At 45.8% G+C, this 67,623-nt stretch overlaps 1 protein-coding gene, 1 long non-coding RNA gene and 1 pseudogene across 2 annotated transcripts; 1 reads left to right on the top strand and 2 right to left on the bottom strand.

The window, feature by feature from the left end:
• Positions 1–36,492: 36,492 nt before the first annotated feature.
• Positions 36,493–40,154, bottom strand: LOC122693452. Its single transcript, XR_006340903.1, has 2 exons — positions 40,071–40,154; positions 36,493–37,577 (listed from the first exon to the last, which is right to left on the bottom strand). It is a non-coding gene; the product is annotated as an uncharacterized LOC122693452 (long non-coding RNA).
• A 4,330-nt stretch (positions 40,155–44,484) lies between these two features.
• On the bottom strand, positions 44,485–46,768 carry HOXB13 (homeobox B13). Its single transcript, XM_043900947.1, has 2 exons — positions 46,040–46,768; positions 44,485–45,147 (listed from the first exon to the last, which is right to left on the bottom strand). Exons 1-2 carry the CDS (start codon positions 46,641–46,643, stop codon positions 44,894–44,896), a joined length of 858 nt encoding a protein of 285 aa, XP_043756882.1. The 5' UTR covers positions 46,644–46,768; the 3' UTR covers positions 44,485–44,893.
• Positions 46,769–63,720: 16,952 nt separating this feature from the next.
• LOC122693231 lies at positions 63,721–65,421 on the top strand (annotated as a pseudogene).
• Positions 65,422–67,623: the final 2,202 nt, after the last annotated feature.

Below are 67,623 nucleotides of genomic sequence, written 5' to 3'. Positions count from 1 at the left end.
TACCACAACATCTAAATGTTATTTTTCTTTATTTTTAAAATATACCTGAGATACATTTGTACATATGGTGTGAGAGTACAAGCTTGTTAATAGGTTTGATCATCTTTTCATGTGATCATTAGCTCATCTGTAAATTGCCTGTTTAAAACCTAAGCTCATCTTAAGTGTTAACCTGATGTCATTTCACTGTCATTTAGTGAGAGCTCTTCCTTTCAGGTAAATATTAATCTTCAGCCTTTTATCTGTCTATCATAATAAAAATAGCCTTTTGTGAACAAAAATAGGCACAATTTCTAACCTCATGAAATTTACATTCGGGGGAACATAGATGTTAAATTTAGAAGTGAACATTTAATAGCAAAGTCACATAAAGTGCTTGAAAAAAAGAACAAGCCAGGCTCTATGATAGAGAATTTGGAAGAAATTCATGGAAGTTGTCTGTAAGGTTCACAGAAGTTGTCTTATAAAGACACGATATTGCAGCTAAGACCTGAAAGACAGGTAAAGAGTTTATCTAGTAGAAGCATAGAACACAAGAGTGTTCCTGGCAACTCTCTTCTCGTCGCCACCATCCCGTGTGTGGTTAGATTTGCTCCTCGTCATGCCTTTTCACAAGACTTTCAGGATCAAGTGATTCCTGGTCATGAAACAAAAGAATCATCCCATTCTTCAGTGGATTCGAATGAAAAGGGTAATAAAATCAGGTACAACTCCAAGAGAAGACATAGTAGAAGAACAAGGCTGGATCTGTAAGGAACCTCGCCTATAAAGTGGCACACGGTGTCAAGGTTAGTTACCTTTTACCATATCACTGAGAACATCACTACTGTCTGAACAGTTGGATGTGTTTCCCTGGAAGATGATTTTTCTCTTTCTGTTGGTGTTTCTTCTTCATTAGTGTGTTGGTTTAGTAATAAATCCAAGGATTGATAGGGAAAAAAAGTGTTCCTAGCAGAGACGGTAGTGCAGACATCCTGAGATAGTGTATAGGGCTAATTAAAGACTAATTTTCTAGAAATCTGAAGCTATTTGTATAGATTAAAGAGACTCACATTCATAGAAAGTGGGACTTTTTTCCTTCAGTATTTTTTGTCAGCTTTATGGAAGTATATATATAATAAAATTTATCATTTTAGAGTTTATAATCCAATGATTTTTAATAAATGTTTATAGTCCTGTAACTATGTCTATCCCCACAAAAATTTCCTGATGCCCTTTTGTAGTCAGTCTGCTTCCAGCCCATCCCCAAGCAACAGTTGAACTATAATCTTGTCACCATTAACTTGATTTTTGTAGACTTTCATCTAAGTGTAATTATTCAGCAAGTAGTATTTTTGTCCAGCTTCTGTTATTTAGCTTGCTAACTTTGAGATTTTTTTTCATATTCTATGTTTCAGTAATTGGTTTCCTTTTATCACTGAGTGTATTTATTCCTTTTTATAGGCATACACCATTTATTTATCAGTTTACTAAATGTTGGACATTGGGTTTGTTTCCAATTGTTTGTTTGGCACTGTTATAAATAAAGTTGCCATAAACATTAACTACAAATCTTCATGTGGATAGATGTCTTCATTCCTCTTAGTAAAATCCCTAGGAGTGGGATTGCTGGATTATATAGTTGGTATATATCTCACTTGTATTCTGTGGCCTTATTAATATCTCTTATTTGCTATAGTGGGAGTCTTTAAAGTAGACTTCTTAGGATTTTCCAAATAGATGATCTGTGAATAAAGACAGTTTTATTTGTTTCCAATCTATATGCTTCTTATTTCTCTTGCCTATTTCACTGCATAGGACCAACAATTCAGTGTTAGCAGTGAGAGCAGATAACCTTGTCTTGCCCTGATCTCATGGAGAAGCATTCATACTTTCAGTATTAGGTACACTGACAGGTATAAGTTTTATTAGTTGCTCCCTATCAAATTGAGGAATTTCCCTTCTGTTCCTAGCTTGCTGAGAGTTTTTTGTCATGAATGGATGGTAAATTTCATCAAGTAGTTTTTATGTCTCTATCTTTTTTAGTTTTTTGATATAGTGAATTGAATTACATTGGTTGTGTGTGTGTGTATGTATGTGTGCACGCACTGCACTGTGCGGCTTGTGGAGCTTAAGTTCCCAGACCAGGGATTGAACCTGGGCCCTCAGCAGTGACAGTTTGGAGTCCTAACTACTGGGCCACCAAGGAATTCCCTACATTTATTTTTCAAATGTTAAACTAACTGCATTCTCAGGATGAACCCCACTTGATCTTGGTATATCAGCCTTTTTATTTACTATTGCATTCAATTTGCTTAAATGTTAAGCCTTTTTATATCTAAGTTCATGAAGATTGTTGATTTGTAGTTTTTTTTTGTTTGATTTGGTTTTTAATTTTTTTTTTCTCATTTGGGTATCAGGGTAATGCTGGCCTCATAAAATAAGTTGGAAGAATTGCCTCCTCTTGTATTTTCTAGAAAAGTTTGTGTAGAATTGTGTAGATACTCTTTCCAAAATGTTTGGTAGAATTCACCACCGAGGCCATCTAGACCTGTGGTTTTCTTTGTGGGATTTTTTTTTTTTAAGCACAAGTTCCATTTCTTTATGAACATAAGACTATTCAGGTTATATATTCCTTCTTAAGCAAGCTTTGAAAGTTTGTGTCTTTTAGGGAATTTTAAAGGAATTCTATGTTGTTGAATGTACTGGCATAAAGTTGGTCCTAATATTCCCAGAGGGTGAAATGGTTGGATGGCATCACTCAATGGACATGAGTTTGAGCAAACTCCAGGAGACAGTGAAGAACAGGGAAGCCTGGTGTGCTGCAGTTCATGGGGTTGCAAAGAGTCAGACACAACTTAGCAACTGAACAACAATATTCCCTAATGTTCTTTGAATGTCTATAGGATCTGTAGATGTTTCCTCATTCATTTCCAATCATGGTAATTTATGTCATCTCAGGTTTTTTTTTTTTTTTTCTCTTTTCCTAACCAGTCTCCCTACTGCCTAGAGGTTGATCAGTTACATTAATCTTTTAAAAAAGTGCTTGATTTCATTGATTTTTGCTCTATTGTTTATGTGTGTGTGTGTGTTTGCTCAGTCGTGTCTGACTGCAACCCCACAGACTGTAGCCTGCCAGGCTCCTCTATCCATGGAATTTTTCAGGCAAGAATACTGGAGCAGGTTGCCATTTCCTACTCCAGGGAATCTTCCCAACCCAGGGATGAAATCAGAATCTCTTGCATCTCCTGCACCAAGTGAATTCTTTACCATTAACAACACCTGGGAAGCCGTTCTATAGTTTATACATTTTCTTTCGTTGATTTCCACTCTTTATTATTTCCCTCTGCTTACTACAGGTTTAATTTGTTCTATTTTTTTCTAATTTCTAAGGTACAAGTTTAGAGTATTGCTGTTAGACCTTTCTTCTTCCTTTTAAAAAAATAATAGATAACTTGTTTATATTTATTTTAATTTATTTATATTTATTTTTGGCTGTGCTGGGTCTTCGCTACTGCGTGTGGGCTTTTCTCCAGTTGCAGCGAGCAGGAGTTACTCTGTCTTGCGGTGTGCAGGCTTTTCATTGTGATGGTTTCTCTTGTTGTGGAGCATAGACTCAAGGCTCCTGAGCTTCAGTAATTGCAGCATATGGGCTCAGTAGTTGTGGCGCACAGGCTGAGTTACTCTCCAGCTTGTAGGATCTTCCCAGACCAGGGATTGAACCTGTGTCCCCTGCCTTGGCATGCAGATGCTTAACCACAGGACCACCAGGGAAGTCCAGGCCCTTTCTTCTTTTCTAAGGTAAGAATTTAATGCTATTATTTTCCTTTAAGCACTGCTTTAGCTGCATCTACTGCATTGTGATAAATTGTACTATTAAATTTCATTCAGATCAAGATATTTTTGAATTTCTTTTGTGATTTCTCATAAGATCTGTGAGTTATGCTTAATTTCCAGAAATTTTGATGATTTATCATCTCTATTGTTGCTGATTTTTGGTTTAATTCTGTTTTGGTCAGAGGATATACTTTGGAAATTTGAATCCTTTTACAAATATTAAGAATTACTTTAAAAAAAAAAAAAAAGAATTACTTTTTTGGTCAGATTATGAACCAATAATCATATGAAAAGATGATCAAGCCATTATCATACCTGGACCCTATTAAAATTCACCCCCAATGTTTGACTCATAACTAAAATGTGTCATTTCATTTAATTAAATTTGAACTTGTTTAAGTCAGTCATTATGGTACTCTATGAGGCCTACAATCAGAAGCCAGTAATGGAGGTGAAAGTTCTATTGAACGCCTTGTCCAAGAGTTCAGTACTGTGTGTTTTTAGAAGTGAAATGAATGTCTTGGTCATTCTGTCAGGAACTCTGAAGAGGATAAAGAGTATCTTGGTGAGGCCTTGTATTGCAGCTCTAGTATGTACAGTGACATGTCTGACTTTGATTTGTTTTGAGGCATCTGTGAAGCCAGAACATTCCCAGAGTTCTTTATCCCAAAAGAGGTGACCTTGAATAAAGAGTTGTTGTTGCTGCCATTGGTTGGACCAAATGGCTAGACCACTGACTATGGCCTAAATGTCTGAAAAAAATGTGCAGAAGGGACCAATTGGTGGCTGAGACATCCTTTATTGCTAAGACAACTGTCAACATTTGGCAAATTGTGTGGACCCTCAGGTCCTATCCTTTATCAGAGATGTCTGGTAAGGAATGGAGGCAAAGAGAGAAAGCAGACTTCATCAGGGGTGATGGTGGCACTGGCATCTTTCAAGCATATGAACTGTTCACTCAAATGATCCTCAGGAGCTGCCCAAGTGACCAAGGGATGTGAGGGAGGGATGACCTCCTCCAACACTGTGGTGGCCACCCTCCCTCAGGAGGAATGCTGCAGGACCAGGTTTGGCTGTGTCCTCTAGATACCATTTTCATTCTATCTAGGAGACATCAACAACCATGCCAAGTTTGTGGGTGATTTATTATGTACCAATAGATAGCTAGAAGAAATAAGGGCCAATGTTTATTGAGTACTAACCACTACACCATTCTGACTCTTTTATGGCTGTGATTTTTTTTTTTCTATTTTTAAATTCACTTTGCTTCTGTGATCCAGGAAAAGGTCGGGCATTCTCTGCTTAGAGTGGTGAAGGGCAAGGTCTTTGTAGACAGACAGACAGACCAAAGCTTGACTCTTGGCTCTGCCTACACTCACTGTCTTAACTTAGGCACCTTAACCTTTCCTTAACTTGGAAACTCAGCTGATAAGTCTTTGAGACAAGTACATGAAATAACATATGGAAGTAGTTTAACATAGTGGCTGTCATGTAGTGAGACTTCAGTAAGTGTTAATGATAATTTTACTACCCAATTTGCATCCCAGCTGTTCACTCTCTGTGGACCAACGTGAACCTCAGTTTCTTCCTCTGCTATGTGAGGATAATAATAAACATTTCAGAGTTGTTTTGAGACCTAATCCAGTGTCTCACACTACAACACATTTACCCTCAGTGTAACAGAGCAGTACAAACACCGAAGACCCACCTCCAAACGCATTGTCATGGGACCGCCAACACTCTGGAACTCAAACATTTCTGTAATGTAGCAGCTCCAACAATACAGCTCAACACACATTCTTGTCTCTGCAGTTTATCTGCATCCCAGACATCATGTTTGTGTTCTCAGCCCTGCATGCTGGGTCGGGGGTGGTATTTCTTTTGCGTTAACATAGTGGTTGAAAGCTTGCTGTTCTGAAGTCAAATCCTAGGCCTTCCTCTTATTAGCTGTGTGAACTGAGATAAGTTATTTAACTTCTCCAAAAGTCAAATACAAATTAAGGCTAGTTAATGTCTAACATTTCTCAATGTAACTCCAACCTCTGAGGTTTAGAGGAAAAAACAATATGGTATAAGCAAATTAGATTTTTTAAATAAACTCACTGTTGTAATCACAGGTTCTGTCACAAAAAGAAGAAATCTCAATTCTTGGCTCCAAAAAAGAGAGAAGGATGGGTATAGCATGAAGAATTTAATTTAGACCTGAGATGACATTCTCGGCAGCATGGGTCACTCAAAGGAAAGTAATGACTAAGAGGAGGGAAAAGAGGCGGAAGCCACATTAGTAGGATCTCAAAACAAAAGGCAACTTCACCTAGATGAAATGATTTGAATATAGTCTTGGGCAGGCAGAAAAGATAGCTAGATCAGTGGTTTCCAAATGTTTCTGATCAGTCCTGTAGGTATATATAGTGTACATAAAGTACAGTTGTACATAAAGTACAATTCTCTCAAGTAAACAGGAGAAATTTGACTAGAATTATCTTTGGATTGCCTGGAGTTATTGCTTCTCTTTGACAGTAAACCAAAAAATGAAGTATGGTTATGAAGTATATATATAGTGTGTGTGTGTTGATACATATTATGTGTGCAATACGGAGAGAGAGAAAGAGAGAATATATACTGGGTCTTTGTGTAATCTAATGTTTAACTGATCTATTGTATTTCAGTTTTTAAAGTGCTGGTCACAATCCACTAAACTTTTTACACCACTCATCCATGAGCCGTGACTCACAATTTGAAAACCCTAGACTAGATGATTTCTTTCTATCCATTTTAATATGAGCCCGAGAGACTTATTCTCACTCCATACTTGATGTTTCAACAGAAATCTTATGGATTTACATAAAGTGCAATTCTCTAAAGTAAACAGGAGAAATTTTAGTAGAATTATCTTCAGATTGCCTGGGGTTATCGCTTCTCTTTGACAGTAAACCAAAAAAATGAAGCATGGTCATGGAGTCTGACGGCTTGGGTTGAATTCTGGCTCTGCCTCTAGCTGGCTGCCTCAGTTTCTTCATCTGTATAGCAGACATAATAATAATAAATAATAGTAAAAGTAGTAGAAACAGCAGCGTCTGCCTCCTGAGTAACCAGGTAAGACAACACAGGCTTGGGACATAGTAAGTGCCCCCAAATACTGGCAACCGTATTATTTATTATTTTTGAATTTTCAGTGGTGTTGTCTTGCAGCGGAGACCTGAAGACAGCTTAGCCATAAGTAGCGCTAAACTAAGGAAAGAAACTGCAGGCAGTAAATTGGCATCTTTGCAAAGTTTCCCATTGGACCTGCCTTACCCTAGACAGACACTAGAGGGTGCTCCACGCTCAGAAAGCCACATATTTCCAGGCCCAGAGACCTCTGCCAGTGATGGCTTGCGGCGAAGTTAACGTTCCCTTTGAGTCTGGTAATTAACGGTGAAGGAGCTGCTACCTTGGCTCTAAAACAAAGAACTTTGGAGGAATTAGGAGGCGCAGCAGTCGGTTGTATCAGGCAGAAATTTAGCTCCCTCAAAATTTCACCACTTGGCTTTTAGCTAGGCTGTGACTTTCTGGAAGACGGGGCAGCATCTTACTCAAGGACAAGCCCCAGGGTCTAACACACTTAGCGTCTGAAATATTGTGATCACTTTGTAAATATCAGGGCTTCTCTCGTGGTTCAGATGGTGGAGAATCCACCTGCAAAGCAGGAGCCCTGAGTTTGATCCCTGGGTCAGGAAGATCCCCTGGAGAAGGAAATGGCTACCCACTCCAGTATTCCTGCCTGGAGAACTCCTTGGACAGAGGAGGGGTGGGCTACAGTACAGGCGTTGCAAAGAGTCATACACGACTGACTGACTAACACTTTCACACTTTGTAAATATCTGTGAAAAGGAACCATCCGAGACCTAAATAATTATAATTACAAATTGGCAAGTGCTGGTATGTATGACCACTGAGCATTATGAAAGCCCCCCCCCCCCAAAAAAAAAGGAAAAAAAAAAAAAGAGAGCCCCCAGAAGGCTGTGATTGGGGCAGGTTAGCTGGAATACCTTCCTTAAATTCAGGAGTCCTGGTCCTCTCTAGAGTACAAAGAAATTTTCTTCCACATTTAGCTTTTGATATTCAAAAACAGCTTTGTGCTCCATTTCCTTCACGTCTTTCATGTGTAGTGATTTCCAGGTTTCTTACCAAGTTGATCACTCCCTTCTGAATTGTAGGAAGCAAATAATAGTCTAGGGTCTACTGGGTTCAATAACCTCCTGCTATTCCATACATCATTTAATTATATCTGTATCTCATTTAATTTTCACAACAATCCTATAAGACTAAGGTTATTATCCACACTCTACAGATTAGGATATGGCAGGATTTCATAACTAGCCCAGGTTCACATTATTAGGGAGTTGCAGGGCCACTGTTTGAACCCTGATAATCTAGCTTCAAAAGATGCTTCCTCAGGGAATTCCCTGGTGGTCCGCTGGTTAAGACTTGGCACTTTCACTGCTGTGGGCCTGGCTTTGATCCCTGGTCAAGGAACTAAGATCCCACAAGCAGCATGGTGTGGTCCAAAAAAAAAAAAAAATGTTCTTTACACTGCGAATCAACTATATTACAACTAAAATATTTTAAAGATGCTTGTTTAAAATTTCACATAAAAGAATAACAACAATAACTAACAGTATGGAGGGTGCCAAGTACTCTTCCAAGTGGTTTACATTCATCAACTCATTTAAGTAATTTCTTCATCACATATATTCAGCTGTCACCTGTTTTATTAGCACAAAAATCTTAATACAGAAAAGTAAAGAGAATAATATGATAAACAGCATGCACTTACCACCTGGAATAAACAAAAAGTTAATGCTAATATTGTCTAGCCAAAGCAATTTTGAAAAAAACGAAGTTGGAGGGCTTACACTTCCCAATTTCAAAAGCTACAGTAATCAAGGCAATGTGGGCCTGGCAAAAGGATAGATGTATAGATCAATGGACTAGAATTGAGAGTCCAGAAATAAACCCATATACCTATGGTCAAAGTGTCCAGACCATTCAATGAAGAAAGATCCTTTTTTTCAACAATGGTGCTGGAACAAGTGGCTATCCACTTGTTCAAAGTGCAAAGGAATGAATTTGGATCCCTAAATTCTCCATTCATTCTATAGAAATTAGCTCAAGATGGGTCCAAAACCTAAACATAAGAGCTGAAGTATAAAATGCTTAGGAGACACGGGTGTAAATCTTTTTGATTAGGCAGTGGTTTCTAGATATTACACCAAAAGCACAAGAAGAAAAAAAATAAACTGGGCTTAATCAAAATTTAAAACTTGTGTGGATTGAGGCACTATCAAGAAAGTTAAAAGACAAGCCACAGCATGGAAAAAAATATTTGCTAATCATAGCTCTGATAAGGGTCTTGTATCCAGAATATATGAAGAGCTCTTACAATTTAACAATGAAAAGACAACCCAATTTAAGATTGGGCAAATGATTAGAATAGACATTTCTCCATAGAAGATATACAAATGGCCAATCAGCATATGAAAAGACAATATCATTAGTCATCAGGGAAAGGCAAATCACAACAACAGTGAGATACTACTTTAAACCCAGAATCATGGCTCTAATCAAAAAGACAATAAACGGTTAGCAAGGATGCAGGGAAATTGAAACCCTCATATACTGCTAGTGGGAACACAGAATGGTAGAACTACTGTGGAAAACAGTTTAACATGTTCTCAAATGGGTGCTATAAGACCCAGGAATTCCATTCCTAGGTATATGCCTCAGAGATTGAAAACATAAGATTTATATAAAAATTTGTAAATGAATGTTCATGGCAGCATGATTCATAATAGCCAGAAAATGGGAACAACTCACATGTCTATCAATTGATGACTAGATAAACACAATATGGAATATCATGTGAAGGGATATATAATTCTACCATGAAAAGGAATAAAGTGCAAATACATACTACCACATGGATGAACCTTGAAAGAAGTAAAAGAATGCTGTCTCAGAAGCCAGATGCCATGTATTGTGTGATTTTGTTATATTAAATGACCAGATAGGCAAATCCATTGAGATTTGTGGTTTCCAGGGGCGAAAGAGAGGCAGCACTGAGGAGTGACTGCTAATGCGCACAGGATTTCTTTAGGTGGGGGTGATGAAAATGTTTGTAAATTAGATAGTGGTGATGGTTGAACAACGTTGTGAATATACTGAAACTCACTGAATTTTACACTTTAAAAGTGGTGAATTTTATGGTATGTAAATTATATCTGAATATGAAAAAAACAGAAAAGTGTATATTCTCATCTCTAGCTCAGTTATACTCAAACATTCTGGTCACAACACCCCTCTCTATTCTTAACAACTATTTCGGGCCCCCAAGAGCTTTTGTTTATGGGTTTTGTTTTCAGTTTTGTTTATGTGTTTATGTTAAATACCCATTGACATTCACCATTAAAACTGAGAAATTTTTAAATATTTGTGAATTCATCTAAAGTAGCATTAATAAACCGTATACATGTTACCATGAGTAATTGTTTTCAAAAAATATATTTTCTGAACCAAAAAAATTAGCAAGAAGAGTGGCATTGTTTTTGCATTTTGGCAAATCTCTTTAATATCTAGCTTAATATAAACCAGGCAGATTCTCATATCTGATTCTGCATTCAATCTGTTTTGATATGTTGTTTGGGTTGAAATACATGGGAAAAAAAAAACCCTCCAATTTCACAGATATGTAGTTAGGGGGAGGAGTATTTTATAGCCTTTTAAATAATTGTAGCTATTTTTCTTAGATATCATACCCAAACTGGTCAAGCAGTAGTTTCTTGGAGGGTTAGGGTTAGGGCAATGTGGAATCTGAAATCATATCAACAAACTTTTCATTCTGTTACTTAAAATGCTGACACATTTCATGATTCAATACCAAAATTTCACATTCATTGATATCAACACCAAGCTCATGAGAAAAGTCTAGGTTTGAGGAAGCTATAAGCTCTGGGTGGTAGATCTAAGTTTTCCAAAATATCAATATTTGTTTTAAAACTTGAATCTCATAATTAGCAATGAAACCTGCCAGTTGTTTTCCTTAAAAGAGAAAGCTCACTGTCTTGAAAAAAAAAAAAAAACCAAGGCTTTCCTGGTGGCTCAGTGGTAAAGAAAGAATCTGCCTGCCAATGCTGGAGACACAGGTTTGATCCCTGATCTGGGAATATCCCACATGCCGAACCTAAGCCTGTGCATCACAACTATTGATCCGGTGCTCTAGAGCCGAGGAGCCACGACTACTGAGGCCCACGTGCCCGAGAGCCCATGCTCTGCAACAAGAGAAGCCACTGCAAAGAGAGACCCACTCACTGAAACTAGAGTGTAGCCCCCACTTCCCACAACTAGAGAAAAGTCCGTGCAACAATGAAGACCCAGCACAGCCAAAAATAAAATACAGGTAAATAAAATGATTTTTAAATATCTGTCAATACCCGGGTCTGAATTAGCATAGATTTCTTTTTCAGTTAGTCACTCTTTCAAGGAAAAATGGTGTTCCTTTTTTTAAAAGCAGCTAGGTTAGCTCACAAACTGAAACAAGTGCTTTTCCTCAAGACAACCACTGACCTTCTATGTGCAGAAGTACAACTACTTATTTCGTGTACTCAGGGGATTGAGTTTTAATAAACCCAATCATTTTCATTGCTTCATCAAGCACATCCTTAAATGAAACTGGCTTTCGTTTGGTCTTGTTCTCGCTGTCAGTTTGTGGTGGTGAAGAACGCATGACGTCCGGTATAATTCGGTGCCATGGCAGCTTTACTCTCATTGTCAGTGACGTCGAATCAGTGTGGGGAGAAGACAAATTAGGACTCACTATTTGACTTCGTGAGCCCCCTGGAAGTGTCTAGAGTCCCCCAGGAGTCTGCGGGCTAGACTTTGAGAACCACTGCTCCTGTTCATTCTTTCATTCAAACATTTTAATGGAACACTTGGTGTGTGCTAGGCCCTAGGGCTACAGAGGGACACAAGCTAAGGCCTTGCATTCTCATGGGGAGACCCACAAATAAACAGGAAATTTTCAGGTGATGGTAACACAAACATGAAAGAGTATCATTGAGGAAGGGGAGATACTAGACAAATGAAGGAAGACCTCTCTGGGGTGACATCTGAGTGGTGACCTAATTGGTTACGAGCGTCTGGGTGTCCTTGTCAGAATGCAGTGCTCAAGGGGCAGAAGATGTGGCGCCTGCATTGCTCTAATCCTATAGAGCAAAGCCATCGCCCCTCTGCGTCCACACATCACACTTTACTAAGAAAGCATCCCATCCAGGACACTGGGTTGGAAAGGATCAAAAACCTGTGTTCTGATCCCATCTTTTTCTTTTGTCAGGGATCAAACCCATCCTTCTGCAGTGGAAGCTGGAAGCATGGAGTCAACCCCTGGACCACCAGGGAAGTCTGCTGTTCCCATCTTCATCAAGCTCTTCTCTTCACCTCTTTGAGCTTAAAATTCCAAGTCCTTACTTGAAAATAGCATGGTAGTAACTCCCCAGCCCACCTTGTTACTATACGGGGATAGTAGTTGTTTAGTTGCTAAATTGTGTCCACCTCTTTGTGATCCCATAGACTGTAGCCTGCCAGGCTCCTCTGTCCATGGAATCTCCCAGGAAAGAATACTGGAGTGGGTTGCCATTTCCTCTCCAGGGGATCTTCCCAACATAGGGATCAAACCCAAGTCTCTTGGATTTCCTGCTTGGCAGGCAGATTCTTTACCACTGAGTCACCTGGGAAGCCACACCTTATAGTAAGAGTGGAATTCAAATGACCTAAGAATGTACTGGACAGTTCTTTATCCAGTGTATTGAATGTGTTACCTACTCAGTCAGACTCAGTTACCTTCACCTGCAGGGAGTGGGGCTGCAGGTCAGCTCAGTCAGCTCCTCCCCCAGTGGCCTCTCCTTTTTCACGGGAATCTTAGTTGAGTCACATCTCTTCTATTCCAAATGGGAATTCTTTTTTTAATATTTACTTTTATTTATTTATCTGTTTGGCTGCACTGGGTCTTAGTTGTGGCATGAGAACTCATAGTTGTGGCATATGGAATCTAGTTCCCTGACCAGGGATTGAACCGGAGCACCCTGCATTGGGAGCAAGGAGTCTTAACCACTGGACCACCAGGGAAGTCCCCAGATGGGGATTCTTTCTTTGGAGAGAATCCGATAAAAGGCCTGACATCAATCCTAATTTTTTAAAACATCTCATTCCTTTCTACAGGTAATCCTAGCTTGTTGAAATATTATAAAATTTTGCCTCCTAAGTCAGTAGATTTGTATTGCTAACAAGCCTGTCTTCGTTTTCATTCAAGTCATGGAATAAAATGCCAAGCCTTGCATAGGACACTGAAGATCCTCCCCAGCAACACATGTGCACACACACACACACACACCCCTCGCCCTCCAGATTGCTACTGAGCTGGTGTTTTGTTGTTTTACCAACTTCACATTATTATATGGCCATAGGTCATATCTCTGGGCTTCCCCAGTGGCACAGTGGTAAAGAGCTCCTGCAGAAGCCGCAGGAGATGTGAGTTCGATCCCTGTATCAGGAAGATCCCCTGGAGGAGGGCATGGAAACCCACTCCAGTATTCTTGTCTGGAGAATCCCATGGACAGAGAACCCTGGTGGGCTACAGTCCACAGGATCACAAAGAGTTGGAAGCGACTGAAGTGACCTAGCACGCATGCACATGTCTTATCTCCAGCTGGTTCCCTGGCTGTGTATGATATTTGGCTGCCTTGCAAACAAGGTCTCCTGCAGATTGCTCTCCCAAGAGCTTCTCTTAGATTAAGAAATGCATGTGACTCTATTAAGACACGCTGTTTACCTGGGTTCTTAGAGTGTTTAACTCACTTCATTTTGCACAGAGCGAATGGAGGTGCGGAGCCACATAGGCACTAAAAGCTGAGAATACTAAAATTTTTTACTCATTATGTAGCGGTTCGGGCCAAGGAAAGCCGAGAGCCGGGAGGCAGAGGGTGGGAGGAAGTGGGGAGGAGCCGGAACCCCCACCTGGGGACCTGCAGGCCTGAAGAGCGGTGAGTACTCGCTCCGCAGGATTAACCTCTTCTGGCCCCGCACCGGGGGGCGCGAGGGTGATGCCTGGAGGCGGACAAGAAGCGCCTGCCACCACAGTGTCCCTCAGACCAAGAGCAAGTAGGGTTTGGCCCAGAGGCTTGGGTTCATCCCTAGGGGCGTCCTAGGCCCAGACGCCCGGCGTCTTAAGCCGGGCGCGGCGGGCTACTCCAAGCCCCCAAAACGAATGGGGAGCTACTGAGCAAAGTGAAGCTCCGGGGAGGCCCGCGGTGGCGGTTCTTTCCCAAGGCAGGGAAAATCCTTAGCTCTGACCCCTTTTGGTCAAAAGCTGAGTGAGCGAGGGGGGCGATGCCTCGCTACCTAGGGGACCCAGGCCGGCACAGAGGTCCCGCTTCTTCAGCCTGCTGGGTTGTTCCGAGAAAGGCGGCGTGGTCCCCGGGGCTTCTGCCTGTGCAGTGAGCGCTCTTCAGTTCAGGTCAGTTCAGTCGCTCAGTCGTGTCCGACTCTTTGCGACGCCAAGCATCCCTGTCCAGCGCCCTTCGGGTGGTTCCAACCCCAGGCTCCGGGAGCTGAGCCGCCGGCCTCCGTTCCTCGGGCAGCCGGCAGGGGGCGGTGTTTGGCCGTAGGTAAGCAGACCCAGCCGGACGTGGAATGTGGTTCCTCTGGTTGGGTCTTACTGCTACTGGTCTGTCTGGATTTGTTCACCGACCATTATCTGGGTTCTTTCCTGCTCAGACCCCACATCTCTCCTGGTTCTCCCAGGCTGCCCCCCCAAGAAATGATGCCTGCACCCCTCCAGAAATGTATTGATACAGCACTTGCTCCATGGATAATTCTTGGTCTCATGTCAGACAGTGGTCTAAATTAGAAAGAGGAGGTGGCCTGGTTCGAGTTCCTGATCTGCCAATTTTCAGCTGTGTGACCTTGGACAAATTACTTTACCTCTCTGGGTCAAGTTTCTCATCTTCAAAAACAGATTAATAACAATAGTAACATCTGTTCTGCAATCTGCCAATGACTTACATGCCACGTTGTTGTTGTCCAGTCACTAAGTTGTGTCCGACTCTTTGTGACCCCATGGACTGCAGCATACCAGGCTTCCCTACCCTTCACCATCTCCCAGAGCTTGCTCAGACTCATGTTTATTGAGTTGGTGATGCCATCCAACCATCTTATCCTTTGTCGTCCTCTTCTCTAGCTTTCAGTCTTTTCCAGCATCAGGGTCTTTTCTAAGGAGTCGGCTCTTTGCACCAGGTGGCCAAAGTATTGGAGCTTCTGCTTCAGCATCAGTCTTTCCAACAAATTCTAACCATTGATTTCCTTTAGGATTGACTAGTTTGATCTTGCAGGCCAAGGGACTCTCAAGAGTCTTCTCCAGCATCACAATTCAAAAGCATCAATTCTTCATCGTTCAGCCTTCTTTATGATCCACTTCTCACATCCATACATGACTACTGGAAAAACCATAGCTTGGACTGTACAGACTTTTGTTGACAAAGGAATGTCTCTGCTTTTTAATGTTCTGTCTAGGACTTCCCTGGTGGCTCAGACGGTAAAGCGTCTGCCTACAATGTGGGAGACCCACGTTCGATCCCTGGGTTTGGAAGATCCTCTGGAGAAGGAAATGGCAACCCACTCCAGTACTCTTGCCTGGAAAATCCCATGGACAGAGGAGGCTGGTAAGCTACAGTCCATGGGGTCGCAAAGAGTCAGACACGACTGAGTGACTAAATTTTCTTTCTATCTTCCAAGGAGCAAACATCTTTAAATTTCATGGCCGCAGTCACCATCTGCAGTGATTTTGGAGCCCAGGAAAATATAAAGTCTGTCACTGCTTGCTGGGGTCCAGCCTCGGCAGGATCCAGGGGGTACCCTCAGGATGAACGGCGTCAGCGAGAGAAGACACGTGAGACCAGCCTTGATGGGGCCAAGTCTGTGTTTTACTTTTTGACAACAGTTTTTATACCCTCACTCAGAACGTTTCCAAGGTACAAGATGCTTACTCATGCTTACACAGGATTAGTATTACATCATTTTGTTTTTTAGGAAAAGCAGGATGTTTTCTGCTTTCTAATTCTATAGTAAATCTTAGCACATTATCTTCTGGCCTGGGGGCTTATTAACATTTTATGCAGGTCAGGTGAATGTAAACCTATTTTCCGTTTCTATGGTGACCTTAACTGAAAGGTAGCAGTCTCATAGGGTGGAAGTATAACCTTGTTAACACAAAAATTAATTCTTCTGCAGAAGTTGTCAGTTGCGTTTATCTAAGAAGCTTACCCTACACTGACTCTGCGACTTTGGTGAGGCAGCCCCTGCCTAGCACTCTTGACTAATAATTAACAACCGTTTCATTGTTACCACACTAGGGCTAAGCTCTTATTTTTCTAGATCTATAACTATATTAACAATGGTTTCTATAACACAACCTTAGCACATTAAGAGCAAAAACACAGCAAGCAAACATCAACCCAATAACCACCTTTAGAATAATTTTTCTTATGTTTTCTAATAGGACTCCTTCACCCCTCAAAAAGGCTCTATGTCTATTAGGGCTTTTATATAATCAGGTTCTTTATGCTATTTTATGATTAGGGTATTATAAGCAATCATGCCTATTAGTACCAAGGGCATAAACGCATTTGCTAAACAAACTAAAATACCAGCAATGGAATTTAAATTAAAACACTCCTTTCACCCTGGATAATCTCATGAAATACCACCACCGGGAAACTTATTGATTAAAGTTCTAAATTGATTCTTATTTGGGAAGAGATCGGGGAATGGCTTCTGCCTGTGTCACAGAAATTAGGGAGTAGTCTATTGAAGCAAGCATCAGAAAGACAGATATCATCTTTAAGGTGAGCGCCAGGGGCAGCTTTTCGGAATCCCTGAAAACCTGATCTGCCTTGCCTGTCAGGTTTTCTCCCTCATGACCTTGTCATGGGTAGGGTCTCGTGTGTTGGCTCCAGCAACTGCTTTCATTGTTTCCCCATCTATTTGCCATGAAGTGGTGGGATCAGATGCTATGATCTTAGTTTTTTGAATGTTGAGTTTTAATCCAGCTTTTTCACTCTCCTCTTTCACTTTCATCAGGAGGCTCTAGTTCCTCTTCGCTCTCTGCCATAAGGGTGGTGACATCTGCATATATGAGGTTAGTGATATTTCTCCCAGCAATCTTGATTCCAGCTTGTGCTTCATCCAGCCTGGCATTTCGCATGATGTACTCTGCATATAAGTTAAATAAGCAGGGTGACAGTATACAGCTTTGATGTACTCCTTTTCCAATTTGGAACCAGTCCATTGTTTCATGTCTGGTTCTAACTGCTGCTTCTTGACCTGCATACAGGTTTCTCAGGAGACAAGTAAGGTGGTCTGGTATTCCCATCTCTCTACACAAGGCTTTGGCGTAGTCAATAAAGCAGAAGTAGATGTTTTTCTAGAACTCTCTTGCGTTTGCTATGATCCAGTGGATGTTGGCAATTTGATCTCTGGTTCCTCTGCCTTTTCTAAAACCAGCTTGAACATCTGGAAGTTCACGGTTCACGTGCTGTTGAAGCCTCACTTGGAGAATTTTGAGCATTACTTTGCTAGTGTGTGAAATGAGTGCAATCATGCAGTAATTTGAACATTCTTTGGCATTTCCTTTCTTTGGGATTAGAATGAAAACTGATCTTTTCCAGTCCTGTGGCCACTGCTGAGTTTTCCAAATTTGCTGACATATCGAGTGCAGCACTTTCACAGCATCATCTTTTAGGATTTGAAATAGCTCAGCTGGAATCCCATCACCTCCACTAGCTTTGTTCATAGTGATGCTTCCTAAGGCCCACTTGACTTCACACTCCAGAATGTCTGGCTCTAGGTGAGTGATCACATCACTGTGGTTATCTGGGTCCTTAAGATCTTTTTTGTATAGTTCTGTGTATTCTTGCTACCTCTTCTTAATATCTTCTGCTTCTGTCCTTTATTGTGCCCATCTTTGCATGAAATGTTTCCTTGGCAGCTCTAATTTTCTTGAAGAGATCTCTAGTCTTTCCCATTCTATTGTTTTCCTCTATTGATTTGCATTGTTCACTGAGGAAGGCTTTCTTATCTCTCCTTGCTATTCTTTGGAACTCTGAATTCAGATGGGTAATATCTTTCCTTTTCTCCTTTGCCTTTTGCCTCTCTTCTTTTCTCAGCTATTTGTAAAGCCCCCTCAGACAACTATTTTGCCTTTTTGCATTTCTTTTTCTTGCCATATGCTATGTATATTATGAGCTCGGGGATTAAGATGAGAAACTGTGATTCTGCGAGGAAGCTACAGAAGTAGCAGAGCCGACATTTGAACCCAAATCTGGCCCTTTCTACCATGTTACCCTGCCTTGCAGGGCTGCAATGAGAATTCAAATGTGAAAATGTTATTATTATTTTCAAATAATTCAGTAAATAATTCAATAAATCCAATGTGAAAATGTTATTATTTTCTTCTGACAGTTTGGCCTGGATCCTGGTGGGTTTTCTCTCTTACTAAGAAGGGAAGAAGGGAAAGGCACTTTTCAAGTGTTAGACATGTCCCAGTAGAATACGAGTTCCAGAAGGCTAGGGCCCTCCCTCATCTGTCTTGTTCACTGCTCTGAGTCTGTTCTCAACGTACTTCCTGATGCATAGTAATTGCACAATAAATGTGAAGGAATATAAAAAGTTGTATACTTCCCACATTCATTCCAAGACAGATCCTGACATGGAGCCATTTTTCACACCAACCATTCAATTACCAGGTAAGTGACACTAATTACTAGCTCTAATGGCCACTGTCTAATTTAATTAAAGAGGATTATTGGATCTCCTGAAACTCCTGTCATCCTCCCATTATTGAAGTCATGGGGATTCAATAAGTCTTCTTATTAGTGTGTTCACAAGAGAAATTAAGTGAATCAGCTTAATGATTCACCTTAGTGACTTACGACACTGAGAACAGGTATGGGGAAATGACATGTGATAAACTGAAATCTCTGAGAAAATGTGGTGGGCTTGTGGCTCCCAGTGTCCCAGGAATACTCTTCCAAGTGGCTCCAGGCCTTCAGCCACCCTCCACCTTCAGCCTGGTCTCCATCTCTGCTTCAACAGTCTACTCGCCTGGCCCAAAGCATTTTTGAGGAACTTCATGCTCTTGGTACTGATCAGGCCCTTAGGCCTCAAGTACCAAATCCTAGGACAGATCTGTTAATACAAGATGGCAACAGCAAGTGGGGACAGCAGAGGTAGACTTCATTCCAAACTCAGGCACAGGGGGACTTCACTGATCTTAGTCCAGTGGTTACAAATCTGCCTTCCAATGTAAGGGATGCAGGTTCAATTCCTGGTTGGGGAACTAAGATCCCACATGCCACAGGGCAACTGAGTCCGTGTGCTGCAACTAATGAGCCCAGGCACCTCAAGTAGAGAGCCCATGTGCCAATCCTGCCTGCTGTAACCAAGAACCCCTCTCATGAGGCAGCCAAAAATACATAAATAAATATTTTTTAAAATATAAACAAATAGTCACAGGCTCTGAGAAGGAAATTGGAAAGTAAAACAAGTTGTCTGCACTGACTCTGTTAAATTTCATTAAAAAAAAAAAAAAGAAAAACAGGGACTTCCCTGGTGGTCCAGTGGTTAGGAATCAGCCTTCCAATATGGGGGACACAAGTTCAATCCCTGGTCAGGGAACTAAGATCCCACATGCTGCGAGGCAAATTAAGCCCATGCATGCCAGCAACTAAGACCTGATGCAGCCAAAAATTAATACAAAGAAATAAATTTTAAACAACAGAGAATAATCAAAATCCATAGGACTTTCTGGCAGTGATATAGTAGAAAGAACAAAGACCTGGATTTGAGTCATGAATCAAATAGCCTCTCACCTCCAGTTATCTCAGCTTTAAATGTGGGCATGTGATACATAATCAAAAACATATATTTGGTCTTCTGACACAAAGCTCCTAAAGCCTTTGGAATTTCCTGTAATGAGAGCAAGAAAGAGGCTATTTGTTATGCTAATGAGGTGACTTTTGGCCCTCACTCTAGGATGGGGCAGATTGCCAACAGAGCCAACCATTGGATTAGAGGTTTGGACTTTTCAGTCCCATCCCCCGACCTCCAGGAAGGGAAGAGGGGTTTGAGATTGAGTTCAATCAGCAGTACTGAGTCAATCTTGCCTATGTAATGAAGGCCTCCATAAAAACCCCAAAAAGACTGGGTTCAGAGAGCTTCCAGGTTGGTGACCATGTGGAGATGTGAGGAGAATGGCATGCTCAGAGTGCTGTGCCCTTTCCCATGCCATCCTCTGGCTGTTCCGGAGTTATATCCTTTTGTAATAAACCTGTGATCTAGTAGGTAAAGTGCTTCTTTGAGTTTTGTGAGCCACTCTCAAAAGTTAATCAAACACAAAGAGAGGGTCATGTAAACCACTGATTAATAAACTGTGGGTCAGAGACACAGGTGACAACCTGGGTTTTCAACTCTTGTCTGAGCTGTGGGGGATCCCTAACTGTGGAATCTCTTGCTGTCTCTAAGTTCAGTTCAGTTCAGTCAGTCAGTTGTGTCCGACTCTTTGCAACCTCATGGACTGCAACGCACCGGGCTTTGCTGTCCATCACTGACTCTCAGAGCTTGCTCAAACTCGTGTCCATTGAGTCAGTAATGCCATCCAACCATCTCATCCTCTGTCATTCCCTTCTCCTCCTGCCCCTCAATCTTTTCCAGCATCGGGGTCTTTTCCAATGAGTCAGTTCTTCGCATCAGGTGGCCAAAGAATTGGAGTTTCAGCTTCAGCATCAGTCCTTCCAATGAATATTCAGGACTGATTTCCTTTAGGATGGACTGGTTGGATCTCCTTGCAGTCCAAGGGACTCCAAGTACAGAGTGTCAGAATTCAGTTGAATGCTAGGTCACCCAGCTGGTATCCTGAGAATTGCTTGGTTGTGTGGGGGAAATTCCACAGACACAATTGGAATTGGGTTCAGAATTCAAAATAGGGCAGTATTTTCTCCTTATTTTCTTCCTACTTCTCTTAACTTCCTTTTACTTCAGTCGTTAAGTCTTCTTCTATTGCTCCCTCCTTAACCTTTGGTAGATTCCATCCCCAGCCTTCTTTCTTCCCCTACACCCTCTCATTGCAAAGTATTGTTGTTGTTCAGTCTCTAAGTCACGCCTGACTTTTTGTGACCTTATGGACTTCAGTGAGACAGGCTTCCCTGTCCATCACTATCTCCCGGAGTTTGCCCAGACTCATGTCCATTGAGTTGGTGTGCAACCATGTCACCCCCTGTCACTCCCTTCTCCTCCTGCCCTCAATCTTTCCCAGCTCAGAGTCTTTTCCAATGAATTGGCTCCTCACATCAGGGGGCCAAAGTACTGGAGCTTCAGCTTCAGCACCAATTTTTCTAATGAATATTCAGAGTTCATTTCCTTTAGAATTGACTGGTTCGATCTCCTTGCAATCCAAGGGACTCTCAAGAATCCTCTCCAGCCCCACGGTTAGAAAGCGCTAATTCTTTGGCGCTCAGCTTTCTTTATGGTTCAACTCTCACATCTGTACATGGCTACTGGAAAAACCATGTGTGTGCTAGTTACTCAGTTGTGTCTGACTCTTTGAGACCCCATGGACTGTAGTCAGCCATGGGATCTCCCAGGCAAGAATACTGGAGTGGGTTGCCATTTCCTTCTCCAGGGGATCTTCTCCACCCAGGGATCGAACCTGGGTCTTCTACATTGTAGACAGATTCTTTACCATCTGAGCCAACAGGAAAAAGCCCAGATAAACCACAGCTTTGACTATACAGACCTTTGAAGGCAAAGTGATGTCTCTACTTTTTAATATGCTGTCTAGGTTTGTCACAGCTTTCCTTCCAAAAAGTGAGCATCTTTTAACTTCTTGGCTGCAGTCATTGTCCGCAGTCATTTTGGAACCCAAGAAAATAAAATCTGTCACTGTTTCCACTTTTCCCCTTTCTGTTTGCCATGAAGTGATGGGGCTGAAGCCATGATCTGTTTTTTGAATGTTGAGTTTTAACCCACCTTTTTCACTCTCCTCTTTCACCCTCCTCAAGAGGCTCTTTAGTTCCTCTTCATTTTCTGTCATTAGAGTGGTATCATCTACATATCTGAAGTTGTTGATTGTTCTCCCAGCAATCTTGATTCCAGCTTGTGCTTCATCCAGCCTGGGATTTCACATGATGTACTCTGCATGTAAGTTAAATAAGCAAGGTGACAATATACAGCCTTGATGGGAACTCTTTTCCCAACTTGGGACCAGTCCATTATTCCATGTCCAGTTCTAACTGTTGCTTCTTGACTTGCATACAGGTTTCTTAGGAGGAAGTCTCATTCATTCTTGGATCTAACTGCTACCTATATGGGGTGATTCCAAAAAAAAAAAAAAAAAACTTAAAAAAGAACTTTGGGCCATGCCTCCATCTTTGACCAATCAATTGTACTTGTCTGGTGGTGTCTATAAACAGAACAACTATTAGCATCACAGAGGTGGAGTAGGCAAAGGAGGCTTTTACCGGGTTAAGTCTAGAGTGGAGTGCTGGACAGACAACACTTACAGCTACCAGTTGAGGACCTTCTAATTCGAATACTCCTATTGCTATTTCCTCATCTTCCCCTAGAAACCTGAATATCCTCCTGTTCTTCTAACCTCAGTGAATGGAGCCACCATTCACCAAGTCACCCCAGATATAGCTCTGAGCGTCATTCTGGAATCCTCCCTCTCTATCACCAACCCCAATACATCTAATCACTCACCAAGTCTGATTCTACCTTCTGAATATTTCACTTCTCCATCCTACTACCACTTTCTGAGCTCAGGCCCTCCTCCTGCATCTGACCTATTGCAATAATTTCTTAGTTGATCTCTGCTCCTAGTCTTGCCCCCTACTCATTCAACTCTCCTTATTGATAGCCTTTGTTTTCCTAAATGAAATAGATTATTTTCTGATTATATTAAAAGTGTATGGCGACTTACCTGGTGGTTACTTACTTACTCCAGTGGTTAAGACTTTGCCTTCCAGTATAAGAGTTACCAGTTCGATTCCTGATTGGGGAGTTAAAATCTCACATGCCTCTCAGCCAAAAAAACAAAACATAAAAAAAGGGCAATATTGTAACAAATTTAATAAAAACTTTAGAAAAGGTCCACATTAAAAAAAAAACTTAAAAAAATTTTTTAAAGTATCATCATTTAAAGTACCAATCAATACAGAATAATGTAAACATTGCTTGAAATTTGACAGCCTTAAGATAACTATGCTGTTATGTTGGTAATCATTATTTTTTGCATTTCTTTATTCATTTAAATATATATTCAATACTTTTGATCTATGAGATATATATGTATATCATTTGTGAGATATATATGTCACAGGCCACATCCTGCCTTGAACACTATGCTTTATAAATAGGGAATTATTTACAGTTTCCTTGCACATACCATGCTGTTCCAGCTCTCTGCCTTTGTGCCCTAAACCCTAAACCCTGTGCTAGTTTCCTAGGGCTAAAGTAACAAAGCACCACAAACTGGGTGGCTTGAAAGAATAGAAATGTATTCTCTTACAGTCCTGAAAGCTGGAAGTCTTCAATCAAGGTGTTGGTGGGGCCATCATTCTTCCAAAACGTCTAGGAGAGAATCTTTCCTTGCCTCTTTCAGCTTCTGGGTGGCCCCAGGCTTTCCTTGGCTTGTACAGCATAATCCAGTCATTGTCTTTGCCTTCATACGGCTGTCTGCCCCTGTGTCTGTGTGTCCATGTGCTCACATGGTGTTCACCCTGAGTGTCTCGTCAATGGTCCAAATTTCCCTCCTTTCAAGAGGCTCCCTTACTCTAGCCTGACCTCATCTTAACTAAGTACAGCTACAATGACTGTTTCCAAATAAGGTCATATTCTGAAGCACTGGGGGTTAGGACTTTAATATTTCTCTTAGGATGACACAGTTCAGCCCATAACATACCTTTTCCCATTTTTTACCTGAACGACTTCTCTCCAACCTTCGTACTTCAGCCGAGGCATTATTTTTCTGAAAAAGTTTTCCCCAAGGCCCCTAGGTGAGCCTGTGTGTTTCCACAGTGGCTTTATCAGCATGGCACAGTTTATGGGAATTATCTGTAAATGAATGATTTTCCTTACTTAAACTAGAGCCCCCTTGAGAGTAGGGACTATAGCGTCCATCTTTACTTTATATGCCCAACATTTGTCTCTCACATTAATTAGTTCAAGACTAAGTGGGCTGGAGGCTCAAAAATCAGTTATTTAAAGGAGAATATAAGTTTATTCCTCTGTTCACCAACTGAGAATGTTTTTCTCATTTTGATGGCTCATCTGCATTCCAGCTTGCAGGAGAGGAGGAAAGGAACTATGGAAAAGCACAAGCCCAGAGTCTTAAAGTTCAGACCCCAAGTGGCTCACCTCACTTTTACTCACATTCTGTTAGAACACATGGCCACACTTACTTAAAAAGGGGTCTGGAAATATGTCTTCAGTGGAGCAGCGATGAATTACTTTTCAACTCTGTAATAGTTCCACGACCCCTTATCTGCAAGTTCTGGAATCTCAGCAAGTTCTGAAAAATCAAAAGCTTTTACTGAAGTTTCATGCAAACTCATTTGGTGGTAGAATCTGACTTGAAATGACATGAGGCATCTATAGAGACAAGTTATAGGCTTTATTTAACTCATCTAGAATGAATATTAATGGGTTTTGTTGCAGAAGTGTCGATATATTTGATTAAGTTCTGTTTCCCCAAACCCCAAATGAATTGGCCACAGGTATACATGTGTCCCCCCTATCCTGAATACCCCTCCCATCTCCCTCTCCACCCTATCTCTCTGAGTTGTCCCAGAGCACCGGCTTTACGTGCCCTGCTTCATGCATTGAATAGATGGCCATGCAGGATCTTTAGTTGCGACACTTGGAGTCTAGTTCCCTGACCAGGGACCAAACCTAGGCTCCCTGTATCCGGAGCTCCAAGTCCTAGCTATTGGACCACCAGGGAAATCCCTGTTAGTTGGATTTTATAGGTGTTCATTATCAAGTTGAGAATATTCCCTTCTACTCCTATTTTTTATGAGAAGTTTTTGCTTAATTATAAAATTGATGTTGAATTTTGTCAAATGTTTTTTTGGCATCAATCGATAATATCATGTGGTTTTTATTCTTTATACTGTTAAGATGGTGCATTACATTGTTTGATTTTTGAATATTGAATCAGCCTCCCATCCCTGAAATAAACTTCTCATGTTTGGGACTTCCCTGGTGGTCTAGTGGTTAAGAGTCTGCCTTCCAATGCGGAAGATGAGGGGTTCAATCCCTGGTCAGGAAACTAAGATCCCACATACCTCCAGGGATCTATCCTAGCACCCCAACTCCTGAGCCAGGAGATCTTGCTTGCACAACAAAGACCTGAGGCAGCCAAAAATAAATAAATACTTTAAAAAAAAAAAACTTCTCATGTTCATGTTGTATATTTCTCTTTATATTTTACTGAATACTATTTGCTAATATTTTGTTAAAAATTTATGCATTTATATTCATTAGGGACTTTGATCCATAGCTCTGTGTTTGTGTTTGGGTACTGTCTTTATCTTAGTATTAGGGTAATATTAACTTCATAAAATGAATTGGTAAGTAGTCTTCCTCTTCTGTTTTCTGGAAGAGACTATGTAGAATATAATTCTTCTTTAAATGTTTGGTGGAATTCTCCAGCAAAACTATCTAGGCTTGGAAATGGAGGAAGTAGGGGGTTTTGATTATAAATTCAGTTTTCTTAATAGTTATAGAATTATTAAAACAAACACCCTCTTTCATACCAGATGAGTTGCAGTAGTTAGCGTTTTTTGAGGAATTGGTCCATTTCATTTAAACTGTCAAATTTATGTGTGTAGAGTTGTTCATACTGTATTTGTTTCCTATGACTGCTGTAACAAATTAATATAACATAATGGCTTAAAACAATATAAATTTATTATCTCACATTTTTGAAGTCCAGAAATTCAAAACAGTATTAATGAAGCGAAATCAAGGTATCGGAAAGACTATGCTTCCTCCAGGGAAGCATCCATTCCTTGCCTTTTCCATCTTCCAGTGGCAGCCAGTATTCCTTGTTTGTGGTCACATTGCTTCAACTTCTCCTTCCAGTGTCACATTACCTTCTTCTCTTCATTATATGTCAAATGTCCCTCTGTCTCTCTCTTATAAGGACACTTGTGATTGCAGTTAGGGCCTACCATGGTAGTCCCCCTCACCTCAAAATCCTTACTTAATCATACTCACATATTTTCTAAATGAGGTAATATTTTCGGTTCCTAATATCTTCATAGGTAATTATTCGGCCTACTACATACTATCCCTTGATTATTCTTTTCAGGTCTACCAGGGTTTGGGAGTGATATCTCCTGTTTCATTCTTACTGCCTTCTTTTTTGCTTTCAATTTTATGAATTTATGCTCTTTATTATTTCCACTTGCTTTGGATTAGTTTTACTCTTCCTTTTTTCCCTAGGTTCTTGAGTCGAGAGCTTTGATTATTGATTTGAGACTTTCCCTCTAATTTTACTCTAAAAAAATATATTCATTTAGTGTTATAAACTTCTTTCTCTGTGGTGTTTAGCCACAAATTTTGAAACTGTATTTTCATTTTCACTCAGTTCATTATACTTTCAAGTTTCATTTGAGAATTCCCTCTTTGACTCATATATTATTTAGAAGTATGAAAAAAAAAAAAAGAAGTATGTTGTTCAGTTTCCAAGTATTTGGAGATTTTGCTGTTACCTTTTTGTTATTGATTTCTATTTTGGTTCCATTATGGTCAGAGAACACATTCAGTATGATTTCAATTGTTTTAAATTTATTGAAATTTGTTTTATGGCCAATAGTGTGATTTATCTTGGTGTATATTCTATGGACACTAAAAAACAATGAGGATCTGCTGTTATTGCATGGAAGTTTCTGTTAATAGGGCTTCCCAAGTGGCGCCAGCAGTAAAGAAACTGCCTGCCAATGCAGGAGACCTAAGAGGTGTGGGTTTGATCCCTGAGTTGGGATGATCCCCTGAAGAAGGGCATGGCAACCCACTCCAGTATTCCAGTATTCTTGCCTTGCCTGGCGGGCTACAGTCCTTTGGGTTGCAAAGAGTCAGACACGACTTAAGCGACTTAGCACACTCTGTCGATATCTATTAGGTCCTACTGCTTGATGGTGGTATTGAATTCTTCCATACTTTTGTTGATTTTCTGTCTAGTTGAAGCCTGTGGATAGGACTTTAAATGAGAGAAATAGGTAAAATAGGGGGATAGAAATCAGGCACAGGAAAAGGAAGTGACTCACCCAGGTAGTGGGCCACGGAATAGAACATCCTCACCCAACTGTTTTTAATTAGGAAAGATACCCTGGAAAAAAAGAATGCAGTTTTTCTCCTCCTTTTACAAGATGCTATTGAATTCCTTTCTTTTGTAGATGTCCTGCCAGTGGCGTGGAAGCAGTTCAGAGCGGGGGAGAGAGCATCATCGTGTTGGAATTGGACATCTATACTCTCATCTCTGGCTGCATTTGTGGGTTCACAGCTAAACTCAAGGTCAGAGTTCCTCCACCACTAGCTTTAACTCCTGCTCTAACCTCCTCCATCCCTTTCCAGAACCCTCCTCACTTAGGGAGGGGGAATCTGAATCAAGGCTGCACTGGCCACTCCTCCCCAAGTTGTTAAGGAGGGAGTTGAAGCTGGACGCTGGACTGTCTCACAACTGCAACCAAGAGCAGGACGGACGGGTTCCCCTCAGACTACATTATCCCCAGAGGCTGCACAATTCAGGCTGTCGGGGGTACCCACCCTTGGGAATTCAGCTCCTGGAAGTAAATGAGTATTTGCCCTGGAAAGATCCAAGGAAGCCTGGAAAACCACTTCCTTCCATCGCTTCATGCTGTGGAGGTGGTGTACACACTTAGAGGGGAGCCCAGGACCAAACCTCTGATGAAATTCTCTGCTCCAGGAACATGGAGCCTCCTGATCTCAGACCGCAGCGGGCCCTGACGGCATGGCTTGGTCTCACCTGGTGCACAATTCCTTTGCTGGCCTGGTTTGGAAGTTCCCCTCCAAGCCTCTCCCAGGCACATACCCTCTCTGCCTCTCTCTGTCTCTCTTTCTCTTTCTGGCTTTCACTCTGTCTCCTTTTTTCTATCTTTTAAAATCTGCTTTCTTTCTCCTTTCTGGTATCCTCCATCCTTTTCCTGTCTCTTCTCTTTCTTTAGCTCTCTCCCATCCTTTGCTCTGTCCTCTCTCTCTATTCCCTCATTTTCCTGTGATCTCCAAAACACATAGTTTCTTCTCAGAGCTGATTCTCTTTGACAAATGAGGCATTGGTCCAGTGGAGTAATTGTTCGGGTGACCTTAAATTTGCATTGCTAGTGGTCAGTTAAATTCTTCCTGCAAAAGACTTCTATATATTCCTTCTAGATTTTCATTTAAAATTTTTGTACATAATGCAAACATGCCTTAAGTAAAACAGAGTTGCCATTTGCTGGTTGAAAAGAAAATCCCTTTTTTTAATCCCTTTTTTTCTTCTTCCTACCCTCCCACCCCTGGCCTTCCATATATCAAGTGGAGTTTTATAACCTTCTGCAGGGCAGCCCTGCCACTGGCCCTAGAGGTGATGGGCTGATGACAGCTTGTGGATGTTGCCACCTCATCAATGCAGGGACCGAATCAGGAATAGTCCCCAGTGGCTAAATCACTTCAGCAACCTTTCTGATTTTTTAAGAGAAATACATTCACATAGGTTTTAAAAAAACTATAAAAATGGATAAAGTGAAAAATCTCCCTTCCACAGTGTCTCCATCTCCCCATTCTCACCGTAGCCCTGTCCCCTTAGAGGAAACCGCTGTGATTATCTCTTACCCGTCCTTCCAGATTGTGTTTATGCAAATGAAAATTACCATGGTAATATAGTCTTATTTACCCCCTTTTTGACAATAATATAAAAATCATGATTTTACTAATAAGTGTTTATTGAGTAATTATCAGGTGCCAGACAACCTGCTGGGCTCTTGGGGGACATAAAACAGGTGAGTAAGACCCACCCCTATATTCAAGGATCTTGCCACTTTAGTGATGCAGCCTGGCAGACTCATCCACAAATAACCACACTGTGCTTAAGATTAGGTTGCTGAAGTGTATTTTAAACAGCCATACTGTATCTTAAAGCTGAGTGTTTAAAATCAGCAAAGTCAGGGGCAATGAGAGCACAAAGGAGTGAGGACCACTCAGGTGAGAGGGAGAATCTGAGCTGACCTTTGAAAAGTGGACAGTGTTGAGGGTGGGGTTCCATGCGGTCAAAGATCAGACACCGAAAAGGAAGTAAAAAGTAGCAGCTTAGGGGGCTGGGAGAAGTAGTGTATTCATGGGAAGCATAGAGAATGTGGGCTTACAACTTGGGGTCAAGTCCTGACTCTGCCACTGTGAGCTAATAGGTTCTTCATCTGTAAAGTGGGAACAAAAAGTATTATCTCCCAGCAAAATTAGAAGGATTAAATGAGGCAATATCAATGAGAATGCTGTAAAAAATTAAGGACTATACAGTGTGAATTGTTATGGCTGCAAAGGTAAACAGGAATTTGATCTTAAATGGGCTGGGGAGAAGACAGGGCATAAGGCAGAATTTGGCTTTATTCCAAAGACCTTAAAAAAGGGAACACTGAAGAGTTTGGGATGAAGAAGAGACTTCCAGGAGTGAGGAGAAAAAGAGCAACAGTGGCAGGACAGGCGTTCCATTAAGTGCTGCAAGGTGGGGTCAAAATCTTCTGTTACCAATGAAAGGCAACCACATATCAAATGAAGTTTTACTTAATTATAAAGATAGTTTGAGCAAACTCTGGGAGATGATGAAGGACAGGGAAGCCTGGCATGCTGCAGTCCATGGAGTCTCAAAGGATTGGACACAACTGAGCGACTGAACAATGGTTTACTTTTGAATGCCGAGTCCATTGTATTATGTGTAACTGTGATAGTGTCCTTGAATATATTGATTTATTCATCCCTTCTGTATTTATCCATTCAACCAACATTTATCCAGCACCTACCAAGAATTGGGACTTGTGACCCTGAAGTCAAGTTATCAAGCTATGCTGTGAGAAGTGAGTGAAGAGGGTCTGAGTTCCACAACCTTTTAGTTCTGTCCCACTGTCTCTCTGGAACATCGTGGAAGGGAAGGCAAACCCAAAACCGGAAAGAAGCCATCCTCTTCCTTGAATCTCAAGGTCAACAGTGCTCACATCTTTCTTGAATTTCTAGCTTCCTGCAGCCAGAAAGGATCAGCCAAAGCAGGACTGAGGACTGCAGAAGTGTCAGGTTAAGAGGTGCAGTGATGGCGCCAACAGCATCAGTTCAGTTGCTCAGTCATATCCAACTCCTTTCGACCCCACGGACCGCAGCACGCCAGGCTTCCCTGTCCATCACCAACTCCTGGGGTTTGCTCAAACTCATGTCCATCGAGTCGGTGATGCCATCCAACCATCTCATCCTCTGTCATCCCCTTCTCCTCCTGCCTTCAATCTTTATAAGCATCAGGGTCTTTTCCAATGAGTCAGTTCTTTGCATCAGGTGGTCAAAGTATTATAGTTTCAGCTTCAGCATCAGTCCTTCCAATGAATATTCAGGACTGATTTTAGATCGTAAGATTAGCCAAGAGAAGCCCAGGACAGAGAATTCTTTTCCAGGTAACTGGGATTTGGTGATGTATCAATACCTGGTTCTCCTTTTGAAGATTCAAGACTAGGGGAGAATGCCTCATTCCCACTTCCTTTCTCCCCAGATGTTCCAGCAGCTTTGCAGTTTTCTGCTTTTACAGATCAGAGGATATGGATTGAGGTGTGGTATAAAACCCAGGGCAAAAAAAAAAAAAAAAACCCAGGGCAAACCTCATCAGCCTCTTTAATGAGTCAGGGTGGCAGAGGTGGCCCCCTTCAGCACTACCACTAGAAAACCCTTTGGCAATGTGGTGGCAGACTTCCCAGCTTGGAGTCACACTTTCACCCGAGAACTTTGCCAAAAAATTTGGGGCCACAGAAACATTCAGTAAAATAGTAAATGAGGCATACTGAGACACTTCCAAGGAAACCTTCTCAAGGACAAAATGTTTTTGTTGAGGAAGAGCTTATATTGATCATCTAAATCATCTCTAAAATGAAACCGCAATCAGGCTTTCTGGTTACTGACAATTGGGTTAAAGGAGAAGCTCCCCCAGAGAAATACTTGTTTTGCACATGAATGGGGAATCCTTTGTTTTAAAGCCAAGGCTTAATGTCCGGGAATGTGCCATTAGGAAGGGAGACAGCTGATTCCTAAATCCAAGGCTTAGGAAGTAGTTCTGTCTGTAAGGCCAAGAATGCCCCATCTTGGACCATGCTGACAAGGAGATGAAACTGGTTTGATTGTCACCTATACACACACTTCACAAGAGTCTGCAGTGGCTAGTTTTCAGATCTCCCATGCCTCAGACCACATGGCCAGACATGTGATGAAAAATTCAATTAGACACAATGGCATCATTTTCTTTTGGGCCCTGAGATGTTAAAACAACAGAAATTTTAGATGTGCTCATTTTGAACGAGTCTGAAGAAAATAAGGTCTCAGGTGGAGTGTCAGAGTAAGAAGAGACAGAAAGATGGACACAGTGCGTGCCCCCCAGTTTCCCAGAGGAACAAAACTCTGGGGCAGTTTTATATAAGTGATGTAAATTGTGACATTACATGAAATCAGCCACAAAAGAGTTGTAAAACATCTATTTCATGGCAACTATGCAAAATTCATGTTAGGTGTTAAGATAGAAACCAAAACTCAGAAATTTTTTTTATATTTTGCAGCTAAAAATGAACCTTCAACTTCACCTCTGGGGGAGATCCCTCCCATGTCTAAGTACCAGGTCCCCCAACCCCCATGCCCCCAACTCCAAACATTTAGATGAGATCTCTTCTGGCAGGCTCTCCTGTACAAGTAACTGTACTTGGTTCACTTCATGGCTAATTCTTGACTCAACCATTCAGACCATGTCCTTAAGTGTCCCTTTGACTTGGCCAGATCACACCCAGTTCTGCAGGAGAGAAAGTTCATTGATAATTGATAGCTCAGTCAGGAAGATCATCCAGGATATTGGATGGGGGTAGAGAAACTCTGTGGGGGCATAAAAACTGGCTCATACCTGAGAGATCACTGTGAAATATCCCCCCTTCTGCCATTCAAATTTCTCAGAGTTGTTCTCAAAGCTGCACAGGAGAGGGAGTTCCCTGGGTCCAGTGGTAAGACTCTGTGCTTCCATAGCAGGGAAGCCTGAGTTCCATCCCTGGTTGGAGAACTAAGATCCCATGTGTGTGGTCAGGCAAAAATTTAAAAAAAAAAAGAAAGAAAAGCTGCATAAGAGAGAGTTAGAGGAAAAAGCCAATGAGTAGAGGCTCCTCTCACTTCAAAAACAACAAGTGCCGCCTCCAGGGTATTCATTTACTTCCTCTGTAAAATGGGCAGATTCTTTCCCTCTCCTTGTACATCACTGAACCACATGAGATAAAAGATGTGAATGCACATCTTTTGGAAGATGCACATACTTGGAAGAATTAAAAAGCACCTTATAAACGTAAGAGGCCTTGTTCCTCCACTACGGCTGGGACTTGAATCCAGCCCACCGACTGGAAATCCAGTGCTCACTCCACTCTACCACAGCCGCTGAGCATCAAGGTAAGCTCTGTCTCAGGGCCACAACAGGGCCATCCCAAGGCAGTAGGTGAGAGCCTCTGAGCTGTGTTGACCTGCTGGGATGGGGGCATGTGACCCAGGAAATACAGGCAGATGCTCACGCTCTCAGATCCTGGGCTCAGGGTGTCGCTGCAGAAATAGTGTTGGGTTTCCTTTCTCTTTAATATTAATATGTCTTATAGTGTTCTCTCTATGCCCCGGATTAGGATGTGGAGCTGGAAATTAGTATTCCATCCCAACACAACTGTGGCACGTTCACTTTGGGGGGTTGAAATGATGGTTTTTAATAAGCTGGCTCTGGGCACCTGTCACCAGTAATGGAAGTTCTGCCTGGGAAGATAGATTGCTTCTTGTTAAAAGACCACAGGGCTGTGAATTTCCCAAGTCATAACTCAGCATCCAAATCAGGACTCAAGAGAATCACTTCCATCTTCTAGCACTAACCCCTGGGCCCTGCTGATCCTGACTATTGACCTCAGCCATAGTTCTTCTTTGCCCTGACTCACTGCACTTGCATTTGGGGGGAGTTTGTTGACATCCACATAGGCATAACTTGCAGATGTGACTGGATCAGTGGAGGGAGGCTACAGGAAGAACCAGAGCCGTGAGTTTTGATGTGCTTCTGTCAGCAAATTCAAATCTCTGCTGTCCCAAGGATCCAGGTCATCAAGACTTCAAAATAAGCTCTTTCTAGAAATTCAAGCAAAAGTAATCATATCCACTCCATTAACATTAGATTTTCTTGCTCTTAAATCTGACCGCTTGTACTTGTTGTTTAGTCGCTAAGTCCTACTCTTTTGCAACCCGTAGTTCACCAGGACCCTCTGTCCATGGAATTTTCCAGGAAAGAATAATGGAGTGGGTCACCATTTCCTTCTCCAGTGGATCTTCCTGACCCAGGGATCAAATCTGGGTCTCCTGCACTGGCAGATGGATTCTTTACCACTGAGCCACCTGGGAAGCCCCACTACTTGTACTGGTTGTGGGGAACTGGGACTGGTCCATGGATGAAGTGACGTGAAGTGAAAGTTGCTCAGTTGTGTCCAACTCTTTGCGACCCCATGGACTATACAGTCCATGGAATTCTCTAGGCCAGAATACTGGAGTGGGTAACCTTTCCCTTCTTCAGGGGATCTGCCTAATCCAGGGATGGAACCCAGGTCTCCTGCATTGCAGGCAGATTCTTTACCAGCTGAGCCACAAGGGAAGCCTGGTCCATGATAATTTAATTTAATTTTATTTATTTATTTGGCTGTGCTGTGTGGCTTGCAGGATCTTAGTTCCCCCACCTTCGCCTGCGGCAATGAAAGCACAAAGTCCTAATTGCTGGACCACCAGGGAATTCCCAATAATTTGATTTTTTAAAATACCACATAGCTGGTAAATTTAAACATATACCTATCCTGTAATCCAGAAATTCTATAGGAAATGAATCAATTTATCCACCAAAAGACCTGTTCAAGAATATCCATAATAGCCCAAAATAGAAACAACTCAAATGTCCATCAAGAGGTGAATGAAATGGAATAGCATAGAGCAATGTAGAAGAATAAAATGCTGATACACACTACAACACAGATTAATTGCACATTTTGTTGAGTGACATAAACCAGACACAAAAGAGGTCTGTACTCTGTACTGTATGCCTCTTTATGTGAAGTTCAAGAACAGGCAAAACTAATCCGTAGCAACAAAAACCAGAATAGCAACTCTCTCTGGAATATTATACTGGAAAGGGGCAGGAGGGAACCCACAGAGGTGCCACAAATGTTCTATATCTTGTTCTGAACAGTGGTTACTTGGGTGATTATTCCCTGAGCAACACACTTAAGATTAATGCACTTTACTGAATTATGCTATACCTCAAAAAATCAGGGAGAGCCAAAATACCCACAGTATATTCCTCTAACATGAAAAAATATCTGTGATGTCTTTCTTCATCAGATATTAAAAATCCAACTTTATCCCAAGTGAAAAAACAATTCAAAAAATTAAAATCACTGCTAAACAGTGTGCAGTGATTGTAGCAGTCTTCTAGCTGGAGCACATCAGGAAGCAACTGTGGTGACAAATAGTTTGAAGGGTTTTTTCTTCTCCTCTAGCATCCCAAGGAGGAAGCATATGTTCTGGTCAGCACACAGCATCACACAAGATCATGCCAATAAAACCGGACCAGACACCACTCTACTCCCTCTCAGATCCTCCTTGGGGGAGCAGTTGTCCCTGCAGCCTCCAAGTTCAGCTTTTAAAGTGAAAATGTGTGGAGAAGGAAATGGCAACCCACTCCATTATTCTTGCCTGGAGAATCTCATGGGCAGAGGAGCCTGGAAGGCTACAGTCCAAGGGGTCTTAAAGAATCAGACACTTTCTGAGCCACTTTCACTTCCACTTCACGGAATGATTTTCAAGTCAAAACTCACTGTCATAATAAAGTTCTCTTTAAACATTAAAAAAAAAATAAAGTGAAAATGTGGATTACAAAATAGATCCAAAATGAATCTTTCTGAAATTCAACTTTTTATTTCATTATATGTAAAGCACCCCACTTCTATTTCACATGACCATGTTAGCCAAGTTGGTTATTTACGCATTAATTTTAACTGCCTTTATAAACCTTTTCTAGCCTATTTTTATTAGTACCTTCTATTTGCAAGGAAAATTCAAAGCCACAAAGTGTAATTGAAAAGTCTTTGCCTAACATGGGGTCGGGGAAAGGGCCAGGTTCTTCTTTTGTTTATTTTCTCCTCATCACTAGCTTTTCAATATTGACTTCACGTTTCTATGAACTAAGGAAAATATCCCAGCACAGGGTGAATGGTCCCAGTTTGGGTTGGTCCCCACTCCTTTCTCACTTCCTCTGCCTACCTATTTTCTGCATTGTTCCTTTTCTATGTAAAAAGATATAGGCTCTCAGGAGTGGGGGGAAATGTTAAAATTAAAAAGTAAATTGCACAAATCTTAAATGTTCAGCCAAATGATTTTTTTACGTGAATACACACCCGTGGAACCACCATCTTATTCAAAACAATATTTCCAGCACTCTAGCAGGCCCAGTTTCATTCCCTCTCGCCTGATACCTAGGAGGGGGAAATTTTAACCTAAAATTTTTGAAACACTCTATTTGAGGGAGATTCAACTCTTAACTTCCTACCAAACACACGTAGGGTCATAACAATGTTCTCTTTCTTATGAATTATTTTAAACAGTAAACACGGAAAAGATCAATAATTAGAGAATTGCTTATCTAAATGAAGAAGCACTGGATACTATGCAATCATTAAAATGATGTTTTTGAAGAATGGTTAATGACACTGGGAAAAGTTCTTCTAATATTAAGCTAAAAGACAAAGTTCAAAAATGTTCACAAGGAATCTGAATTTTGGAATTACACATATTTGCAAGGGGAAAAAAACTAAAGAAAGTACAGCAAAAGATTCACTTTGGTAAATTTTGGATAGTAAGATATGGGGTGGTTTTATTTTCTTTATGCTACTTTTTAAATATTTTAAAAATCCTTGACAATGAAAATGTGTTACTTTTCTAACAAGGAAAAAAAATAGTTTTCTTTTTAAATGTGGGGACAACCTAAATGACTAGCACTAGGGAAATGCTAAATGATGACAACTCATTTCGTTTCATGCTATGCATTTTAAGTGGCATTTAGAAGACTGCAATAACTTGGGGAATTGCTTGTAACATAGTAAATGTATAGTGTTTTTAGACTCAAGATATATATATATATATATATATATATATATATATATATATATCTAAGTTGGGGAGTGGAAAGACAAAAGTAACAAATCACAGTGGTTGCAAATTATAAAACATGAGATCTGGAATGCAAAATGAGGAAAAATTCAGAAGGTTGTTTATTAAGAGTTTTTACAGTTTGTGTGTATTTAAAACCCTATGTTCTATTTTCTGCACCTGAATAAGGTTTTTTTATTTCCCACTTCGAGATTTTTTTCTTTTTTCTTTTTTTTTTTTTAAGGGCTGGAATGTTGGGGGTAATTATTTCAACGTGTTTAATCTGAAGCTTTTGGGGCGCAGTGTAGATGTGGCTTCTTTAAATCAGATTCCGAAGAAAAGGTTGTACCAAATAAACACTGTAAACCCTTAACTTTCATAAATGCCGGAACAGAACTAACGAAAAATTACCGAAGTGCCAAAGGCTTAAGACCATTCTGAGCACACTCCATGAGGCCTTCGCAATTATTTTTCCAAATAAACGGCTTCCTTTCAGATGGAGTTATTTTTCCTCTACAGAGCTGTGGGGATGGGCAGACGGGAATGTGAGAACCGAACAGCAGACTAAAGACCAAAAGGCTTTCTGGAAGCTTCGTCCCCGCACCCCCACCCCCAATCCTGACTGTTTAGGACCCTCCTGATCCGCATAACAGCGGTGGCCCCACTCGTCCTAAGAGACGCCGGCCAGATCCGTGAACTTGACCGAGGCGTCCACGCTTCTTTCCCCCAAAAGTCAGAAAAAAGGAGAGGGGTTGGCTGAGGTCCCTTCAGGGCCCCGTAGACTTGGGAATCGAAGGCTGGGTAGGAGAATGAGACAAAACCCCTCCTCGGTCCGAGTCCTCCGACAGGTTCAAGCCAAGTGGGGGCGCGGGGGGAGGGGGGAGCTGCGGTTGAACGCGGAGACCAGTGCTCTGGCAGCTGTCTCACGCCCCTCTTCCGGTTTGCCGGTGAGGACCTGCCTCCGAGCACTTGATCTGGCCTGAGGTTCCGAGGCCAGGAGCTTGTCGTAGGCTCGCCGGGGTTTGGAGCCTTCCTTCTCTGCCGCTCGCCGCGCTGCCCCGGCTCCTCGCGGGGAGGGAAGCCCAGCGCGCCCAGTACCCCTTACAGCGGGTTTTTCTGAGCCAGGAAAAGACCCCGGGATCGAGTCTTTTATATCCTCCCTCGTTTAGGGATCCTGGATTCTCCTGAAAAAGAGGAAACAAAAACACTAATACGGTCTCAGCAGGCCGCTCTGCGCAGCCTCCGCCGGCGCCAGGGAAGCACGCGCCAGGAGTCCTGGGTCCCTCGGACCGCTCCCCAGGCCAAGGATGGGGGGCGCCCCATTTACCAAGCCTAAGCTTCCGGATCGTGGGAGGACACAGGGCCCCGCGGGGCTCGTCGGCCGCGGGCTGGAGTTGTGCTGCCCAAGGAGGGGCGCTTTCAAAATATGGAGGGGACGGCCTAGGGATGACCTACTTCAATCTTCTCTAATAATTCCTCTGCTGTAGCTATTCGTTTGCTCTTTACGCATTTGCCTTTCCAGGTCTTTTTTTTTTTTTTTTTAAGTGTGGTGAATTTTACTGTCAAAAAATAGGACAGCATGAATTATACATGAATGAAAATGAAAAGTAACAATACGTTGATTCTGACTAAAGTATTGGTCTAACTTGCCATAAGTCCTCAATCGGATTTTGAAAATGCAGATCTGGCGACGTTTCCGCGGAACACAAAAAGCCAAAACCCGTGGCTGAAAAAGCAACGCAAGCTTGAGTGGGAGAAGGCCGGGGCTCCCGCGTTCCGGATCCTTCCACAATCCTCTTCCGCCCCCAAGGAATGTTTATGGCCTGGCTCAAGTTCAACGGCAGAACTCTGCCTGGAGGGGGAAGGGCGACGAACTTAACCAGACAAAGACCGAGGTCAGGTCTCGGGCGGGGGCGACAGGCTGAACCCTTTTAAGATGGGGCGCTGAGCGTCCACGCCGGGTACCTATTTCTCTCTTCCAGAGCTGGCTCGGCCTGGGGCCTGCGCTGGGCGGCCCGTAGCGCCGGCGCGAACACTCGGTGCGTGCGCGCCTGGGTGGGAGCCGGGCGCTCACAGTCTGAATGGGTACCTCACAGGCTTCGCCTAGCGTCCAGGACCCAGTGAGGACGCCCTTGCTCTCTTCCCTCCCAGCTCTACCCCAACAAGAGTCGGGGTCCAGACCTCTCTCCCTCAGAGACCTGCCTCTTCTGCACCCTCTCCCGAGTTTTGCTCACATCTTCCTACCCCGACTTGGTATTCTAAGCATCTTTCAAGTCCTCCAGCATAGGTCGTTCCGGAAAGCCTCTCCATATGCCCTGAGGGTGAATCGTTCTCGGTCTCCGTTCCCCCTGAATAGGCGTTTGACCCACCTTACAATGTCAGAAATCACAGAATACAGTCTCCCAGCTTCGGGTCACATATGAAGAAACGACCCAAGATCTGCCAGCGAGTGAGAGGCAGACTGCCAGAGAGCTATCGGTAGGAAGGGAGATAGTATTTCCACTGTATCTCCTCCAGCCTTCCACTTCAAGGGATGGTTTTGCGTGCAGCAGGCACTCAATAAATGAGTGATGGATTGAACTAAATTTCTACTTGTGTTTAATCCCCTGTGGTTGCACTTATCCAAACTGGGGGGGGGGGGGGCTCGAGTGCAGCTCGGTGACCTCAAAGGATGGCTCCAGATAGAAACTGTTTGTGTCTAGAAAGACCTTGTGAGAAGAGGTATGTTGGGAGTGGGGGAGAGACTTGGCTTGCTGTTCTCTTGCGCTGATGACCACAGAGCTTAGCCCTTAGAACTCCTGCTTTGGGGGGCTCTGCTTAGACTGTGACGCTGATCAAGTAACTAAGGCTTAGCCTCAACGTCCTCATTTTATGAAGTGGGTTTTGTCTGTGTGGGAGCAGCAGCTCTGAGAGGGCATGGGCAGGAACCAGCGGGGGCAGGGAGGGTTAGGTGAGTCCGGAGTGCATCTGTAGATTACCTGGTTCCCCGCCCCCGCCCCAGACCAACAAGCTAGCGGTGGTAGTGGCCCCCCCATTGCTTGTGTGCAAGTTCTGAGTCCCTGGGCAGAATACAGGGTTACCAGCCCTGGGCAGCCCCTCTAGTTGCTCCTCAGATGCCAGAACTCAAAGAGCTCAACAGGGCAAAGGGATGGCAGAAGGAAGGCAGCCGTGTGAGACTAAGCCGCACTGATTTAGTTTTAAAGGGCCACAGCCTCTCCCTTAAGGGTGCATTAATAAATCATTATCATCAGGGTTAATTTTCACCCAGTTTTCAAAGTAAATGTTTCGTAAAGTATCACAGTTTAAATAAGAACATTAACAATAATAAATTCGTCTGTACCAAGATTCCATCCAGTCGGAGACAAACACAAGGTCCTATGGGCGGGCCTTGCTCTCCCAAGCCAGACTCTCTCCCTCTGAGGCCGCGCTCGCGTCCCGCGTGCTGCGAAGCAGCTTTCTTGGTCCCATTTTGCCCAGGCGGCTGCCAGCCTTTTTAGGAAACAACGAGCTGAATGGCCTCTTCGAGAGCCTGACACCCACCCTTCCCTGCCCGCTGTGACCGCGGAGTCCCCCAGAGTCCGGGAACGACCCCCCACCCCCATTCCCCGACGGCTCCTTCAGCAGGTCCCCAGACGAAAAGAGCTTAAGGTCCTTGGCCCACGAATCAGCAGGTTTACCTTTTTAGAGAGAAGCGCATTCTGGAAAGTAGCAAAATGAGTGGGTCTTGCTCTGAGAAATGGGAGCATAACACTCTTGCTCTCTCTGCCAAGGCCAGGGCTGGAATTCGGTGGGCTCCAAGGCTCGGAGCTGGGCCGTCGCCGACCTCCGAGTGGCGCAGGGCTCTGCTCACGCACCTTGGGCTAGAGGAGGAAGGATCGCAGCGCCGCACAAGGGGCCCCCTCCCAGCAGAGCCTGGGGCGGGGCTCAAGGAGAGGGTGCACAGCCCCCGGCTCCCCACCTCGTGGCTGGAGTGCCCACTCTCCGCTGCAGCCTCCTCGCCTCCCCAACCCGGCGTCTCGCGACAGTCTTCCGGTCGCTCTGGCTCAGCCAGCGCCGCTTGGCCTCCTCCCTCCTTCCCAAGGCCAGAAATGGGACCCCTTCCCTCACCTTCCTCCATCTTCCCATAAAGAGTTGAGGAGAGTGGGGGTAGGGGCGGCGGGAACCACTGGCCAGAAACTTCAAGTTCAACGGCCAAGTCCGCCGGCAGACGCGGCCTTTCCCTCCCCATCGTCCCGAGGGTGACTGAACGCTGGCCTCTCCGTCATTTTGGAGGCACTTAGGGGAGGGGGACCCGCGGTGGAACTCCTTCTCCGTTTGCTCCAACCACCCCCACCCGCTTTCTACACAACAGTAACTGGTAGCCGAGAAAGGAAGAAAGGCTGGCATCAGTTCCGCATTGGATGTTTTCAAATCTCGCCCCCGGCCCAGGCCAGCGCCTGCGGGGAGGGGCGGGCTGGCCCCGCTGGGTGAGGGGCCGAGGGCCGCCCCTCTGCTTTCTCCCCCCCTTTCCCCCAGAAGGAGTATTCAGGTGGGAGAGAATGTACTATAAATTTCTTTCAAAAACAACGGAACCTCTCCTTTTGCCCCCTCCGCAGCAGTTGCCTCCGCGCTTTATTGCCAGTTTACGGTAACAGGTTCGTGTAAATCACGTTTGAAGCTCCGGTGTTTCTATTAGACCGGAAGGGGGCTCGGCATAGAGGGTTCCCCCGGAAGAAAGCCTAATTCAAGTGCAGCACTTAGGCCCTTGAGTAAAACTTTAATAATGGGGAGCAATGGGGCTGGAGGAGCGGAGGGCCGTCAGCTCCGCGTTGGAGGAAGGGGGCCACGCCGTTCGGACAACTGGGGGGGGGGGTGTCTTGATTTGGGCCTTTCTTCTGCCGCAGGGCAGCTACTGGTCCTCGAACCACTCAGAGCAGGGGTGGCTAGCTGAGAAAGGAGGGAAAACTGGGGCGGGGGGGGGGGGGCGGCTGGGACGGGGGTCACGGCGGTGTCAACAGTCGCCTGCTGCGGCCTCGCGAGTTCTAGGGACCCGCTTGCCAGTAAGGGACCCCGGAGCTGGGGCCCCGGGTTCGCTGTCCGCGGGGCTGCTTCGAGAACCTAGATTCGCAAAGAGCTTCCCGAGGTCCTGTCAATGAATGGTCTTTTCCACCATTACCGTCTAATCCGTCCTCTCGAGGCCTAATAAAATCTGCCTGATTTGGAATTGGAAGTGATTTCGGTCCTGGCGCAGCGTAGACGCCACCCTCCAACCCTGTTTCCACGTTTGCTGAGACTGAGCTGGCGAAGTTCAGCTCAGAGAAACGGAGAGGGCGCAGAGGGCGGCCCGGAGTAAAATCACGCCTCCTTGGTGAAAAGACACCCGGTGTGTTTCCTCCGGTGTGTGTCTGTGCGCCTAGGCGTTTATTTGTCCATGAAAATGTCTGAATTTACCTATTTGAGGACGTTGTATTCACGCATTTCAATCTAAATTTTAGCGAAACACTTTCTTGTATTAATAGCTTAAAGTGGCCCTATTTAAAAAGCAAATAGCTGCAGGCAAGTAAATGTAGATTCATAGATTTTGTTGTAGTTTAGACACAAATTAGTGAAAGATTTTTAAATTTGCTCGGTGGAAAGGGATATAATTCGCCTCGGTAGTAACATCGGTGTTTGGAAAGAGCTTCCATAAAACGGTTTAACACAAAGCGAAATTGAATTTTTTTTTTTTTTTTGCACAGATTCCATACAAGTAAATTACTCAGGGCGGGGGGAAGCGGGGGAGAGGGGTTTGCCGCGAATTGTTCTGGCGAGGAAGATAAATTAAATACTCCAGTGGAATGAAGACCTGGACCGAGGGCTGATGGCGCCGCAGCCTTGCTCTGGGAGCCCTGGCCACCCTGTTTCTTCTCTATTACAGATCTCTTGTGCTGCCCTCCTAGCCTTCCTCCTGGGTCTCTCCGCCGCTGGGCTGATACATTTGCCAGTACCCTGGCCCAGTTTCAGGCGACTCCGGGTCCGGGCGCTCTCACACGCGGCTACGAATTCTCCAACCCCGGAGGCCTGAGTCCCAGGCTTTCGGAAGCCAGAGGCTCAGTTGAAGAGCTGTTAAAAAGCCGAGCCGACCGGCGAGTTTCTCTGAAATGGCGAGATTCTGCCGGAAGGGGGCGCCCTTGTCTTTTTAATAGGCCAAACTCACGTTGGTAGAGAAATAAATCTAAAATCCCACATCTTGTTTTGTTCTAAAATGGTTGCGAGAGCATAACAGAGGAGCCCCGAAACTTTAAGTCCTTGATAACGGAATGGAGGCATTAGAGCCCCGGGAGTCCAGAGTCTCGAGGCCCCTGACTGCAGGCCTTCCGAAGTCACCTCGGGAATTCCGAGTGGTAACCTAAAGCCTTTCCCCTCCCTCTGTAGGAAGCAAGAACCACGGCGGTCTCCCTCATTTGTCCCACACGCCACCTACCCATAGGCCTATCTGTCCTGAAGTCTCTCAATTTCAGAAGCGGCAAGGGAGGGGGCTGCACCCACTAACCTTCGGAGTCCGCGGTATTAAAAATTACTAAAGATTGGGACTTCGCTTGAAGGAGAACGTAGAAAGCTGAAAGTAACTTTCTCTGGGCGAGGCGCGATACCAGGGAGCTTAAACTGGACCACGGGGCTTGGAAAGACTGTTTAAATCACGAAATTGACATCTTCCCCTTCCCCAAGCACACTCACTATCTAAGAAGACCCAGGGAGGGAGGGCACTGCCAGTCGGGGCCTTTTTTCCCCCTCAGCTTTAGAATGCTCTTTGGTTAAAAAAAGAAAAAAATGGAAGACTTAGAAGAGTCTTCCTTCCGAGAAGAGGCAGGACTGCGATGCCACACGATTCGAATTGCTCGGCTGCGGCGGGTTCCAGGAAACTCAGGCGGTTGGTTTCCTGGATAAGGAGGAGTCCGCTCTGAGATGGAGGGGCCGTCGAGACGCGGCCGGGGCCCCTTCTGGAGCTCGCCTCCCGACTGCCAGCTGCGGGGAGGCTTCGGAACGTGGGTCTGGCGGCCCGTCCTCTCCACTTCACTCCTGTGCTCTCGATCGCCGGAAGACTGCCAGAACCCGCCAGCCCGGGCTGCGGGAAGATCCAGCTCAGCCCGGCTGATGTTTCCGCGCAGACAAGATCGCATCTGGTCCCGGCCTAGATACACGACTTCAGGTTCCCCCGGCTCTGCGAACAGCCGGTCTGCCCCAGGTTTCTGGAACTCCGCACTATTCGCATATTGTCTACGTGGTTGTGGAAAACACGGTTGGCGCCAAACTGCCCTCCACTCCCCCAGAATCAGTGTATGTGAACTGAACCAGCACAAAGTGAAAGGGAACAGTTCTGTTTCCACTATTGTCCTGGCGGCCTGCGGTTCCCCATTCTGACACTGGCTTTTGGGAGCTTCTGCCACCGCTAGTTTTTTCACTCGGTAAAGAATCTGCCTGAGACTCCAAGGCCTGAGACTCGGAAGCTCCTTGGTGTCACCCGCAGGCAAGCAGAGGAGAAATGGGCAGTGAACGAGCCATATTAATGTTTTCTCCTTCTAGGCTATACAAGTGTGTTTGGGATGTGCCTGCCACGGATAGGCTACCAGTCCCTTCATTCTGCAACCGTTTGTGCCTAAGAGGGGCTCTGTCTACAAGGCCACAAATGTCTATTTCATACAGCTCCCAAATGCCCAATGAACCATGACCTACCACCTTTGGTCAGAACCACCAGAAACATTAAGGGAAGGCTTGGAAAGTTTTGGAGAGGAAGTGGTGAATTATCCAGGCACTTTCTCAAACCCCATTTCTCTGGAAGAAAGAACAGACCCTGGAGGGCAGTCCACTGGCTTCATTTTCACACAGGGCTGAAACTGAAGTGTTAGGCATGTGGACTTCTGAGACCAGGGGGTACAGTGGAGGGAGGGAGAGGTACCCTCCAGCATTGGCCAACCTGCCTAGCTGTCATCTTAGAAAAAAAAATGCTAAAGAGGCAATGGGAAATGTAGTTCCAGGGGTAAATCTGCCATTTCTTGTCTCCTCTGCCTTCACTGGAACGGGGACAGGCTTTGGAAATGGAAGAGGTTCCAGAGGAAGCTGTCCTGTCACCGGTCTCCTTCCAAGTTTATTCATGATCAGCTCAATCCACAAAAGCAGTTTCTAAAAGTGCTCTACAGAGCTCTAGATAGAAAATATGATACTAATTATCATGGCAACTAGTACTGGTTATGGTGATTATTGCAACTGCCAGAATGAATGATTATGACTGGGACAAGGTCATTTGGGTAGTGTTACCTGGTGGACTGGGCTGTAACTCTGGGCCTTGCTGGCTCTCTGTGATCCATGGGGTATCCAGACTGTCCCTGAAGAACAGCCCAGGAACATTGGCCTGGGAAGAGTGTCACTTCTGGGGGCCTTTCAGCAGAGTCCTGGGCCCCAGCTTGGCCAAGGCAGGCTCCTGGTCTCACCAGGATACCCCAACTCCCCCCTTCCCCCTCCCAGCCAGAGCCAGGGAGCTCCCTCATGGAGTAGCACTGGTTTTGACCTTGGCGAGGACCTTCTTCTCCTTGACCCGGCGATTCTGAAACCAGATGGTGATCTGGCGCTCTGAGAGGCTGGTGGCAGCCGAGATCTTGCGCCTCTTGTCCTTGGTGATGAACTTGTTAGCTGAATACTCGCGCTCCAGTTCCCGCAACTGCCCCTTGCTGTAGGGAATGCGCTTCTTGCGACCTCGGCGGAAGGCGCAGCCGTCAGGCGGATGCTGCACGCTTGAGTCTATGCAGGAGAGGGAGGGAGAGAGAGACATGCTCAGACCACAGCCTGGCGCAAGCCCAGGGTCTGACCCAGGCCCCATAACCTAGGTCATCCTACAGGAGCACTCAGGTTACCATACAGGCACTGCCATTTCCCCAAAGCACAAGAGGACACCTCCGCTTCCGGCTGGTTGGTTTCCTGATCCACCCAGCCTTGGAAAGAGGAGAGTTCTGCAGGCCACCCTCACTCATCACTGCCTTCACGCCTGCAGTCTGCAAACACACCCATCACATACGGCCAGACCTTTGCCCACCGTCTATATTTGTCCACCCTCATATGGATTTTCCAACTCTTGGCCACTCTTAACGATACTACAATCAAATTCTGTACAGGAGGGAACACATTTCTGCCCCTACTCCCAACACACACACACACGCACCAATGCACACACCTGAGTTATGGCTGCAGGAAATCTACACTTCCCTTTGGAAACTGAAAAACTCATCTGAGAGAAAGGGGTTACAGAACAACCAATTTCTCTGTCCCTACCCAGCTGCACCCCCACACTCAATGAATTGAGAGGAATTAAACTGGGGTCCTGCTGGGCAGGAACACCCTAAGTCCCAAACAACAGCAAAGAGAGTCAAGCACTCCGACATATTGAAAGGCTGGTCCCACGGCCTCCCAGGGAGATCAGGGACCTGGTGGGCCTCAGGCTTCAAATAGCACCCAGCTCAGGCCCCTCACACTGACCCTCTGAGGCCTTCACCCAGGCTCTCTAATGCCTGCACCCTCCTTCAGAGCCCTAATAGCCAACCAAGGAGAACCAAGCTCCTCCTCACCAGCCCCAAGACCCATCCAGGCAGGGTCTAGAACGCCACACTCAGCACCAAGGGCATCCAGAGCAGCTTACCTGCAAATGCTGCCTTCCAGAAAGGACCTGGGGGGTTCTGTTCTCCCTGGCAACACATCTGGCTGTTCCAGCCACTGGTGAGGGCCCAGGGCTGGTAACTGTCCACAGGCAGCAGGGAGTCGTGGCGAGGCTCCCCCGGGGCACCCAATGTCTGCACCACCGACACATCCAGGTAACTGGCCACAGGCTGGTAGGGTCCCGGGTATCCCGGGTAGAAGGCAAACTCGGTGGGGCGGCTGGGGTACTCCTCCCCGGACGCGGGAGTTTCCGCAGGGTAGGCAGCCAGAGTGGCCGCCTGGGCACAGGGCTTCAGCGAGCTTCGGGACACTCGACAGGAGTAGTACCCGCCTCCAAAGTAGCCGTAAGGCACTGGAGCTGGGGACGCCCCCTGGGGCACCCCGGGGCATGGGTGGCACTGCTTTGGCGGTTCCGCAGAGCCTGGCAGATCCAGCGGGGTGTAGTTGACAGCAGGCATCAGCGTAGGCGCCGCCGCTGGATGGCTGGTCAGCGGGGAGTGGGTGACCAGGTTCCGACTCCCTCCAGCTCCCAGCAAGCCTTCGATCTCCTTGGCGCCGTCCAAAGTGGTGTAAGTGCCGGGCTCCATGGGGCCGAGGATCGGCTCATGAGGCGCTGGGGGTGGGGGGTACAGGGGGCACCCAGCTCGCTCTCCCCACCCAGGCCCGGGGAATCCAAAGCGTTTTAAATCGCTGGCAGCTCGCTGGGTGCCTGCATTCGCTCAGCCAGGCCGTCGTGACGCAGGAGCCGCAGGTGCCCGGGCACGCGGGCTGATTGGCTGCGGCCTGGAGAAGAGAAGCTCATAAAATCTTCTCTGCAGAAATTGCGAAAATACTTTACCCCCGCTTTCTCTCTTTTCCCCCCTCACCCTCCCTCGCTCCCTTGCTCCCTCCCTCCTCCTTCCTTCCTTCTCTCCCCGCCTTCCTCCTTCTCACTCTCCTCCCTCCTCTCTTTCTCTCGGCTTTTTTCTTTTTTTAATTGCATTTGAAAACGAGAGAAAAGAGACGGGTTGTCTTCCCGCCGCTTTCCTGTTTGGAACAACCCAGCTACGTCGGGGGTGGGGAGGCGGGAGAGGAGAGACGGAGCCAGCCCCACCTCGGTCGCCTCCTCTCGCTCCCTGGCTCTCTGTCTCCTGTGCTTTGGCAGGTTTAACGAGAGAATAAAAAGCTCTCCCTATAAAGTGTCCATCTCGTGGGGGGAAGGGGAGTTGAGGGTGGGGCCTAGAGGCCGCTCTGAGCCTGAAAGGAAAAACCCGGGAATGCGTCTGAGCCAGAAGGGGCTAGAAAATGGGAGTTAAGGGGTATTTCTGGAAGCTCCTTGCTTGGGGGTCCCAGTACTAGCATCCCAGTTCACTCCAGGTGCCCCTCCCATTCTGGATGCGCAGTAATAAGCTACTCCTGGACCTCGGGAAGTGCCTAGGACACCGCGCATAGCCTATAAAGCTCAGGATTCGAAGAGGGGTGGAAAGCAGAGGGAGCGGGACACGGACTCCGAAGGAGACATGAGAACTGCAGACGCTAAAGGTTCAGACGTGACGCGGAAATGGAGCTTCTGGACCTGGCCTGTAAAAGGGGGTTTGGATTTCCGTTTTAGGATGGGGAAAGAAATACGGAAAGATGTCACATACGACCTGTATATTCAGAGAGAGAGCCAGGAAAATGTGATCCAGAGACACAGTAAGGAAGAGAAGTTGAAGGACGGGTTTGAGATAGAATGTTATAAAATCCTGAAGTACCAGTCAGAAAAGATAAACTCTTCCCCCCTTTTCTGGGATCTAAGATTATTTCCAGAAAACCAGGCCTGGCTAGCTGGCAAAGAACTAGTTCGGGGGAATCTGGACCCCAAGAATACACAAGTCTGGCCTTTATGAAGTACCCAGTCTCTCTGTCTTCCCCTACATTCCTCGGGGCCCAGAAAACTCACCCTGGTCTTGGCGCGCTCCCAACCCAAGCCTAGGACCAGAAAACCCAGGACCCCTATGTGCTTCCTCCAGGCTTTCCCTTTCCTAAGAAGGAAAAGGGCATGAGAGAGGGAATCTCAACCACTGGAGGAATTATCTGAGACCCATCTGTTGGGAACTATTGTGCAGTGCAAGGCAGAAGCCCCAAACCATTTTTTTTCCCCACAGATCTGTCTTCAGCGATTTTCCATCACTACCCCTCCCAAATCAAATCTTCTGGGTTCACTTTTTCTAGAACTCGCAGATTTTCTGGAGAAGACAGGAAGTTTTGGATTCTACACCAAGGTCATGGCAATTTTATAGAACAGACTACCCTGCACTCTAGGTGGGCTTGGCCATATCCCCTCACCAGCCTGAGTCTGAACTTGAGCTATCTTTCAGGAAATGGCCCATGCAACCGGAGTTGCTCCAAGTTGCAGGGCTGTAGGGAAGAGTATAGCTTAATTTCAGTGATCATTGCTGATAATTGAAGACACTAAGAATGAAATCCTCACTGGATTTTGTTGTATTTGAAAACAACAGAAGAGAAAAGGGAGGCGATGTCTCTTTGGTGCTTTCCAGTTTTTACTATGGCCTCTTGCTTATCTGATTATGAAAGGCAGAAATACCAGGATTTTTACCTAACGACTAAGAATTTTTTACTGCTTTTTGCTTGGTAGATGAAAACACAGGCATGACTAGATCCCTAAATTTTATAAATAGATAAATCAATTCCATTCCCGGGAATATACCCAACAGAAATGAATGTTTATATCCATCAATAGGCAAGTGCTAAAATATCTAAAGCAGATTTATTTATTATAGCTCAAAAATAGAAACAACCCAAATGTTCAATAGTGCTACACAGCAATTTTAAAAAACACTGCTACACACAACATAGATAAATTGCACAGATAGGTGGGTAAAAGAAGCTACACAAAAGAGTAAATTTTGTATGATTCTATTTCTATGCAGTTCAACCAAGAATAGCCAAAATCAAATCTATGGTGATAGAAGTCAGAATAGATTGCCCTGGGGAGGGGAGCTTCTGACTAGTAGGTGACATAAGGCTGGAAATGTTCTGGATCTCAGATCTCTATCTATATGCTAGTTACATGGGTATGTTCACTGTAAAAATTCCAGATGTTCATGGGATATTTCTTCACATTACATCAGCTTATCTCTATTTTTTAGAAGGAAAATAATTAAATACAAAAATTTCAAGATTCATAGCAATATTGCCTGCCATTGTGCTTTTTGGATATTAATGTTCTTGTCTATGTCTTACAGAAATAAGCAGCTGAATGCATGTAACTCTGCATCATTGTAGAACGCAGAGAAGAGCAACTCAAACCTAGCCCTGGAGAAGCTCACCAACTGTGCTGGAGACCTCTATGTAAACAGATACAATTCAATACAAATAAATACTACCGGGGCGGGGGGGGGGGGTTGTTTCTGTTTTACTCTACAATTTATTTAGCATCTAGTAGATTCTAGGGAACAGTTCCGAATATCACATTAATATATGTGCATGTGCTCCCATTTTCTGTACATGTTTATGTATTTGCAAACATCTATGACCTGTCACAGACCTCAACTGGAGTCAAGTAAGGCAGAGTAAGTCTTATCTGTAAAATTATGTCTTCTCAAAGGCACAGTAATTTCTACCCCTCAGAAATCTGTGAAGATTTTTTTGCACATGAAAGCATTTCATAAACCAAATAAATGGGTTCTATTTGTGTTTCTGTATGTGTTTCCGTTTCTAATGAACTACAAACCACCTGTTTTTATTTGAAAAGAAAAGAACAGTTTCCCTAACAAGTATTGATTGGTCCCTTCTCACTTGCCTCGTTCAGCCTTGAGTAAGCCTGCAGTTCCCACGTACAGAACCTGAGGCTCAGCACCTCAGTATCCTCCCTGAGCTCTAGAGTTGAGGGCGGAATTTAGAACAACCAAGGCATCGTGACCTTCCCACCCGCCTGGGCTGAGCCAGCCCTTCCCACAGCCCCACAGATTCCTTTTTGTCCTGCTGGGAGCCTCCAGACAGACCCTCAGGATCCCTGAGCCTCCCCGACCCCCAACCCCGTTTACTGACCCAGCCAAACTCGCAGAAAAGCCTCAGCTGCTCCTTTACATACGGGCCAGACACCTCCAGGAAGGTCAAGGCCAAGTTGAAAGTTAAGAGTCTGTTTACCTCCGGGAGCCCATTCAGAGCGGCCCCACAGACCGCCTTTGACCTTTACAGCCAGGCCTTTGAGCGCGGCCGCAGGGGTTCCGGCCGGTGGGCACCTCCTTGTCTGCGCCCGTGGAGCTGGGGCTCTGGACAGCCGACTAGGGGGAGGGGGCGAGAGAAGCCCACCCGCCCCGCTTGGGGCATTTGTTAAATTATGGTTTATTTTTCGTTCTCCCACCTGGAGGAATGTACGCGGTCCTGCAGCTTTCAGTCGGTCGTGATGAAAAACAAGAATTCGCAGCGATTCTGGAAAGGTCGGGGCTCCGCTGGCCGGCTAGACTGCGCGGGCCTGGTGGAACTGCTTGAGGAGGTTGATTTCATGAAAATGGGCTAACAGGGTGCATGACTCTCTTTGGGCTTTTCTTCCATCCTTTCTTTCTGTCTCTATGTTCCTTAATCTGTCTTTAGTCTTTCAGTATCTTTCTTTCCTTTTTATATTTGTGTTCTTCTTTCTGCCTTTCTCTCCTTCAATTTTGGTTATCTTGCTTTGGGGACATTCTTATTTTCTTTCTTTCTGTCTTTACTGCTTACTTTCTCCCCACCCCACCGCTGATTACCTTTATTTTTTCCTTGGTTACTTTCTAGTTCTCCAACTTGCGTACACTGCTTTTCGCTTGTTTGCTTCTTCATCCTCTCACTTTTCTTTCTTTCATTTTCTCCTTTTTCCTTCCCTCCTCCTTTTCTGTCTTTCCCTCTCATCTATTTTATTTTTTTCTATTTTCCCCCCTCTTATTTCCCTTTTCACTTTTCTCTACCCCTTTCCTGGCCCTCTCAATTTTCCATTGTCCTCTGAGGGCGGCATAGAGCCTGCCGGGGGCTCCCCACCGCCACAGTCTGACCTTGGCAGGCACCTTGCAGGGCGGTCCTGCAGCCCGATCTTCAGCCAGCCTGAACTGGGGCCCTTCTCTGTGAAATCAGGCAGGCTCTGGCCAGGCCTCACAGGAAAATGTTTTGGACAAAATGACGGCAGAGTCTGGGAGCTACAAGAACTACAAGAGTGGAGCTCCACTCCAGCTACAAGAGTGGAGGCCTGGCTGGTCAGGAGGAGGCCACTCTCACCTCCATGTCCCTCTCACCCTGTCAGCCCCGCGACATCCTTGGGATTAGAACCCTCTCAGGACAAACACAAGTGCTTCAGAAGCCGAGGCTGAGGATCCAGAAATTAGAGCCTATTAGGCCTTCACCACCCAGCAAGTGGATCTGAGGAGCAATCAAAGACTATCTGCTAAGGGGAGAAGCTAGTGCCAGCCACATCGCTGCCGCGGTCCTGATGGCGCCCAGAAACCAGAGAAGCATTGAGTCAGGAACCGTGAGTGGGGCCAAGAGCCAAGGGAGGGAGGCAGAGAGCGAGAAGGGGGGATGGGAGTAAAGCTGTGGGGGCGCTGAACAGAGCAGCTCTCCGGGGCAAGCCCGCCGACTGATCCTGCCTGCCATATGTGTGCGTGCCAGGTTGAAAGGCCCACTGCCAAGGGGCCCCAGCCTCCTTGCAGGAAGTACGCTTTGCTGGGAGGCCGACCAGGTCACCTACCCACAACCCCAACCCAGAAAAGCCCGGTGGCATCTGGCCCCAACCGTCAGGAATGGGGAGCACAAGGCTCAGGTAAGGGTCTAATCTCGCTCGGCATGGTGGGCAATGTCATCTCCCCTCTCTGCGCCTCCATTTTTCCATCTGCCCTGTGTAAGGAGGGAAGGGCTGAATCAGCTTCCCTTTTAGTCTGCGGTCACTGTTCACTTTAGACACAAGGGTGGTGCGCAGGCAGGAACAGGGAAGGGACGATTACTGGAGGTTGAGGGCGTTAGTGAGGAGGCGAGTCATGGAGGGAGTCAGCAAGAGGCTTCTAGGCTCACCACTGATTATTCTGCACGGGTCTAGGGCAGGGCACAGCTATTAGGTCCTTGAGGGAGCCCCAGCCCTGCGACCTGGCCTCTGTGAGGCAACCGACGTGTACTGACTTAGTTGGGACACTCAGCCCCAGGGTGTAAACTCCTCAGTAGCCCATTAAATGGGACAAAACTGGTGCTGGAGATCACCTCCTCCACCCCTCACCCTGTATTTCCCCGGAGCCCTCCAGCCGTCCCACTGCCTACACACACTCACAAGGGTGAGTTCCTCAAATGGGAGCCCACAGCCAATGCCTTTGGGGTTTGTAGATGCTTCCAGGGCCCTCAGAAACTCAGCTTCCTCTGTTTCAGCCCCTAGGATCCTGGATGGGCTCAGGAATGGGGAATATATCAAGAATCCTACCTGCAAATTCAAGAAAGCAGTCTGAGTCTCTTACAACTCCCCTATCCCCACCTCCACCTTGTTTTTCCCCCTCAGAGAATGTTGGATGTAAGTGATAATTATTAGGATAAATTCTGGCTACTCACATATAGACTCTGCTAGAGACAAACGCTAAGTTTTCACTCCTGAAATCAAGAGGACTGCCAACATGGAGGCTCTGGCCCCTCCAGTCCCAAACCCACCTATTTGGCCTGAAGTGGAGCTGTAGGTTTGAAGTTTAGGGGAAAGTACAGTTTGATAGATTTGATTTCTTGCTCTGATTCCCCCATTCCCCTGGCTGAGAGATCTGAGACCCTTTCAATGGCCCAGAACCAGACCATCTTGTCATCCTCTTCCATCCACCACCACAGCAAGAGTTTTTCCCTTTTCCTCTGAATTATATGTTCCAAGAAACAAAGCTGGGAGAGGAGAAAGGCAAGCATTTCACACACACACTCACACACACACACACACACACACACACGGACCAAAGAAAATGGCCGTTTTTCTAACAGCTATCCTGTCCATGTTGCTCATCAGTTCCTGTCTTTGAAGAAGCACAACCAAGATGGGAGGGGAAAATGCCACAAAGATTACCTTCTTATAATTCATTTAAGGTTTGAAAATAACCCTCCTGCATCCCAGAGTGTCTGGCTACACACACACACACACACACACACACACACACACACACACACACCATCTGCCTTTCTGAACCCCAACCTGAGATGAATATGAGGTAGTTCCTGATTACCACCTAAGGACTCTGCCCTAGTTACCACCTAAGGACTCCCATCTCAGCCAGGCCCCCAAGGTTCTGATCTGGCCATTTACCTCAGACCCTGATACCTTATAAGCCTGGAGGAATCTGTCCAATTGTCTACAATGGGACCCTAGATGTCCAGAGCTGATATTTGGCCACACATAAGGAACTCCATCAAAGTGAGGATAGGGATTGGAGCAGAGCTCTGGGCTCATAATCTGCTCACCTCTTGATCACTTGGACTTAAACTAGGACTTCTTCCCCTCTACTCTCCACCAGAGATTTTCTAAGAGTTCTGAGAAGCTATATGAAATGCCTTTCACTTTAAACAAGAAAATCACCCACTAGGAAAAAAAATTTTTTTTATTATTTGGTCTCCATTGAGTCCACAGATTTATCCATGATTTGAAAGGATTGTGGCTGTTATTGTCCCCAGATGCCAAAAATCTTTTCCCTAGAGACATGAAGATCTTTACTTTCCCCTCACATTGCTTATGTGGCCAGGGTAGGGCTTGGGAGGAGATTCCAATCTTAGAAGCTCTAGGTATTGAAGCTAAATTAGAAGCTAAGGATCTAGAAGGTTAGAATAGGAAGCCTCAAATTCCTTACTTACCCAAACTAGTAAGTTGGCATTTGGAATTTGGAGGCTCCTTAGAGATCATTCAATTCTAGTTAGCTATGTGCTTGAGTGGCTGGGTGGCAGATGCTGAGGAAAAGAAGCTGTCTTGCCCAAGTCAAAATGACTCGACCTCAGGAAATCCACAGTCAATTCTGTGACTCCAGGCAGCTCTGTGCTGCCATAGTGGGAGCAGGAGAGGGATGTCTACCTTCAGTAGTCAGTTATGGTGGCCGGATGTAACACTGGAACTTCCAGTGATACCTGACTATCCATCTCCATGCCTCTCCCAGGGAGTCCCAAAGTCAGACAGGGACTTTTGAGTGACTGTGTAGAAGCTTCACAAGTTCAGAGTGGTTTTCAAGTCTCAGCTCCTTATCTACCAGGTCCTAGGGGGTCAAAGCTTGGTTACAAGAGCGCCCCCTCCCAGGCTGAAGCACTGCTTGTCTGACTGTTCCAGCTACTCTAGACAAGACCAGGATTCCAGTTACTTATTCCTGAGATCAGCCTGGAAACTTTCATATGAACAGAGCTTAGCCCCAGAGGCCCAGGTGGGGGCCTGAGGAAGAGTCACAGGAAACAGACCGCGTATTTCCATCCCCTCCAGGATCTACTGCAGGCCCAACCCAGCTCTGTAGGTGTGTGTGTGTGTCTGTGTCTGTGTCTGTGTGTGGTGTGTATTTAGGGGGTGATGCAGACAGATTGGGGGTGCTCTCTGTCCTTGGAATCCCTCACATTAGCCTACTTTTGGGTTCATTTACCCTCAGCTTGCCCCATCGACATGGTTTTTTCTAGCCTCAGGAATCGTCTGTCCCAGAGATGCAGGCCAAGCCTTGAACCAGGGGAGGTGCAAATGAACGGCGATCTTGTCCTGAGGGGCCCTTCCTGGCCTGAGATCAGTGCAAGTTAGGCGGCCTAGGAGGCTCCCAAGGAACCCACTCAAGACGAGGGGGGCCTGAGGACTTCCCCGCTTTTGTCCAAGAGCCTTAATTCCCTTCCTTGCCCTTGTGTAAACGCCTGGTGGGGCAGATTTTTCAGTAATGCAACGGAAGGCACCGCACCCAGCGAGGTTTGTGCGCCCGCTGGCGTGTGGCAAAGCGGCCCCGCCGGCGGGAGAGGTCTCTAACCGCAAAGGCACAGCTGGAGAGCAGGGGAGCCCTATCTTTCTCCCACCCACCGGAGACCTCCTCTACCTCGCTAGGTGCACCTTGCCCTCCAGGGATCCCGCATCCTCAGGCGGAGGTTGACCTCAGGGCGGAAGTTCCCACTGGACCAAAACCCGCTTAGAGCATCGGAGGGAGGAGCGCTGGCGTCTGCCCTCGCGGTTTGCTTCTCAGCCTCCCAGACACCGCTTTGGCCAGCTTCTCACGCCCCAACGGCCCTGCGCTGCTCCTCCGGCTTCTTGGGGCGGCCCTTCAGAAACGTCAACGTCTTCGTAACCCATGTGTGGATGTCAGGGACTGTAAGCGCCCCGTATGTGCCTTTCCTTTAATCCTCACAGCAATAGAACTGCGTAAAGGGCAATTGTTACTCCCGTTTTGTAGATCAGAAAACTGAGGTTTAGGAGATTAATTCGTTCAACTTCTAGAGACTGATGAATAATGAAGTCCGAACTCCAACACTGTTTATGGCACCAAATCAGGCTCTGACCATTTCACGTTCTCTTCCTATTCAAACACCAAGTCGTTTACAACTTTTAAAATGGAAAGGAATCCCATTTAAAAGTACTACCTTATACAAATAGACGAGATATTTGGGAAGTTACCAAAGAGAAAAGGAGGAAACAGGGATTTGGGAAAAATATTGACTCCAAAATAACACATAGCATTTAAAGAAATCGAGGCATAATTGATGTAAACCATAATTGATGTAAAACCATAAAGTTATGGGCTGAACTCAACTCACTTGTCAATACCCCTGCCACCCTGTTTCATTTTGGAGCTTTGTCCATTAGAGCAAGGAGGGAGCTATGCCTGGAAATATTCACCTGTAGCTGAATCCTCTGAGACTCAAACTCCTCAGTGTCTCATGGCCCCATAGCACTGCAGAGAAAGAAAACGATGGAGTCAGTCTGGTGCTAAAATACTTTCCAACCCTGCTCTCTCCCTGGGGAAAAATGGGAGTTTGATGAGCCTAAACATTCTGAACTTGATTCCATGAGAGTTCTCAAAGACACACTCCTTGATATTGAGTGTGTGTGTGGATTTGGGGGATGTGGATCCACAGCCTTGTTGATTTATTTTCTAGTGGCAAACTTCACATACACAGAAAACAGTAAAAATGAAATTTCATACATACAGAAGAGTATAAGAACTCCTTAATCTCATCACTCAGTGTCAACCCTTATCAACTCAAAACCAATCATATTTCAGCTTTTTTTCTGGAGTATTTTAAAGCAAGTCACAGGCACCATTTCATCCAAAAATACTTTGTTTGAATCCTTAACGGATAAAGACTTCCTTTTTTTTTTTTTTAAACAGTTCCTTCATGTGATTATCACACGTAACAAAATTAACAATAATCTTTTAATACTATCTGTGTCTCAGTTTCCTCAGTTGTCTCAAAATTGCCTTCTTACAATTAGTTTGCTCAAATCATAATCGAAATAAAGTCACACATTACATTTAGTTGACATGTCTCAAGTTTCTTACAGCAGTTTCCTTGTCTCCTTTTTTTCATACCATTTGTTTATTTAAAAACCTGAGTCAACCCAATTCCCAGAGATATTTTGTTGTTTAGTCACTAAGTCCTGTCAGACTCTGCGACCCCACGGATTATAGCCCAGCAGTCACCTCTGCACATGGAATTTCCCAGGCAAAAATACTGGAGTGAGTGCCATTTTCTTCTCCAGGAACTCTTGTGCACTGGCAGGCACTGGCAGGCGCATTCTTTACCTTTGAGCCACCAGGGAAGCCCCAAAAGTATTGGTCATCTTCAAGGAAGATTATTGTTCTATGTTAGACCAAAAAACTTATTGTTACAGGTTTTGCTCCACTGTCCAGGGAGCCGGCCATGGACAGGAAAACTACACAGTTTCCTGTATCTTCTTCCAAAGAAAGTGGAGCTGGGCCAGGCAATGCCCCTCCCTCCACAGACCACATTCTGCCTTCCTTTGGTTCCCTTATTGCCCTTGGACCTCTCTCTCTCTCTTCCCCTCCCAGGCAGTCAAGAATGGGACCCTCTGATGAGTCTTTGAATCATCCAGGTTTCAAAGAGTGTCAAAGACTGATACTCAGCTTCAGATCTAGAGGCAAGATTACTGCCACTGGGGCGGACTGTCCAGTCCCTTCCTTGGAGATGCCCCCAGAGGCCACCATACTTCCCAAGAGAACTAAAGAGCATCGTCTATTTCCAAGGTGCAGTGGCCAGACTAGCTTTGCCATCTCTTATTCCTTCCTGCCCTTCAGGCATTATTGACACAGAGAGCTGGAATTTCTCTCCCTGCTCTGACACATGTTGCTAGCTGTATGTCCTTGAGCTGGCCATCTCTCTCCAGCCCTCTGTCTTGCCATCTGTAAAGTGGGAGTGATTGTCTCTGCCCAGCCTTCTGCACAGGGCTGCTTGGAGACAATAAAGATGAGGGAAGTGGAGTTGCTGTATAAAGATTACAACATACCTATAACCAACCAGTTGCAGCTCTGAGTTGGTAGTGCCTAAGATGAATGTGGGATTTCTACTAGGGGAAGAGAACCAACCTACAAGCTTGTTCTGGTCCTATATCTATGGAAAAGCACCTCCTCACATAGCTTCTTTGGCTGGGTACACAAAAAGCACCTCCTTCCAAACTAAGATCTGGACTTGGTGGTATCCAGTCAAAGAAGCTATGACCTCCTTGTCATGGAGAAGAGTACCACAATGCCCACTCCTCTTTCCCAGGAATTGCCAAGCAGCCTGGCACAAGTCAGGATTTTGTCTCGTCCCTCTCCCCATTGCCCCTTCTCTATTGGTCACACCACTTTCCTCTTTCCAGGGATCCCTCAACCACCCCCAAAGCCCCAACTTATCTCCAAGAGGAAGTCCAAGAAACACTGGCCCAGGCCCTGGTTACAAAAACTGAAAGAGAATCCAACTCAGCTGCAATAATTGGGCTCTACCCTTCCCAACTGAGGTCCCACACCCCTGACTCTGCTCTCTGGGACCCGGAGAGAGGGAGTCACTGTGAGCCAGTGCAGAATGCACTACAGACATACTGAAGAGTCCTCACATTTTCCATTTCCAAACTACACCTAGCTCATAAAAAGCCGGTGAATGTAATAAATTCTCCACTGCAGAACGTGGTTTTAATTAATTATTGGGTTATTCAAGGTGACTCATGTGTGAAATACAGTTTGCCCTCGTAAACTGAATCTCACATAATCCATTTTGAGTAACAAGCAGCTTGTGATCCTCTCCAGAGATTTAAACAAAACTCATATTTATCCTTTGAAGGTCTTGGGGTGAAATAAAGGTGTGACTTTGGCTTAAAGAGAGCTTCCTCAGCCAGCAGTACTAAATTTAGTCTTGTTTTCCCAACTGCTTATCTGACAGGGTTTTTCCCTTAGAAAATCTGGTGTTTTGTGCACGCATGTACACTTATATATATTAATCACTTGTTGTGCAATGTCTGCAAAGGATATGGGAAGCCATCTCATTGCAGACTAGAAATGCATGCTAAATTTTGCTTCAGCCAACCTGGCAGCTGCAGGTCTTCCCACCGCTGGGGCCTCTGAAATTTGATGTTTATCTTCCAAGATTCATGTTTGCTGCACATCACAAGATCTCTGCTGTGCAAACATGGAATTGCTGCTATCTAAGATTTACTCTCCTTTCTACTTAACTTAAAAGTCCTTAACTCCAAGCCGGACACCTACAAAGCAGGCTCCTTCCAAGGAGTGTGGGATCTCTGTAGAGCCATTAGCACTGCAGGGCGGGTCTATACCATCAGGGAGTCTACATTGTTTAGACCTTTTTGAGGGATTGGGTTGAATGTGTTCATTTGAAAAGAGTCTGGAGGTACAGTGGGTCTGGGAGCAGTCTGGCTACTTTGAGCAGTGATACCCGACGGCTAGGCTCCTCCCCCTGGTGGCTCAGACAGTAAAGAATCTGCCGGCAAAGCAGAAGACCCAGGGTTAGATCCCTACTTCAGGAAGAGCCCCCAGAGGAGGGAACGGCACCTCCACTCCAGTATACTTGCCTGGAAAATGCCATGGACAGAGGAGCCTGGAGGGCTTCAGTCCATGGGGTCGCAAAGAGTGGGACAGGCCTGAGAAACTAACACTTTAACACTTTCCCCAGATCAAGGCAGTACTAGTGGGAGGCGGGGAGAAGGGAAGAGGGGCAGGAGTCCAAGGTGACTTTAAGCATCCCCACCCACAGAGAAGAGGTGGGAAATTCTGGCATTGTGTCTGGATTCCTGCCCTGGTGGGGAGACTTTTAAAAGAAGAGCAGGATGAAGTGTTTTCTCTTAGTCTTGGTCTGGCCCCTGAGTTGGGTGTGGAGGCTCTGCCAGGGGACCTGGACTGAGCCAGATCTGTCTCAGAGGCCTCCTCCAGTTTGTTTTCTTTCTGGTTTTCTTTTCCTTTTTTGCCTCCTTTAATTTTCCTCCTTGATTTGGATGCCAGAATTTATTTTTTTAGGAAAAGGGAAGGTGGGCTTCAAACACCACTCAGTTCCCTCTGGACCCCAGAAAGTTGTCCTGGCTGACCCCTTAAGTGGGGGTCCTTTCCAATAGCGAGGAAAATCTGTTTCAGCTGGAATCTTGGCCTGGAATTTTTTTCCACACATGACCAAGAGAAGGAGACTCCAAACTGAATCAAAATTGTCTTCCCTCTCTGCCTTAGTCAAATTGTCGGTTTCAGGAGGAAAAAAATTTTGAAATCATGTTGAAGTATGTGGGATTATAATAAACATAGGTAGGTGAGTCACCCTCCCCATGAAGACAAGGTGTCCAGTCCATGAAGCATGCTAGATGGTACCCACAAGCTCTAAAGCAAAAGCCCCCTAGAGAAATGAATGTAGTCTATGACAGAGAGACGGACAGAGGGCCAGATGGGAGCACATATAGAGAAAAGAATAGGGATAGAAACTGGAGCGAAATTAGGACATTTCAGTGCATCAAAGCAGAGACATCCTAGAGAGTTGGATAGGAGAGCAGCGGGGGCTGGGACCTTCCAGAACCTGTACTGACACAGATACTGATCTCCCAGTTCAGGCTAGGTTGGCCTTCTAAGGACCAGCCAGCTCAGACAATGCTGGAAGAAATCAGCCAGAGCCATTGTTTGGCTTTTCTCCAACCAAACAATCATTGATTGGCTGGATTTTTCACTTTCCCTGAGCTGTTAACTCCTGAAGGGAGGTGATCAGGCCACTTCCGCTCTAATCTAAGAACAGACTCCCCCACTCCCCAGGGGGGAAATCTGTCACCTCTCCCGGTTCAGTATTGGAAAGGACATGCTTTGGTTGTGTATAAACAAAACAACCTCGAGTGGTCCTGAAGTTGTATCAGTTCCAATTGTATTTATTTCTTTGATCAGGTTATAAGTCAGAAGCAGGACCAAACAGGACTAAAGACCCACCAATGATTTTCAAGACCCCCAAAGCCAGTAAGTTTTTACTTTATTTTTAGTTTTAGTCTTATTCGTGGTCATCTCTTGCCTGGTGTGACAGAGTCACAGCCACATTTACACAAAGAAAGCTGAAGCATTTAGGCAAATATTCAGATTCCAAGCCCCCATTCCATTTTGGCCAGGCCAGTCAAATGGGGGAGGATGTGACAGATGAACAAGATTTCAAGGGCCCTGCCTGGCCGACTCTGATCTTTCCTTCATTTAGACGCGCCTTCAGAAAGGACTGAAAATGGGTAACAGAATCCCCAGGAAGAGAAAAAAAAAGAGGAAATAGAGAAAATTAATGGTTTGGGGCTAAATCCAATCAATTTATAATTTCCATGTTTGGACCATTTCAGCCTCTGCACAGCTGCTCTTTGAGGAGACTTGGCTGGGGGTGGTGGGGTGGTGGTGGAATTGGCTTCCTGTCTCTTAAGTCAAAATCCCTGTGGGGTCTCCAGGAGGGTGGGATCTCATCCTCCTTCAGCAACCCCTCTCCTGACCCAGATGGTCCCCACCTCCCACTCCTACCTCCCTTACTGGTTTGTTCCCCCTCACACAATTCATTCTCTGGGTTTGCCAAGGATCCTGCTGACCAAGAAGCCGTCCCCAGTATCTCCTCCTTGACCCAGCTCCAGCAGATGTCTTTTAATCTTTCTGGGCCTCAGTGTCCATATATTTTAGCAAGGAAGGTCGGGAAGAGCGCCGAGGCGCTGGTCTAGGGAAGGGGGATTTGGGCCCCAAATGCATGTTTCTCCTGCACGGATTGGAGTCAGTCGCTGGTCGCTTCAGGGACACGGACCCATAGGCGCCCCAGAAGCCTCCCGGCTCTCACCCCACGTCCCCCACCCCACTCCCGGCCCTCAGATCAGTGCAAGGATCGGGAGAACCTCGCCCGCTGGCTTACCCTCGGATAACCTGCCCGAAGGGCCAGCCTTATTTTGAACGAGGCGCGGGAGCCCGTCCAACATAGGGAGATTGCCCGAAGCGGGCGGTCAAAGTTGGTTGGGAAACCAGGCGCTCCTGGGTCCGGGCCCTCACGGCTGCCTGGGCCGGCGGGGGAGGCCGCGAGCGGGACAGAGCAAGGCATTTCCCTCCCGGAGCATTTACTCGCATCAGAGGAGGGTGCCCCTGGCTCTGCCCGCTCTGCATCCCTAGATTCACCCGGGCAGCCCCAGCTCGCCTCGCCCGCCGACTCTCAGCCGAATGGCCGCCGAAACAACATCTCCTAGAGCAGCCCGGGGTGGGGGCGGGGGGTCCCAGGGCGATAAGGTTCGAAGATCTAAAACAGAGCCAAGCCAACCCGGAGAAGGCGGAAAGTTCCGCAACAGTACATATGTTTCAACTTCAAATTGAAGAGCTAGAGTTTGGTTTGATTTTTGCTCTGAATGGTGCAAATAAGGTCTCCTTTTCACTCTTCTGTCGGAGATCTCAGAGGTATAGACCTAGTCTGGGGGCTAAAAGTTAGTTCCTACTCCCCCCATCCCCAAATAAATCTTTTTACTCAGACTACCAGCTAAGTGCCTGCTTTAGTATAGTTTTCTGCAAACTTGCTACGGAAAACAAAACCAAAAAACCTTTGCTTATATTTTTTACAACGAGTAAGTTAACGGTCTGGTTTTTAGGAGTTCTAAGTGTCTGAGTGGAGTCTACATTTTAGTTGTTACAAAGATTGCATTAAGCAGATCTTATAAGCAGAAATGTAATTCATTTTTAATTTTTCTGTTTTCAATTTTTCATAAAATTTATCCTCTATAAAATTTATAATGTACACTATTAAAATAACAAATACCAGATTTATAATAATAATAAATACCAGAAAAGTAGTTCTTTGATCACTTCTGACCAGAAGCACTGTTCCCAGAGTCCTTGGTATTCTTACAAGCACCTTTAACAAAAGTGGCAGCACACCATATGTATATAGCTTTGCATTTTGTCTTTTATTTTTTTAGAAAAGTGTTAATGATGGTTTTGTGTCTTTACTAATGTCTTTTTAATGATTCCATTTTATTGTATGAATGTGCCACAATTTATTCAACCAGGTGACTATTGAAAAAATGTTTCCAATTTTCTCTTCCTTTTCCCCCTATCTTACCAAAATACACTACTCTGTGTATTTATGCAAGTATATGTGTATGGTATGGTCTTAAAAAACGGGTTGTATCAAAGGTTTTGTGCATTTTTTATATTCATGAAAGCTGAACCTAATCTCACAGTGTTAAAGCAATTTGTATGTCCTTTATCAGAAAACTGTCTTTTCTTGTCCTATTTTTCTATTGTCTTTTGTTAATCTAATTTCTAACTAATTTGTTTTTATATTTTATTAAAACGTGAGGTCATGGGTTTTTTTGTCAATAGAATTATACTTGTGACTGAGGATTTGAAGTTTATATGTATCAGAGTTTTCTTGACCATTTTTTCCTTTTCTGGAAGAAACGGAGTGTAGATTTCAGACTATTGCCCATTTTTATTTTCTCTTGCAGAGCTGCATTTTTATTGGATAGATTTGGCTTTTCTTAATCATCTCCTTTTCTTCTTCGACTCTCCTTAAAATTAGAAGACACAGAAAAGTCCCACGTTGGACTCACTGAAACCGCTACAGCGCTGCTGCGGCAGAGTTGAAACAGGCCAGACTCACTGTTTCCTTCCCCTGAAGCCTCAGCCCGAGGCAAACCCCTCCACAGATCAGCAGACTCTCACTTAGGAACTTACAAAACACTAGAAAATTGAGGTAGAGTCTAAGATACGGCTGCTCCAAACACCTGGCAGATGGGCCTTTGGAGATTCGGCCCTTCGGTTCTGGACGGGGGAGGACGGTCTGTCGTCTCGGCCTCGGTTCTCTGGATAATGAGAGAAAGCCGCTCCCTCTAGGGACCTAGTGATCTCCACGCACTTATTTATCCCCAGAGGACACCTGGACCAGCAGGGACTGACGTGGGCTGGTGAGAGGCGGCGGGGCTGAAGTTGGGGGACAAGGAAGGCCAGCGAGGACTAGGAGGTATTAGGGAACGGAGGAGCCGCACAGGGCGCGCGTACCGCTCTCTCCAGAGGCCCCCATCAGCGGCGGGATCCTCGCAATGAGCCAACCGCCCCGCATCCTGCCTCGCAAAACTCCAGGCGGGTTCCCCTGTCTCAGGTCGCAGACACAGCCTCTTTCTAAAGCCCTGGATATTCCGCGGGCTCAAAAGCAGCCTTTGCAGCGCTTTTCTGGGAAGTAATCCTCATTCCGCTCATCCCCACCACTTTCAGAAATTCTTCGGAAGGCAGAATGGTTTGCGCCTTGATCCTACCTGGGCGCTGTAAAAAGAAATCGGGCCCCCAAAACATGAGGCCGAACGTTAGAGAAAAGATCCAGAGAGAATTCGGGCCCTGCAGTTTCAGCATCAGGAGCCGGATATACACAAGGAGGAGAGGATGTGGCTGCCAACACTGAGCACTTCCTGTGTGCCCAAACTGACTCAACTTGAAATTGGGGGGAATTTCAAGCCAGTCAAATGCCTCAGGATAGTGCTTCAGATTTGAAAATAAGGTATACTTTCCCCAAGATTTGGTTATAAAGTTTTATCCCCTCAGAATTTTTGAAATTGAGGTTTGGATTGGGTAAATCGCATTTTAAAGGCTTTTTAAAATTAGATTAGGTCGCGGCGGGGCTCCCGGAGCGGCTGGGCAGAGTGCAAAGGGACAAACTTTCCGGGAAGCGTGAGCCCGCAGGGGGGCGATCCGTGGCCGGGGCTGCCCCCGCCCCTCGTCGGGTCCCCGGGCGGCGGGCGGCGGACTCGCGCCCCTGGGGCGGCAGCAGTAGCGGCGCCAGCGGCCGGCGCCCTCCCGGGCAGCGCGAGCTGGGGCGGGAGCGGGGAGCGGGGGGCCGGCGGGCGCGCGCGCAAGTGCGCGCGGATGGGAGGGCGGGCGCGCGCCGCCGCGAGAATAGCCCGGGAGCGACCCGGACAGCTGTTAAAGGGGCAACGTCCCCGGGATTGAGGGACCCACCAGGCGGAGACAGGGGAACTGAGTGGCGGACGCGGAAGGGCGACCCGGACGCCGGGACTCGAGAGGCCAGCGCCAGAAAAGCCGGGAAAAGTTCGACTGGGCCCGCGGTGCCGGCCCAGGCCACCCCTGCCTGCCCAGCCTGGCCCCAGCAGGCCTCAGCCCCGCAGGGCCCACCACCTGGAAGCCACATCAACTCCTCAGCCCCCAGATTGTGCCTTCAGGCTTAGCAGCTCCTCACGCCTCGCACCAATGAGGAGACTCAATCCAACATCTCAACCCAGTCCAGTCATGCAAGTACAGGAAGATGCAGACAACCTTATCTCTTTTGCCAAAGCCTCAGACTGACGCCCCAGCGCTATGGAGACACCTTCTGGGAGAGTCTTAGTCAAAGGCCCAGCCCCACCTGGATGGAGGAACAGTACACCCCACCCCTGCTGAGAGCCACTGGTTGCTCCCAGCCTGGCCAGTATGGCCCTGAGGGACTCCCACCTCCTGAGGTGCTCTGCAGAAGAAAGAGGAGGAGGCCACATTCAGGAGGAATGCAGCAGGGATCTGGGGGCATTCCAGCCCGGGTAAGGGCGGTCACTCATCACTTGGAGGATCTAAGGAGGCGACAGAGAATCATCAATGACCTTAAGTCTCCACAGGCTGAAGAAGGCCCAGTGGGGCAGCTCTGGGGCTGCGTCTGGGCCTCTGCTGGTTGACAGTGATGGCTGTGGCTTCCCCAGCACCACCGAACACCCTGATCAGGAAGAGGAGAGGGCAGACTATCCACAGGAGGAGGACCACTTCCTCCTTCTGGCAGGGCCCAGCTGCTTTGGTCTCCCTGGAGTCCCCTGGGCCAGGAGGGGTCTTGTCTCTCCAGGCAGCTGGGCTCTATGGGTCCCTTCAGCACTGTCACAGCCACTAGGAACCCCTTTTACCATCCCTGGGGGGTGGAACTACAGTCTGAGGAGTAGGGAGAAACCATCCAAGCCCAAGACGCTGGCCGTGCCTCAGGGGCCCAGGATTGGGAGTTGGAATCTCCAGTATTTGGAACATCCTTTCCTTAGCCATCTTCCTCTCCCCGCCTCTAAACTAGGCACGAACAGTGCCAATGGCTTCCCCTCTCCATCAGAGGAACCTCCCCAAGGCTCCCTGCCACTATTCTCTTCTTCTTCTGATATTAAAAAGTAAGCAAGTGGAGCCCCCCCCCCCAAAATTAGATTATAACATTATCTATTTCTTAGTCAAAAGACCTCTTTCCCAGGAGAGGTCTGAGGGGCTTTCTTTCTTTGGGGGGGGGGCGCTTTCTTATTTGATTTCTGATCAAAGGACTTTTAACTTCTTGGTCCCATTATTGCCTTATTTCAGGTGAGAAAATTTTCCAGTTTATCCAAACAATTGTTTGAATGAGTGTAGACCACATACTTGGGTTGAAGAGCTCAGCTCCTGTCCAGAAAGGGAGGGGGCTCCTCTAGGAAGAAGAGCTCCCCATCCCCACTCCAGAGACCCTCTGTCCTCCACTGTGGATGCCTTCTCCACACCCCCAGCTCCCTCTTTGGCCAGAGCCTGTCTTCCTGGGGTGTTTTTTTCCAGAAGTCTTCTCTTTCTCAGGAGGAATGGAGAGACAAGAATTTGAGGGCAGAACCAGTGTCCCTGGTGGCAGCGAGGGTGCTTGAAGCAAGTGACCGGGGTGAAAAGAACCAGGTTTCTAATGGTGGTTCCCTCCACCCTGGACAGATGGTCTGTGAACCTGAGGCTATGATCCCCATGGGTTTTGGGGAAACCACCAGCATCCTGTTTCGCAACAACTGATTGTTTTTGATGTAGACAGTCTCCTATTTAGTGTGATTCCCTTTTAGGGTGTGTGTGAGCAGCACTTCAAAAACTGAAAGGGAATTAAGAAAGCAAGAACATTATATGGTGGTTACTAGACCCAGTGGACAATCCAGTCCTTTTCACGCCCCACCCCACATATTTAAGGTTGAGCTGAGAGGTATTTTAAGCTCCAGTTTCTGAAATTGTGGTTGACATTCTCTGTGTCAATTTCTCCTTTCACTCTCTCAATTTTTACTGTTTCCTGGAGCTCTTCTGAGACAAACTACACAGGCAAGGTGAGTTGTGGCAGGACAGAGAGTGAGGGAACACTATTTTAGACCAACCAGCTTTCACAGAAAGTTGACTCCCCATCCTGAAGCATGAGAATGGGGGAGGGGATGGGGACAAGGCAAGCTTGCTCGACCCACCAGAGTCCAGCCCCTGGGGGAAGTGCAGGCTCACACCGGGCGACCCCTCAGCCGGGGTCATGGAAAGGACAGGCAGAGAAGTCTAGAAACGCAAAGAAGTTAACGATGTTTGGCCGTCTGGGGGCTTATCGGTGTGTCGGGGTCAGGCGGGGGCCGAGGCAACAAGCTCCGGCAGACAGGGCCCAGGTCTGGGCTGCACAGGTGAGGAGGCTGACTCAACATGGGACCACGTGGCAGCTGGACTGGGGACAGTCCACTTAGGAACTTCTGGGAGGAAGGAAGGGGGTAGCTGGTGAAATATTAACCCCCCCTCCCCCGCCCCGGGTTCTGAAGGGGGAACCACTCCTCAGAGGTCATGGACTAGAAGAGCCCGGAGGCTGCTACCCCTTCCTCTCTGCATCTAAGATCCAAACCCTTTCAGTTCTCAACCCGTGGCCTCTGGGAAGGTGCAAGTTCTCGATTTTCCTCTACCTCCTTGCTCCTCCTCCCCAAGGGCAAAGAGTGTCTTGGCCTGGTGCAGGAGTGGGAGCGGGGAGAGGGTGAGCAGAAATCTTTAGGCATTAGACAAAGATGCACCAGATAAGCCAGGAAGGTCTTAAAGTGAATTGGAGGTCAGGCGGGGCGGGATATGAAAACTCTTTTCCCGTCCCTCAATTCTGATGGCGCCTGGGGAGGGAGAGCGCCCAGGGCCCCCTCACAGTTTTCCCGTGGTTGAGTGTGCTTCTGGGCTTGGCAGGCGGGCTCAGGAGGGATGCCTGGGAGGCTGGGGAGTCCCAAAGGCGATTACTGGCAAGGCAGCCTGGGGTTTCCAAGGCTGGATCGCCTCTGCATTTGAGGCCGTTGGGCAGGGGCCGGGTTCGGGTGCCTCCCAGTGGTGAATCAGGCTTCTGACCTCAGCACCATCCCGGCCTTGCTACGGAGGGTAAACATCCTCTGCACTTTGAAAACTGGTGGGA

This window comes from Cervus elaphus, chromosome 5 (genome assembly GCF_910594005.1).
Source record: "Cervus elaphus chromosome 5, mCerEla1.1, whole genome shotgun sequence".
Taxonomy (NCBI): Eukaryota; Metazoa; Chordata; class Mammalia; order Artiodactyla; family Cervidae; genus Cervus; species Cervus elaphus.
The sequence above is the reverse complement of the archived record's forward strand: the minus strand, read 5'-3'. Positions and strand labels throughout refer to the sequence as shown.

Excerpts from the sequence above, each read along its gene's own strand:
- HOXB13 (XM_043900947.1), bottom strand. The coding sequence starts at position 46,643 with ATGGAGCCCGGCACTTACACCACTTTGGACGGCGCCAAGGAGATCGAA. Across the intron at positions 45,148-46,039 it reads CTGGAAGGCAGCATTTGCAG|ACTCAAGCGTGCAGCATCCG; the intron begins GTAAGCTGCTCT and ends TCTCCTGCATAG.